This window comes from Bactrocera neohumeralis, chromosome 6 (genome assembly GCF_024586455.1).
Source record: "Bactrocera neohumeralis isolate Rockhampton chromosome 6, APGP_CSIRO_Bneo_wtdbg2-racon-allhic-juicebox.fasta_v2, whole genome shotgun sequence".
NCBI lineage: Eukaryota > Metazoa > Arthropoda > Insecta > Diptera > Tephritidae > Bactrocera > Bactrocera neohumeralis.
In genome coordinates, this window is record NC_065923.1 from 50,968,204 (window position 1) to 51,028,147 (window position 59,944).

The 59,944-nt window shown below is 36.1% G+C and overlaps 1 protein-coding gene and 1 non-coding gene across 3 annotated transcripts; one reads left to right on the forward strand and one right to left on the reverse strand.

The window, feature by feature from the left end:
- Positions 1 to 9,378: 9,378 nt before the first annotated feature.
- On the forward strand, positions 9,379 to 36,936 carry LOC126762005 (uncharacterized). 2 transcript variants are annotated; one of them, XM_050478465.1, is made up of 16 exons: positions 9,379 to 9,475; positions 9,647 to 9,903; positions 13,513 to 13,640; positions 21,042 to 22,128; positions 25,752 to 25,918; positions 26,983 to 28,274; positions 29,702 to 30,060; positions 30,144 to 30,289; positions 32,000 to 32,109; positions 32,619 to 32,752; positions 33,656 to 33,987; positions 34,062 to 34,383; positions 34,440 to 35,602; positions 35,661 to 35,978; positions 36,044 to 36,384; positions 36,541 to 36,936. In XM_050478465.1, the coding sequence occupies exons 2-16, from the start codon at positions 9,664 to 9,666 to the stop codon at positions 36,681 to 36,683; spliced, it is 6,282 nt and encodes a 2,093-aa protein (XP_050334422.1). In that variant the 5' UTR covers positions 9,379 to 9,475; positions 9,647 to 9,663; the 3' UTR covers positions 36,684 to 36,936. The 2 variants fall into 2 exon arrangements, with proteins under 2 accessions (XP_050334422.1, XP_050334423.1); XM_050478466.1 differs by lacking the exon at positions 9,379 to 9,475 and having other exon boundaries at positions 9,632 to 9,903.
- Positions 36,937 to 55,870: 18,934 nt separating this feature from the next.
- Positions 55,871 to 56,068, reverse strand: LOC126763814 (U2 spliceosomal RNA). Its single transcript, XR_007667679.1, has one exon. It is a non-coding gene; the product is annotated as a U2 spliceosomal RNA (small nuclear RNA).
- Between the last annotated feature and the right edge of the window lie 3,876 nt (positions 56,069 to 59,944).

The window sequence follows — 59,944 nt, forward strand, 5'->3', positions numbered from 1 at the left end:
ATGATGTTCCAATTCCCTGCTTTATTCCACTCAGCATATTGCATTACGAATTAAAGAAAGTGCTTACAAACAGCCTGATAGAATGCTTCTATATGCTGGTTAAGATCTCGTGCTATGGTAGTCATTGGGTAGTGGGGTAATGTACCTAAGTCCCTTTGTCTCCGTAGTGTAGCGTATGGCATCTCCAGGGTGGCATTCCAATATTGATATCATCGGCCTCAACACCCGCGCCGTTAGTTCTGCTTTCTCCAGGCTGGACAAGGAAGCACAGAAAATGGGTCTGGAAGTGAACGAGGGCAAGACGAAATACCTCCTGTCATCAAACAAACAGTCGTCGCACTCGCGACTTGGCTCTCACGTCACTGTTGACAGTCATAACTTTGAAGTTGAAGATAATTTCGTCTATCTTGGAACCAGCATTAACACCACCAACAATGTCAGCCTGGAAATCCAACGCAGGACTGCTCTTGCCTACAGGTGCTACTTCGGACTGAGTAGGCAATTGAAAAGTAAAGTCCTCTCTCGACAAACAAAAGCTAAACTCTATAAGTCGCTCATAATTCCCGTCCTGCTGTATGGTGTAGAGGCTTGGGCGATGACAACAACCGATGAGTCGACGTTACGAGTTTTCGAGAGAAAAATTCTGCGAAAGATTTATGGTCCTTTGCGCATTGGCCACGACGAATATCGCATTCGATGGAACGATGAGCTGTACGAGATATACGACCTCATCGACATAGTTCAGCGAATTAAAAGACAGCGGCTACGCTGGCTAGGTCATGTTGTCCGGATGGATGAAAACACTCCAGCTCTGAAAGTATTCGACGCAGTACCCGCCGGGGGAAGCAGAGGAAGAGGAAGACCTCCACTCCGTTGGAAGGACCATGTGGAGAAGGACCTGACTTCGCTTGGAATATCCAATTGGCGCCACGTAGCGAAATGAAGAAACGACTGGCGCGCTGTTGTTAACTCGGCTATAATCGCGTAAGCGGTGTCTACGCCAGTTAAGAAGAAGAAGAAGAAACAAATGCAATGAGTGCATAAATGATCTATGGCATTGGTTCACTTTTGTGAGTCTGGAACTGGTGGAGCAAAAAACTGAAGTTTTACTCATAAGCACCAGGAAGGTAGAAGATCAAATAGAGCTCATTATATATATACTTCACAGCCGCAGCTGAAGTATCTGGGAGTAATATTTTATAATAAATTAAAATATAAGAAACACCCGGGGTATTCTTCCAGTAAAGCAACCAAAATTTATAATGTTCTATCAAGAATGATGACCAATACAGGCTGTGTGCGTTCCAGCCTGCGATTCTTAATAGCGAAAGCAATGAGTTCCGTAATACTGTACGCAGCACCAGTATGGATACAGGCAATGAATATAAAAGCGTATGCTAAACAAAAAATTGCAGTGCGTAGGCTTTCTGCAATTCGAGTAATTAGTTCTTTCCGGACTATATCAACCGACGCTGTCGAAGTATTATCCAGTATGCGACCCATTGACATCCAGAGAGGTTAGACCAAGCGATTATATCAGCTATCATCGCCTAAAACAGTATCGGCAACGACAGAAGAGAAACAAGAGCACTAAAATGTGGCAGGAACGGTGGAATTCCTCATCCTAATGGCGCTAGACCCATCGACTTATACCAGACATCCACACGTAGATAGACAGACAACATGGGGACCCAGACTTTCATCTCACCCAAAAATTTAGTGGACATGGGTGCTTTAGAAGCTACCTTATCAGATTCCACAATGACATTAGTCCGTACTCTCCGATGTGTACAGAGTATATAGAAGACTCTGAAAATGCACTTTTTTTTTGCTCTCGATTCTCAAATACAAGGGAAAAACTAAAAACCACACTCGGTGGTAATTTTACGGTCGATAATTTAACGACAAATGGAGGATGGAGTCGTATCTTCGGCACTACGGTGGAGGTTATCTTCGGCACTACGGTCGGTAAATTCAGCCTCCACGATGAAACATCCCCAAATGGGTTGAGGCTGATCGACTTCGCCGGGGCCCGAAATATGCTTATCTGTAGTACTAGATTCCAGCGTAGAAAAATTCACCAAGCCACCTGGCTGTCTCCAAGCCGAGATTCGCACCCGCCTCTGTGCAGCAAAAAACACATGCCAACAAGCACAAGGAAGGTTCGACGATGAGAAGCTGCAATCACAACAGATAGCCGAACGATTTTCTACTCTATTTGCACTCCTGCTCTCTGAGAGCACTCGTCAACAACTCGGCATAAGGGAACTGTGGGACGGCATTTCAAGCTCCTTACGTACAGCTGCAAACAAAACCATTGGTTTTCGGAAAATGCAAAAGAACAACTGGTACGACGAGGAGTGCCGTGTTGCAGCGGAGAGAAAACCGACTGCCTACTTCGCAACGTTACGATCGACCACAACACGTCCCGGATGGAATAGACACCGAGAGTTGAAGAGAGGAGCGAGACGCATTTGCAGACAGAAAAAGAAAGAGGCCGAAATGCGTGAGTATGAAGAGCTTGATAATCTGGCCGACAGGGGTAATGGTCGAAAATTCTACGAAAAAATGCGGCGGCTAACAGAAGGTTTCAAGACCGGAGCATACTCTTGTATAACCCCCATGGCAGTGAACGTACAATACCAGGAGAAGGCGAACCCGATTCCCCAATCGATGACAATGAAGCAGACGTTCCATTGCCTGACCATGAAGAAGTTCGAATAGCAGTTATCCGTCTGATGAACCCAAAAGCAGCTGGAGCCGGTAGATTGCCGCCCGAGCTATTCACACACGGCGGCGAAGAACTGATAAGGAGCATGCATCAGCTACTTTGTAAAATATGGTCGGACGAAAGCATGCCCAACGATTGGAGTTTAGGTGTTCTCTGCTCAATCCACAAAATGGAAGACCACACAATCTGCGCCAACTACCGGGGGAAAAGCCTCCTCAACATCGCGTATAAGGATCTATCGAGCGTATTGTGAGAAAAATTAAAGCCCACCATCAACAAACTGATTGGACGTTATCAGTGTGGCTTTAGACCTGGAAAATCAACAACCGACCAGATATTCACCAAGCGCCAAATCTTGGAAAAGACCTGTGAAGGGATAATCGACACACACCACCTCTTTGTTGATTTCAAAGCTGCTTTCGACAGCATGAACTGGAGCTGCCTTTATGCCGCGATGTTTGAATTTGGTATCCCCGCAAAACTAATACGGCTGTGATAACTGCCGTTGAGTCAGTTCGAAAAGCTCCGTCAGGATCCTGAAGGACCTCTTCGAACCGTTCGATACCAAAAGAGGTTTCAGACAAGGCGACTCCCTATCGTGCGACTTCTTCAACCTGCTTCTGGAGAAAATAGTTCGAGGTGCAGAGAAGGTACCATCTTCTATAAGAGTGTACAGCTGCTGGCGTATGCCGATGATATTGATATCATTAATTCAATTAAAAAGAAAAAAAACGTTAATTACGTTTTTATTTATCAAAATTTTTTCATGATTATAGTAGGGACGATAACCATTCACGTACTTTTTAAGAATAAATTGGGTTTTTGTGTTTCAGATGATCCAAACATGAGAAATCGTGTCCGCCAGTGAAAAACGCATCTCGTTCACCCAGCCATTTCTCCGACAGACGTCATCAAAAAAATCCAAAAAATTTTGTTTATACACTCCACGACATACCTCATGATATGTATGTGAAAAAAGTTCTATTGCAGAATAAAAATTTCTATGGAAAAAATGTCAGAAACACAGGTCAGATTACCCTACTGACTCCTTAATGTAAACCGAGTAGCGTATAATAGTGTGCAGTCAATTAGCAGGTGTTTTGGATTATCAGGCTCCTTCTCGTAGAACCGGCAATTTGGACAAGAAGCTAGGCCCAGGTGGATAAGTGCTTCTTGAACTTACAGTGGTCATTGTAAAATGCGAAAAGTTGCCAGAGTTTGTCCCAAAGGAGGTTGAATACATATTTATACCTGCTGAGGTTGTAACCTCCTATTAGCAACTTGGCATGGCGCATGTCTTTGAGTAGTTGCCAATACCTTTCCCTATAATAGCGTTCTTTGCGGAGCAGCTTCTTTATGGTATGAGGACCCAAAGCGATGAAGAGTTCAGGTCTTACCATGTAAGCCAATTTCAGCTATACCTTTGCTACCGGGCACCCAGATAAGGTGCACTTGCTTACGTTCTCAGCCGTTCTCTACACTCCTGCACCAGTAGTGATTTGATCCCTTAGGCAGAGATTGCTTTAAGCGGCGCCCTCTCCATAAGTATGTTCGTTGCGATAGTTGAGTTGGAGGTTTTAGTTGGAGGTTTGGAGGCACCGACTTATGGCTTAAAATATGCTCCGTAAACTTCGCATAGGTATGGAGAGTTTGATGCGTGGTTCTGCGACTCCTGCACCAATTTTTTCCGACGTTTTGGAGCCGCCTGTGTACCACTTGATTGTACTATCCCTAAGCAGTAGCTGGAGAGTGGAATCATTCCATTCGGTTTTACGGCCAAGGGCAACCTTGGGCTTTGATGAAGTTTACCCTTTTTGTAATGCTGTCCCTTGGGGAAAGACCTAATGGTACTACACCTTAAGTCCTTCATCCGCTGGGACGAGATTATATTACCTCTGCGTGACCCTTCTGCTGGCTTAAATCCCTTTGGACTAAATCGTAGAGTGCCCGGAATTTGCTTGTAGCTATAATAAAAATGTCATTCGCATATCCTTGACAGCGGATCCCATTGTTAGTTAGCAGAACTAGTAGGTCGTTCACTAGAGGCTCTTTAAGCGGGGGAGCAGTTTACCCTGTGATCAGCCTCTTGTAGTGCCGATTTGAATTCTGGTATCCCCTACTACTGTTTCAGCTATTCTGTTGCGCAGTACTGCCTCTCTTCATCTGCGATGTCTAGGAAGGCGCATAACATTACTTTCCCTCCTTCCAGCTAACTCTGTATCTCCGAAGTTAACTGATGCAGAGAAGTAAAAAGTTTGTCCGGAATGTAATAGGACTGATTTTCTTCCGCCGCGACTGTACTTCGAAGCGTGCGCGCGTAGAGGGCGTTCTTAGCTAACGATCGAGCGGCTGGTCAGTTGCCTCCGAGGGCCTGGACTCAGGACAAACATTTTTGCGCGGCGTGTTTCTGAGAGTGGTGCAAGACGAAAATGCAGCGTTCGTTTAAGATTAAATTCTGTGTGAAACTCAGTAAATCTGCGACAGAGACGTTTGATATGATCAAGCAGGCTTTCCCAGATCTTGCTTAAGCAAGGAGCGATGAGCTTCGGTGGCATTAGGTCTTTTTGGGGAGCCGGGAAAAGATTGCTGATGAAGACCGGAAGTATGAGCAAATCCAAAGTGAAAACGATGCTCTTTGTTTTTTTTTTGACATCAAAGGCATCGTCCACCATGTTTTTGTTCCTCCTGGACAAACCATTAACAATCACACAAGAGTCAGGGGAAGCTTGTGGCATCTAAAGTACCTAACCAATCTGTCCACAGCCTCTGGGGGTGATGTGAATATCTATCCTGGGAAAAAGGCTGTTGCTAGAACGAAGTCGGCTCCTTTGATGTCCTTGGCATAGCAACTATGTCCTGTGTCATGAACTCTGAAATACAAATTCATTATTGTTCCTGACTATTATACAAGTTCTAGATTTCCTACCATTCTTATGACCGCTGTACCTCTAGTTCAGGCGGAAGCATTCTCTTCGGATGAATTTGTACGACTTTTCGTCTATACAAAGGTTTAGCCACCGTCCTGAGTCCTCAACCGTACTGCTGAACACACGCTATGCCGAAGTGCTCAGGCCCAAGAGTGAACTCATATGGGTTGGCTGCACATCTAGAGAGAAATACCGTCATGTTGTGCATGATCTGAATGGGTTGATGGGGTCTTCCCAGGCAATCAGCTTGGGAGCGATCTCTCTTAGCCAGATATCGGACCTCTCCCCCTCGCAGTCCACTTGCAGGATGCCTCCTCTAAAATGAACCCCATGGAAGGACGCTGCGTATCCAGACCCTCAGAATATCACTTCCATGGGTTCTTCTGACCACAAAACTTCTGCCGGGTAGTTGAGAGGCAGCACAGGCTTTTGGATGCCTTTGAGAACATCCGCATATCTGCGCCGTCGTATGCGTTGCCAACCCTTTAGAGCTGGGAGGCTCCTGTAGCGATATTTTTCGTATCGCGGTTTGGGTAGTGAAAAACGCTGCCTTTTCGAGGGTCCAAGCCCTGCTATTTCGTTTGGCAACGGACGCGCTCTTTCGGAGCAGGGGAGACACCATTGCCTCTAACCCTGGGAGAAGCATTGGTAGTGCATATTGTCATCCTTGAAGTGCTCCTTAAACAGCGCCCGTTCTTCTAGCGAGAAGGCATTCAGGAAGCTAATTTTCCGTTTATCCCTGTGCCCTCCTTATCTGCAGCGATGCTGACGTTGTTGTAATTAGCCGTTACACGTATCTGTTGCTTTGATGTTGTTGGTTTGGCTTTGTTGTTGTCGTTTGGTTCAGTCATCTTTTTCTTACGACCCTTGGGTCAACAAGGTAAGCTGATTTAGGGGAACGAGAAGGTCTGCCGCGCCAGAGCCCTGTGACGCGGAAAAGTCACCGTTTCTTCTTAATTCGTTCCGGTGTTGGTAAAGCTCCATTAGAATACAACTGAATTTACCTCCTGGCGGCAAATCATCCAATGAGCACGGGAGTCGCAAACACCCTGGATAGGAGATGCTAGTTCTTGGTCGCCTCACACATGCAGCTTCTAACAACCCGCAGGAATGATACGATACAGCACCGTTCATGACAGTTGGGAGAAGTCGAGTATGCCTTACGGCTAAACTCCTGCACCACGACAAGGCCTGGCAAACGCAGAGGTTTATCTTATGTTACTTATGCAAGATAAGGAATGGTTACAGAAATAAGCGTGACCTGAAAAGCACCTTACCTGTCAATAGTTATAAAAGGCCTGAACATTTAAAAAATAAGCTTTGATTCTATCTGTAGAAGACAAATCTGAACGATCTCCTCCATTCTCCTCTCCAGGAGTGCGAGTACTACTCTAACATCCTTTCTAACTCGATCCTCTTCAAAAACTCGCTCTATGACCTCCTATCTTCCCTTCCGTTACTTTTTAGGATGCGATCGTCAGGCCTGGCTTCCGACGGGAGCATCCTTCAACCCGCAATGGTTTTAACGGGTCAGAGCCATCTTCAGCATTAGCCCTCCAGTTATTTTTGTTGGATGTTGTAGGATGTCCCTACTTACTCAGGAGAGGGAATACCTCGCTCACCAACCCAGGGATCAAAAAACATATCTGAAAGTCCAATGCAGGTGTTTGAAAGCCGTGTCTATACGGAATTGAGGTCATCACGTACGTAATGATGCACCAACTCGGGGCTCTGTAGCTCAGTTGTTCAGACACCTAAGTAAAAACAAATACACATTCACATATGTTTAAAGAAAAGTTAAAATATTCAGACATAACTAAAGAGCTGGGTAGAGCGTGGCCACCAATGAATTGTTGGATATAAAGGAGTAGTTTGGAGCTTTTGTCTGCCTGTTTTCACAGAATACAGGAAAACGGTCTGAAAGTTATGCGATATTAACCTAAAACAAGAATGTGGAGTATCAATAGAACTGCACCTCGAACATATTCAGATATTAATGACGAAAACTGCAACACAAGCCGAGAGCTGTTGTTAGTTGATATCGCTTATTGTACTTTAATGTGATATTATAATACATATTTTCATAGAAACCCGCATCTATGTGTATGTCAGATGAGCTTTCGATAACCATACATTAAGTTAACACAACCACCGAAATTATCAGCTGAGGTGAGCTTCGGCAGACCAGACAAAGAATTACCGGTGTCATAACTGGCTTGAATTCCAACTGTAAGTTTAACGTCCGCATAAGCTAGAACAAAAATTAGAGAGGTGGGTAAGTTTTTTATGTGCAATTTGAGGAGCATCTTCAGTTTTGTAACAGCTAGCAGGGTGAGGATCTTTGCGCTTGCTTATACTCTATTTATATAATAAATACACCAATCATACATATATTTTTCGTAGGTAGTAATGATTTGATTAAACTATACCAAAATAAATTGGCTTGTTCTCTGAATCATGCCCAATTGTATTAAGCGTCTTTTTAAGGTGAACGTGTTTCGTCAAAACGTGTTTGAGTAACTCTTTCGTGTCGTGTTTAAAATGGGTTTCTACTGATAGAGTTTTTAAAATTAATACCATAGGTATTATTGTAGTTCTTGACAATACCCAGAAGGCGTAGAAAGTATCACATACTCTCGAAATCTCTGGTAGCCCTGTGACTTAACCGATAGCTTGGTTGCAGGGTAAAGAAAATAAAACAAAACTTGATAGCCTTATACCGCTTTAATTAGATATACCCATAGTCTCTGGTATGGACTTTGAGATAACGAGCAGATATATAGCGAATCGGCTATACTACCATACCATACAGGGTTTGTCTGGAAAGTAGGAGAACTGACTGTACTTCGGTGCGTTCCCGCATCGTTTGGATTCGGTAGAGGGTGTTCCTAGCTAACGAACGAGCGGCTGGCCAGTTGTCTCCGAACACCTGAAAAGTCAAGACAAACATTTTCGCGCGACGAATTTCTGTAAGTGATTTTGAACTTAGACCGTCGACTAGGTATTCCTTTAATTGACCAGATGTTATTTTAAAATTTATTAAAATCTGTTGTTCATGACATTGTGACGGAGCACTTGAATATGCGCAATTTGTGCACGAAGATGGTGGGGATGTTCAAGCAAGCAAATAACAGCAGCGACAAATTGCGACAGTGTTGCTTTTCTGCAGATACTCAGCTGATACTTATTATGCAACATTATTGCGTCGAATATGATGCCTTGTGATACTGGCGCAGTGATTGAGACTCGAACATCCCCGGTCCCAAAAGTGCTCACGGACGACCAGCAATTGCGATCTTTCTTGTGAATACCTATCTAACCAAGGCCGGCATCCCAACGCAGCGCAGTACAGCCCAGATGTGGAACCAACAAAATTCAAGAATGATAAAACCTAGAGAACTGTCAAATTGCCTGTAAATTGTAACTAGTTTTTCTATGTTGCTTTTTCATTCTTGACCATAATTGTCAGCCTGAAACTAAAATAGCCCTTGTAATTATTTGGCGTAGTCCCTCTCTGTATCATTCTTTGGCAAGTATCAACGACGATTGAACTACCCGATTCGACTTGCGACATCCAGACGCTTGGTTTCTGAGAACAATGAAATTAGAAATGGATATTAATATAACATTATTTTCAATCTGTGTACTTAATCATAATCTGTACCTAGACAGCGACATAAAATATTGATATCGACTTTAAGAGTATCCGGTTTTCTTATACGATTACATAGCGATGGGAATTAACTAAATTTGCTAATTGGTTGTTTTTCATATTCTTCATTCGTTAGTGGAAAATCAGCAGTTTTAGTCGTGTGAAGTATGTACATTACTATTAAAAATAGTTATTCAAATATTTGTCAGTGACATATTTTAGTTATATACAATTAAAACGTGATACACGCAGAATAATTTTTTTTAGTTCATGATATATGCGCTTGCAAATATTGTTGAATTTTCAATTAAATGTATTAAGTTTCATTCCAATTAGGTTTTCAAGGAATATATATGATAACGAATAAACTATTAAAATTGCATACACAAGACATGAAAATCACTTGCGAACATAATATTTCGACCATTCAAGAAACTAATAATAAAAATGGAAATTTGTTGAAAGAATCATCAAACCCAGAAACAAATATATGGGAAGCTCCTTTAGCTCAAGGATTGTACGACCCTCAGAACGAACATGAGGCATGTGGTGTTGGTTTTATCGTTTCTATTGATGGAACTCAGTCGCATAAGGTAACTCCTGACATAATTTTAAAAAATATATTATATACTCACCGGAAGAAATGTCTATATATATACATATACATGTACATGTACATACATAATTGTGCATATACATACAAACATTTCTATATACATATATATTAATTTAAGGTATTGTTGATATTTTCTTCGTCGTTTTGTTTATGGTGAAATTATAAATTCTGCTTAAACAACAAATTTATTCTATTTACAATGTGCCGTATATAATCCATCAAAAGTCATATATAAATATTAAAACTAAATATTAGCCGTTTATATACATATCTTCTAAATTGAATAGTTTTTCTTATATTTATATATTCAAAATGCAAAATTACTGTGCTTTGCTATATCGTTTAAGATAAATGCCTAAGAGATCAATCTCTAAATTACATCTCAAAGATGAGTTTTGAATGTCATTTCAAGGTCAAACTCAAACTCGGGAGTATTATGTACATTAGGTAATCTCTCGTCCTGTAAAATATTGCAAGGATAATACTATTTTCATTTCTTTAAGATGTATAAATTGGTTGATACCTGGTAAAACTTGTTGTAAAAAGCAAAGTTTAATAATTGAGATTTAGTAATATTCCATTTATTAGAGATATGCGATGCTTTCAGTACAATTATGTCGAATCAAGAATTGCCAATTGATATGAATAATTAAATAGTTGTAATAAATAAATCCCCATAATTTTAAACATAATCAACCATTAGGAAAAGTTTTAAAATAGGATCCTCCGAATACGGTAGCAAGACTAGAGTTTGTATAATATTTGTTCATAAAGACGTGTTCGAAATAATAAGGACAACCAAAGCGAACATGGAAGTCCGTGAATAAAATGTTTACAAAAGTATAAGCATTTTTCGAGAAACATTTTTGCGTGGTTAGAGTTAAAAAATAAAAATTTTGTTATAATATGCACGTTAAAATTTTTTATGGGCTTTTTTTTTGTTGTTTTGAGGTTGTTATTCGAAATGATAAAAACAAGTGTGGAATTTGAATTATTACTAATCCTTTGACACGGCGAGGTTCCTCTACCGGGTAGAGGGAAGTACTAAAAAATTGCTTTCAGAAAGGAACATGCTTCTGTATAAGGTAGCATTTGTGAGTTACTTTCATAATGATATTAAACTGCAAAAATTGGTTGGTAGAAAATGAAAAGAGAGGCAGACAGACAAATAATTAATTGCAAATGCCAATGTCAACTTCAAAGATAAGAAAAAGTTGAGCGCTTCTAACTTAAAAGCATGTAGTCCAAGATAAGTACCTTTACTGAAGAGGGTGCAAATAAAACGGCTATTTGCATTTGCTCCGAAAGATGGTAAACGAACATCTGTCAGTTTAGCACTAGATTCTATGCACTGAAGAGAAAAATATTGTTTAGCCGACTTTTGTAAGTAAAAAAAATATGTCATATGAAGGGGATTCATATGTCACCTCAAAATATACAAAACAAGCATAAGGCATGGAAACCTCAAGCTGGTGTTATGGAGTTGGTTTAGGAACTATGGACGTCATTTATTACACTAATAACAATCTGTAGGACCTAGTTCTTACTTACGTCAAAGAACATTTATCATTGCGATGGGTTTACAAACAATAAAGAGTAATTAAAAACTTAATACCAGGGACAGAAAATAACAGTTGTTGCATAATTTTTTAATAAAAAATCAATATGAGGGAAGGGTCGGATATATGTACATATGTATATGATGCAGTAGTAGTAGAAAATTTTTGTTTATAGAAGAGTACACAAATATGTCAAAAATTTAAAATTTGATTTTTATTTTTTTCCCTACAAAATAATTCTTATATGTATTTGATTTTTACTTTTCGCTTACAAAATAAGAGTTTTTATATAACTTTTATCTATTGCTTACAAAATAATGGTTGTGTTGAGTTTTAAATAACTCTTAGGCAATACGAGATGAAAAGTAACCTGATACAATCAACCGTTAGGTGAGCAAAAATATATTCTGCAGCAATATGTTGTGAGAGTAAAACAAACAAATATGCATATATGTATGTAGGGATTCGCACCTTCGTATTTAAATTTGAACTGATTTGTTTTATGTTAAACAATACTTAAAGTCATTGCTTTTAAATTTAGGGTTTTATTTATGAATTGTATTAAAAATATTGTACATACATATGTCTAGGCTGCATAAACTGCTACTATGAGTGCATTTATTGGATGTACATATCGTCACCTGAAATGCAAAATAACGTAACAACATTTTAAGAAATTTACAGTGGCATGAATGAAACACGAAATAAAATGGGACATGAGTGAAACAAAATTTTAATATTGGTTAAAACTGGTTTATATCTGACCACAGAACCTGAAAATCATATGTAATATTATGTATGTAATTTGAAGTAGTGAAGCGTAATCAATAATACACTCAATTTCGAATTTTTTGATGTTACGTTATTTTGCATTTCAGGTGACGATATATAATTTCTATCGAACATTTTTATTTTATATCGAATAAAAAAAAGCTGGGAACAAAGTAGTGAATGCAATATATTTACATATGTATGTATAAATAACTAAATATAAGGTTTGTTTCTTTTACTGGAAAAGCGGTTTTGGAACCTAAAAAACTAAAAGAAGAGAACACAAGTTGAGAGTGTAAGAAGCTAAGAGAGCTGGTAGTTACTGTTATTGGAATTTCTGCATGCAAAAAACAGCTACTCTCATTGAAGAAACAGCTGTTGAAACAAAAAATAAAAATTCTAACTGTTAATTTTGAAGTGTTTATATGAAGTGATTGCGAAAAACCGCATTTAGATATTTTCTTTGCTAGATTTCCGTTTCAGTAACTTTTAATCTTGATATTTATGTCTGCTAGCAGATACTAACAGTAAAGATTCAAACCCATTTTCTTGAATGTTTGTTTATTTTTGATTAAGTGCATAATTTAATATAATAATAATCAACTCGAAATGAGTCTGTTAAGCTTAAAAATTAAATAGTGTTACGACGACGTACAAAGTAAAAAAAAAAGTTAATGGAATTTATTTGAAAACATGATTTCATTGATTGTATTGGCTTAATTAATGTTCGAATTAAAATTTTGGCTACACAAAACTCATTTTCTGGGATTTGCTGTTAGAAAAATACTAAAAAAAGATCACTAATCGATTTTGCTTACAGTTATTAATGGGGTTGGGTGCGCCAGCAAAGATATAATTTAATTCAAGTGAATTTTACATGTTACGATGTTACTTTTGACACCATGGTTCTAATCAATGTAATAACTTCTCCCAGTTAATAAGTTCATTTCGACAAATGGCAAATTCGGTGCTATGATATTTCAATCCAAATACAACTTTATTTAATCGATATTTCACTATGCATACATGCAAGTCTAAAATTTACATACTATAGAAATTGTTGATAGTAATCGACAATATACACAGAACGGCGACGGCAAATACAATTGTCGGTGGTAGCTATCCACACTTAGTGTAAATATTTTCCTGTAATAGATATGTAATAGAGTTGTAAATTATGTAACCTAAAATATGTATATCTATCAGTAGTGAACACCAAATACTTTACATTTACATTATTTAATTTAATCCTATAGATTTTACGAGATGCGCAGACTTTGTCCGAACGGATGAATCATCGTGGCGCTTGCGCTTGTGATAATGACACTGGTGATGGAGCAGGAGTGAAGACGTCAATACCGCATAATTTATATGCCAAAGAACTGTAAGTATTCTCAAATTTAATCTTTGATAGATATGAGTATTCATTTTCAATCATTTATTTAATCTACTTATATACATAAATATTAAAATGTATACTTACGTATAAGGGTAAAAATGCCTTATGGTTTTATAAATTTGATATTTATTTATTAGGTAACTCAATATTTCTAATGTGTCACTGATATAACGTGTCGACCGTTAATCAAATATGGACTTATTTGATATACGGTATTCTTTTTGATTATAATCGCAAAGATTATAGAACACAGAGATAATTCTACCAAACTGTGATTATTGTTGTTATTGTTATAGCGAGTGAATAAGCCCTGATTAGGGAAAGCAAAGTCATCGAAATCACTCGAACCAAAGTGAGAGGGGTGTTAAGGGGGGGGGAGGGATGGTAAGGTTTTCATGATAAAAAATTACTTTCAGCGAATTTATTTTTGAAATATGGATTTAGTAAATTTATTCGTACCTTTGGACATTTTGACAATATAGGGTAATATCACTAGTCTATTACACGATCTTGGTGGACAATCGACCAGCCAAAAAAGTGAAATTATCTGTTCACCGAAGTGTTCTCTCAATAAATCCATTGGTTGATGCGATGTGTTGATTGATGGGAATTGACGCCGTCTTGTTGAAACCAAATGTCGCCGAGATCACGAGTTTCAATTTCAGGCATCAAATAGTCGGTATAACTATCACCATTGGCGGTTACGTTCTCATCGGCATCATTTTTGAAGAAATATGGACCGATGATTCCACCGGCCCACAAACCACACCGAACCGTTGTTCTTTCTGAATGAAGTTACAGCTCTTGAATCTCTTCAGGTTGCCCTTCATTTCAAATGGGGTAATTTTGCTTGCTTAGGTTGCCCATTAAGCGATAAATCGGTATCATCGCTGAACAAAAGAAGAGATGTCGCAGGGACAACCACGCCTACTTCCCAGATAGCACAATTTTAAATTCCGCTTGATTCTTTCACTTTCCGGTCCACAAATCAAGAAGCAATTAATATAACGGGATAAAATTTTGAACGAATAATGCCTTTAGTGTATGCCACCTTATGAACAAAAATTGTTCAAATAGGTACCGAATATTTGGACCCCAGGACCTATAGTGACTTTTGATCGAAAATATCGGTTTATGTGTGAGGAGATGTAAGATAATACTTCCCTTGGGGGCTACAGGAATATACCATATTCTTAATATAAAGATTTTCGAACTTCAGGGCCAATACGTGAGTTATCTCAAAGAAAATGGGAGGGTGTTTTACTCAAAACAGTGCATCTTTGTGCCAAAAATAGATAAATTTGAACGTAAACTTGGCCTAACGTGTATATAATTAATATCAGGATTTTCGAACATCCGGCTGATTTTACTCTATATTATTGGTTTTTTAATATTTGGCATTTTAATAGTATGTGTTATTGGGAAAAATAGATAAAATCGGGTAGATAATACCCCAACTCCCATATACTACAATACCGATTTTCATGAAGTTATATGTACTATATGTTTGACATTTTACATATTAAGTTGTTGCCTGGCTTATCTTCTTGCAAGTTGCAAGAGTATAAAATGTTCGGTTGCACCCGAACTTATGCCTTCCTTACTTGATTTATATAAAGTTTTGTCAATATCTGACAATAGCTGTCTTCGATTCGCCAAGCGTTACTCCCCACGTATCGCGCAAACTCTACCAGATGCTAACAGCCTATTTCACATGCTTAGGTGAATTCAAAAGCTTGAATGCTCACAATTTCCTCACAAATTTGTGACTCACAATGCAAAATCGGTTGTGTTTCTTTTGTTAATTTCAATATTTTTCAAGAAATTTGCAATTACTATATTGAAATAGAATTGAGGACCTATTCTTCCAATGGCGTTATCTATTATAAATATAAGTATTTGGCTATTATAATAAATATGTAACTTATGTAAGTATGAATAAAAATAGATATAATAGGTTGTCAAAAAAGTCTTGCGGTATTTTCGCTAGTTGGCGCTGAAAGCGCGTACTTCTAGTATTATTTGTCGCATCGGGTCATGCTATACCTTTTTGGAAAGCTCATTTCACGCTAACACGTGTTTGGTTGATTGTCGTTTCTTTTAAGTCGTTCGTGAGTTATAGCGTCGCAAACATGGAGCAAAATAAAGAGAAAATACGGCATATTTTACAGTACTACTACGATAAAGGCAAAAATGCATCTCAAGCCGCCAATAGTATTTGTGCAGTTTATTGACCCGATACAGTTTCCATTTCCACCGCACAACGATGGTTTCAACGTTTTCGTTCTGGTGTAGAGGTGGTCGAAGATGCGCCACGCTCCGGAAGGCCTGTCGTCGAAAATTGCGATAAAATCGCTGAATTGGTCGAAAGAGACCGGCATAGTAGCAGCCGAAGCATCGGTCAAGATCTGGGCATGAGTCAGGAAAAATTCATTTTAATTTCAATAAAAAAAAAATCAATAAAAATACCGCAAGACTTTTTTGACAACCCATTATGTACATATTTATGTTTAAATAATTCAGACAAGATTTTATTTGTAAATATGTAATAAAAAGATATTTATGTTTAAATGACCAAGTTAGTTAGTCATATGTTTCTGTACTTTGAAAGCTTAATTTAAAACATTAATATTATGCTGTAATGCTGCAGCTGCTTCACGTTTTGTAATTTAATAGATTTGCAAAATAACTCACTTTTCTTTGTCCACCATTTCTTTATTTTGTCTTCATTGTTTTTGTAAAACAGCTGGTTCACAGCAAAGTGCTTTTCACCTCATGTGGTGAGTTTTTGTGCTTTTTTTTGTGAGTTTTGAGCAAGAATAACCTTACAATTTTTTCCTCACAAATTAGTTATGAGGTTTTCTCAGAATAGGGTTGTAAAAACATCGGGCAGTACTTCCGATGCAACACTGCGCTAGCAAGTCTTCTGGCTTATGCGCATTAGTGCTATGGTTCTTTCTTAGTGAATAAGTTCTTTTTTTTATGAATTACAATAATTAGTTTTAAGGCTTATGTTTTAAAAATACAAGAAAAAAAACAAATTTGTATTTTCACTTGTAATTTGAACTATTCACAATAGTAAAACTGATCTAAAATATGAAAATGAGTTATCCGTATACTCTCTTGTTCGAATTTAACTCGATAATGTTGTGGTTGTTTTTACATATAATTTTTTTAAACAAATTTGTAATTTTTTTTGATATAATCTTCGATTTTATTCACTGAAAATTTAGACGTTACTAAAGGTTGTTAAATTTTTTAAATGCCTAAATTATTTTCCCGACTTTCCTAAGCTTTCCAAACGATCATGAGACCACCAGTTCATCTTTTCAGAAGAGTATTTTCCTTCCGAACATTATTCTTATAAATATATCTTTCTTCATCTTCCCTCAAAAAGAAAGCTTTCTTTGTCTAAAGAGCACAGTTGTTCTAAAGTTTTACCTAACAGTATTAAGCGTCAGAACATAAGGTTACTTCCCATTAAAAGTTTAATTGTAATACCACCTAAAGAAATGGTGTTTATTTCTAGATACGCCAAGGATAACTCGGTTGACGACATTAAGTCTTACATTTCGGGGCATTTAAAAATTGACGATATTGAAATCCGTAAGTTTCACTTTTGTTATGATAAAAACATATCGAAAAATTTCAAGTGCAGTTATACGCGAATTTGTATCCAAACGTAGAAAACGTACTACAATAGATGTCGCTGTAATACGTAAAAATTGCGGAAATAAAAAATTGAGTGATGGAAATTGTCTTAAAACAAAATTAATTGAATTGTATTTATGTATTATAGTTCTAATTGTGAAACAGGGTTAACCCCTCATACTTTTAAATCAATTTCGTATATCCAGATTCGAACGACTGAACAGAATGGGAGGAATATTCTTATATTTCACCTGAAGAAGCCCTCGTTGCTAACACGTATTCATTTCATTTTAAATGCGTCAGAGGATTAACTTTTCATTTATTTATTCTCTTGTAAATCTCACCTATCGGATTTATTACTATATAGAGCGGCATGCTCATTTTTTATATTCTTGCATCATGTTGCTATAGAGTATAATAGTTTTGTTCGCCTTACCGTTGTGCATATGACCTAAAACTATTCGAGATAGATATGGAGTTATCCGTCCGTCTGTCCGTGTTCCTTTGGCAAAGAAAGTAAGGCCAAGTTCATAGATGGGCGTAATCGAATCACCGCTATCGCAAATATGTACCACAAATCGGACCAAAACTGTTGAAGCTCCTAGATGTCGAATATGTTGTTATTACGAACTTCCTATCGAAAATATCGGTCGGTCAATTTGTAAGATTTATTATAGAAATTCGGAGAAATCATATTCTGGTAATACTATACTAGTATTTAAAAATTGGGTTGAGTCGGATCAATAATTACCTTATCACCTATATACGTAATAGAAACATTTTGGAAATTTCGGTTGACTTTATACCGCATATATTGACAAATATATGAGCTACCGTAATAATATTGAGAGAGCATGATTTTCAATGACGGTGCATCTTTGTACCTAGAATGGATACCATCAGGTGCAAACTGGCCGAATACCCCATCTAACTACGATTTCGTCAAACAAAGAACGTTGAACTCTTTCGTACCAGTTTTAAAATAAAGTTTTGCCAACACCTGAAGGTGGTCTTTCTTAGTTCTTGATATCCTGGCAAATTGCAAGAGAATGAAATGCTCGGTTACACCCGAACTTATGCCTTCCTTACTTGTTTTATAAATAGTGTTATCTCAAAGGCAAATACTTCTGATTCCATAATTGTTATGAAATATTTCAATTTGCCGTGTCGTAAGAATTTATTATATCTATCTATAATCTTAGCTGTTGGAATTTTTGCTTCTATAGCTGAGCAACTTTAGATTTCGAAACTCTTGAAAACTCTCTTGTTTTTCATGACTTGATTTCTATCTGCACTGAGCTATTTGTCTAAAGTGACTATAAAGCTTTCATTTAAAGAGGCTCCCAGTTTGGCCAACTCGTCTACTTTTTCGTTACCAAAATTATTCCTATGGCCGGAGTCCAAATTAAGGACAAGTGAAGTTGACTGGCCAGTGAGTTTAAAGCTTTTCTTCAATTGATAACTATGCTGGAATTAATATGTGATGCCGACAAAGGGTGCTCTCTAGTTATCCATGTGTAGAGTTGCATTCAGTATCCTCTTGGAGATATTCAATAAAGCACCACAGGCCCGCTCTATACTAGTACTTCCGCTTGGAAGATGCTGGCTAAATTTGTTAGTCGGATAGAGAGAGAGAGAGATTTTAAGATTATCGGTGTATACGTCGACGCCGCAGTCCATTTTGGACCTGTCGTTATATATAGAGGCTCCCACCGCTCCCACCAACCCTCTTCTCTTCATTTCCTCCATTAACATCTAGAGTATATCCTCAGCCAGAAGTGGCTATTGAAATATAACCTTGGGGGAATATAGTCTGATTTACTTATGTTTAGCGGTTTCAGGAAGGTGCTATTTTCATAATTTTTTATATATCAACCTCTTAATTCCTATATTCTTATAGCAGAACATGCTGTTACTTTTCGATTAAAGACGTCTATGAGCAGCTGATGCATGAGTCTTTTGAGCGCATCAGTCGGACATTTTTCCTGCAGAGGCTGTTCTCTGTACTCCAGTTACTTTCCTGATATTATAGTATTTCTTGAAAGCTGGCTACCAAATCAGAAATGATCTAATGACGGCCGTATACAACGTCAGTCCTAGTTGTGGAAAATACCATGAACACCAACAGTCGTCGCAATAATCTTTCACTCCATGGATCGATTTGGCACATCTGCAAATTAGTCGGCTCCCAATCGTTATCAAGTGCTTATACTCTTTCTGCTACTCAATTCCCCAATGAGTTCAGTTGGTTGCCTCCGTCACTAAAAAGAGGGGTGCTGAGGAACAAGTGATTCTGTATAGGATCGTTGGCACATTCAGGCATTATAGACCGTAGCGGTACAGCATTATTAAGAGGAGCTAGGCAAAGAACGACTTTGTTGGTCGTTTTGAAGTTATGAACATTATGAACACTCTGTACATAGTTTATCAGGTAACGCTGACTATTAAGATAATTAGTAATTGTTTCGCTAACGTTGAGTTTTTCTTTCAATGTGTTCTAAAAAAGTTAACATTTGAAATTTCGAATGAACCATAACTTTTTTTATTTCGATAACCACCGTGATTGGTTTTCTGTCCAGGTGCCCCGAAAACGGCTAGTACCAGATTCTACTATTTCGAACAGATCATCGATTGAAGAAGTGAACTTGACCGCAGCCCCCTAAAAATTCTGTGTTCACATCTCCCAAACTACTAAATCAACCAAATTTGCTTAGGACATGTAAGAATGGGGTTAATTCGTGCAAAATACACTTGCATTTCTGAAGTTTTCTGACGACCAGGGTTGCAAATAATGACTTAAAGAGAAAATTTGATTGACATTTGTATTATATTTTTTATTTTGTAATCCCGAAAATTAAATTTATTTTTAAAATTAAAAATAATTGTTAAATTTTGGATCTTAATTAATTGAAAAAAAAAATGAAATAATTTCTAAGACCAGATTGAAAAAAATTTCTGGGGATTAGCAATAATTACAAGTAAAAAAGGAATTGTGTTAGAATTTATTTTTTTTTCGCGTTTGCATTTTCGTGTTCTACTATTTTGAATAGGAACTCGTACCGAACCATTTTCTTCAATACTCTAAAATACTTACGCTCTTATATTTTATCAATTGTGAATTCTGATTTTGGAATTAAAAAATTAAAAAGTTTAGTTTTTTTAGTTAGTTACTTTTTTTAAGTAATATTTTTTAAATTAATAGTAAAAATGTAAAATTTAATTTTTAATCCAAAATTAAAAATCTAATATTTGTTCTAAAAATAAATGGAAAAAATCGCAACCCTGGTTGACTACACAGTTTAAATCTCTTTATTGAAATTAATGGTACATTAAAATATAATATTAGAAAAATAGTGTGTAAATTTTTCACAAATGTTTAAAAATACGGCAATAACAGCATTTATTCGATGATCTCTCGGGAAAAAGTACTTTCGCGCCTCTTATAACTTTATCCAAAATCAAGGTTCGTTCGTTGGATAAAAGTTTCCCAAGGGTAACGCCGAGAGGGTTTATCGTAATTTTAAAATTTCAGATTCTGAAGGTAAAAATCCGACTTCTAGCGGAAAATTATATTAATTTGAAAGTTATTAATGAAAACAAAGTTACAAAACAAACAAACATAATTCTTACGCATTATTATGAATATGAGTATTTTCTCTAAGACATTTTTATTCAATTATTGTACAAGTCACATACAAATGTATGCTATTAAATTTATTATTTAACTTATTTCAGGTCCGCCGTCGGTGTAACTTTACCTGCATTCGGCAATTATGCAACAGGCATTATTTACTGCGACGAAAAAACCAACTCTGAGGTAGAAGCTGATTTTGCTAAATTAGCAGAAGAACTGAACCTTAAAGTTTTGGCGTGGCGCAATGTCCCTACAAACAAAGATGCTATTGGAGTCGTCGCACGGAAGTCGGAACCACTTTCGCGACAAGTATTTGTCGGCTGCTCTTCAGATTTAAGTCAAGAGGCTTTCGATCGTCAAATTTATGTGCTTCGTAAACGTTCTAGTCATGAATTAATTAAAGGAGGCCGCCGTTTCTATATTTGCTCATTATGTTCCAAAACTGTGGTCTATAAAGGGTTGTTCACTTCTGATCAATTGTGGGAATATTATACCGATCTCCAAGATCCAAATTTTGAAACCTATTTGGCCTTGGTTCATACCCGATTTTCCACGAATACATTTCCGTCCTGGGAACGTGCTCATCCTTTACGTGTTATAGCGCACAACGGAGAAATAAATACCTTGCGAGGAAATGTAAATTTAATGAAGGCTCGTGAGGGTGTCATGCAAAGTGAGCTTTTTGGGGAGGATCTCAAAAAACTGTATCCGGTGGTTGAACCAAATCTATCGGATTCAGGCTCATTTGATTGCGTTCTTGAATTTCTTACGATGGCCAGCAGACGTTCTTTACCAGAGGCTGTAATGACAATGGTCCCTGAAGCCTGGCAAAATGATAAGACCATGCCGCAGGAAAAGCGAGACTTTTACCAATGGTCATCCTGTGTAATGGAGCCGTGGGATGGTCCTGCTTTAATTTCCTTTACCGATGGTCGGTATATTGGAGCTGTACTCGATCGAAATGGATTGCGTCCATCACGTTTTTATGTGACAAATGAAAATGTACTTGTAATGGCATCAGAAGTGGGCGTTTATGATGTCGATGCATCAAAGGTAGTTTTGAAAAGTCGTTTGAAACCAGGTCGAATGCTGTTAGTTGACACCAAAGAAAAAAAGCTTATACAGGATGTGGAATTAAAACAGCACATCGCTAGATCTCGACCGCATTCAGAGTGGCTCCAGCAAAAGGTAATTAATTTCGCATTTCTGCTATGACTGCTATGACTGAAGCGATAATAAAAATTGGCAATTACATTTTTTAATATATTAAGTACAGAGATTATTATGTAACATCCTGCTGAAAGTAAGCAATTATGAAAGCAGATCCTTTTTTGTACAGTATTAGTTTTCACGCTTGTATCGAATAGTGAGTTTATAAATTTAATTTTTAAATTAATGAATTTAATGCCCACACCTTCAGCGCACAAGTGAAGCGACATTCTCTGCTTTCACATGTACACAATAAATCCTTCATCTGCCATTGATTATTTTATATTCAAATTATAAAAAAAAATGAATACAAATTTTTATTATCGCCTTCAAAATGCTTAATCTATTTCTATACACTTGTTAAAAGCCTCGGCTGGGATGGTTTCAGTGTCTTCAGCGAATGTTAGTTTTTTCGGTTTCGACTCATTTTTGGAGCGCCATTCATTAGATAATAGGTCAGTTACAAATTTATATTCATAAACCTACGTCTCTTTACCAGTAATTATGCATTTGGTGAATCTAGAATGTGTTTAGCGGCTTCTACTCGAACTAGTTTCTGCAAAAGATTCAAGTTTTTTGGTACGAGTCTAACATTGACAGGCTTCCTATCCAAACCATTATCCAAAATGTGTTCAGTCATCTGCTCTTTTTTGTTGGGACCACGACGATTTTCAAGTCTTATTTCTTTAACTGTTTCGATGTTATCGTTATTAACAGAGGTGGGTGGGAAGAATGATAAATTATTTGTGCCACTTTTATATATAATATTTATGTTTGTGATAGGGTAGACGCCCAGAACAGCACTATCGTATCATTCACTCGAAACCTATAATAATAAGATATGCCAACAAATTTAAATCAACTTAAATCAACGTATTATAATAGATATAGTTCGTACCGAAAATGGGCGGAATCTGTCTATGAATTACTTCAGCTCCCATATACTTCATAAATTTGTTTTCGATATGTTGGTTGACTTCAAATCAGTTCGGCTCCAAAATAGCGATTTTCGACTTTCTGGTGGCTATATCGTTCCAAATGAATGTTAGAGACGTTCGAGTAGAGTGTGCGCACTTAAGGATTTAAACTCGTATCAAAAGTAAACATAAAGGAATAAGGACAAAGTAACCCATGCATATGATAAAGTATTTACTGAACTAATAGTTATGTTAAGTAATAATAAATGGAGCAACAAAGAAATTTTTACTGAAAAGAAATTCAAAATATGCCATGGACCATAAAGTTCAAGTGTGTGCATTGTTTTTAATATGTAGTTATAAACTTTTTAATTACGAATTATCTTGAAGATAAGACAGTTAGGCTTTACCTATGTACTTAATGCACTTATGTACCTGCGCACTTTTTCCCCCGACCGAGATTTTTGATAGATGCGAATATAACTTTACTTTTATTAAACATGACCGCAAAGCATGTAGAGAATAGTAGCTAAAATAAATCACTAACATTATGGGGTCCCGGTGGTCTAGAGCCCTCAAATGAAGGGTGTTTTCTGGATTTTTTTTTAAGGTTTAAAAAAAGAGCAATCAATTTAAAATTTTTAAAGTTTATTTATACACTTATGAAAAGTACAAAAATATTTTTTTGTTAAATAAAAAATTTTTTTAACAATATTAAAAATGGCGTCCAAAAAAAGCTATCTTAAAAAATGACTCCCGGTGCCGTTGTTGATTTTGACTCTTCTGAACATGTGAAACATAAAAACCAAAAAATTATTAATCAGTAAGAGTGCAGCTATCGCTGGGATTACAACAAAAAAAAATTTTGAAAATTTCGCGCTTTTGAAATTCAGATTCTGAAAACAGCTATTTTTGGACCAGTTTTAGATCGAAAAAAATCGAAGTTCTTAAAATTAAAATTTGATCGTAGTCCCAGCGATAGATATTGATCTTATAAACACCATATTAAAATTTCAAGTGATTCGGATGGATAGTTTTTTTTTCATCAACGGTACGCCGAAAAAAGTAGTTTTGAGATAAATGACGTACAAAGCATCCATTCATTGAGCCCCTCGGCCGCGCGCTACCTGCTAAAACGGCTGTAGAAACTAAAATAATGTGAATATCCTTCCAAATTTTACAGTATATTCTTAAAGGACTATACTTTCGAACTAACAAACAAAAAAATCGATTTTTTGAAAATTCTAGACCACCGGGACCCCTTAAAAAGAAATTACCTTGGTAACTATATGTGCACTTCGATGTTACAATTTTTATCAAGGTGATAAATGTTATAGTTGAAATGCCGAATTTTATTTACACCAGGGTTGGTCAAAGGTCAAAGTCCAGCCTTAAAACGTAAATGATAATTTGTATTATTTTTTTATTTTTATTTTTTTCACAAAATAATCATAAATTATCTTTTTTTTTATGACTTGTTGATTTTATTCGTTAATTAATTTTTTTTTATTCAGCGCGATCGAAAAAGTGATAAAAAAAACATTTTTCAATAGCATAGTAAAAAGTCTTAGAAAAATTAAAATTTTTTTTATTATTTATTTTATTTTTATTTATATTATCACTAATTTTATGTCTTTTATTACTATTTTTTTGTAATATCACAAGTCTACAGTGATTTTAGCGCCAACTTAAGGTTACATCAAGCTTATCCAACTTTGTTGATTATATATATTATCAATTAATATTAAGAACTTTAGATTCCCTACCGGAATAAGTTTTTACTATTACTACACAATAATTTCTGCAAAAATGCATTAAATACCCAAAAAAATGACCAATATCTTCATTGCACCTAAGGAAAATTTGTTTTTTGGCCCACCCTAGTGCGCACGCTTAGCAACTCCGCGCTCTTAACCCTAATGACTGTATTTATTAATAATATTTAGTCATTTTTTTCGCTTACCTTGCTGATGCTGTTATTATTCATATCTTATCTTCTTAATACTTAATAACGATATAATTATATATTTTCTCTATTGCAATCTGTATGTATTGGAACTAAAGTTGGTAAGTTTAAATTTTGTAAATAAGTAAGTTGGAAAACAAGTATTCAATACTTGACATTTAGTTGTAAATTTGACTATTAATTGTAAACAAATATATTTGTAAGTCAGTCGGTAGTGAATTAATGATGGTTATCCTGTTATTTTCGAGTGAGAGGCCAAAAGCTGCTTGTCGGACCCGCCGATATCGGACCACTAGCATACTAAACTCATGGATTAAAATCAAATTTTTGTATGGACACGTTTTTTTAATTGTGAAGGGTTATTATAGCTAATTTTTTTTCTTGTATTTAATAATAGTAACAACAATAAACTTTAAGAAAGTGGAATATTTATTAATTATTTCCATATATAATTATGTATATAACAGGGAAACTTTTATTAAATAAAACAATCGAAGGTTTTGACGGCGTTTGAACATTGCTTTAGTTTTTCATCTGATAGAGATTAAAAGTCAGTTTGATCCTGATTAGCCAGTATAATAATTTGAATATTATTATGCACATATAAATAAAATTAGATTTCTCTTCCAAGCAGTTTTTATCACCAATTTCGATAATTTTATTACACTCACCACAGTCGCTAATATATTTTTTATTCTTCATAATATATTATTTTCTAGATAACTATTGATGAAATACGCAATGCGAACATATTACAAGATGATTCAGTCGACAATAAATCTGTTATAAACCCACTGAAAAACTACCCGTTGGACCCTAGGCTTCTTCTTTTTGGATACACAACCGAAACTGTTAATATGCTTCTTGTACCTATGTTCAGTACTAGGTATGTATAACATTATAATTTCATTTCAATTCACATATATTTCATAGTATTACTATTTTATTCAATTTTACGGTACTTTGTAACACCTTAAACAAATCAAGATACCGGTAGGGATATACATATATCGTATATTAAGCTGCGTCGATTCACGATGACGAGACGATTTGATTTTCGGATTATGCTTAATTAAATAAGGGGGTCTATTTTTCAGTTGAGCACTTTTTCAAGTCAACCTAAAATAAGTATTGTGACTGAATTCTCACGAATTTTCACTGATAAGATTTTTTAGACAGTTTTGTGCTTGATTAATTCAGTATTGTGCAGCTTCATGCAGAGAGGTGCGCATTAAACCAGGCAGCAGAGCTGGACTTTAACTCGCTGAAAGTGCGCTCAAGGACAGTCAAGGAGTGTCTGACCAAATTACCAAAAGAATCAAGGAAAATCCGAACGAAAAATGTTTCTGTCCTCTCGAATATATTAGTAATTGATTACGAAACGACAATGTCGCCAAGGAGGACATTTAATTTTACGGCAAAGATGATACATAGAGAATGTATGGAAACCGTTTAAAAATTGGGCTTTTGTATGAAAACCGATATCTCAACAGTTGCTCTACGAATATGCCTATTACCCAAATAAAACAATTTTAAATTTCATCTGATTCTTACACCTTACATTACATAGAGTATACATTTTTAAAATATCACAAAAGTTATTGAAACTCTTTTTTTTTATTAAAAATTAAATAATATTTTTTCTCATGTGAAATATATAAAAATGCAGAAAATGCATAAAAAAGTTTAATAATAAGTTGACCAAAATACCTTTAATATCCTTCTAATCGAATACTCTGAATTAATATTTTGACATTCGACTTGGAGCAACCTTTAAAGTTGATTTTTTGACGTAATATGGTTGTTTCCTTAAATGTTTTTGCAAATGACCCCATAAATGCTCGATGGGGTTGATATCTGGGTTCTGTGATAACAAGCTTTTGTTATAATATATAATATTAGTGTATATAATTTTATTGTCTATAATCATCGCGTTTACTTATATTACAGAAAAGAAGCTCTTGGCTCGATGGGAAACGACGCCCCACTAGCATGTTTATCTGCTTTCCAACCGTTGCCATACGAGTACTTCAAACAATTGTTTGCACAAGTAACCAATCCACCCATCGATCCATTTCGTGAGAAGGTTGTAATGTCCATGCAATGCCCTATAGGACCCGAAGCAAATTTACTTCAACCATCCAACCAACAAGTCCATCGAATTTGGTTGCCGAATCCAATTCTAAGTATTCCTGACATCAATTTGTTGAAGCGAAACTCTCATAGAGGATGGAAAACAAAGGTCTTGGATATTACGTTTAGATTTGAAGATGGAATTAAAGGCTATATTGACTGCATTGACGATATTTGTCGGCAGGGTTACCGCGCTGCATCTTCTGGTTACCAATTGCTCGTTATTTCTGATCGGAATGCTGGGCATGGTAAAGTACCTGTATCAGCTTTACTTGCTTTGGGTGCATTGCATCATTATCTAATTGAAACATTGCAACGTATGAAAGTTGGTATTATAGTAGAGACAGCTGAGGCACGAGAAGTGCACCATATTTGTGTATTACTTGGCTATGGTGCGGATGCTATATGTCCCTATTTGGCTTTTGAGTTGGCACAGGCACTACGTGATGATTGCGTCATTAGTCCTGATGTAAGTGACAAACAAATTTATGGTGCCTATGCGCAGGCTATAGAGACGGGAGTAGCAAAAGTAATGGCCAAAATGGGCATTAGTACATTACAATCGTACAAGAGTGCTCAAATATTTGAAGCTGTAGGAATAGGTGCAGAGCTCATAAATAAATGCTTCCGAGGAACTGCGAGTAGGATCGGAGGTATTGGTTTGGAAATGGTAGCAAAGGAAGCTTTGGAGCGATATAATATGGCATATGGCAGTACGTTGTGTGACACTCGTATCCTGCGAAATCCTGGCAATTATCATTGGCGTAATGGAGGCGAGGCTCATATAAATGAACCTGCCTCCATTGCAAGCCTTCAGGAAGCGACAATAAATAAAAATTGGGACTCTTTTGAGGCATTTAAAGCAACAACCTTAGACAGTGTAAAGAAATGCACACTTAGAGGTCAACTTGAGTTTGTTACCGATCGAAAGGCAATAGATATATCCGAAGTGGAGGAAGCATCAGAAATTGTGAAAAGGTTCGTTACTGGCGCTATGAGTTTTGGCAGCATTTCTCTTGAAGCACATCAAACTTTAGCTATTACAATGAACCGTATTGGGGGAAAAAGTAATACCGGCGAAGGTGGCGAAAATGCAGATCGGTACTTAGGTGAGTAAACATATATCATAATTGCTAAAATAAATTATTGAATTAATTTACTTTCAAATTGCATATTTACACGGTTGGAAAACTAATCGAGATGTACAAATTTATATATGTATATAAATTATCAGGATGACGAAAGCAGTTGAATTCCGGGTGACTGTTTGTGTGTCCGTCTGTCCGTATAAGCGATAACTTGAGCAAAAATTCAGATATCATGATGAAACTTACTACATATGTTCGTTAGCACTCAAGAGAGGTTGGTATTGCCACGACCACAGAATGCCAATTAAACGAAAACGTATAAAGTGCTATAACTAAGCATATATGGAAGAATGTAATTTAATACAGGAGATTGTAGTTATATATCTCAGGTACTACTTGTGTATTTTAACAAAATTCGGTACATAATATTATATTGGCATGACTATCTTACAGTCGAAATCGGGCTATAACTTACAAAGCCGCCAGATACCGAATATGTTTACCTGACTGCTTATGGCTGTGTTTTTACCGAAAATAGCTTAATATCTAAAATAAGCAATGAAACTTAGAGAACGTCATTTCCTGGTACTGCTAGTGCGTAGTGCTGAAATGGATAAAATTGGGCCATATGGGCTCCTATATGTATTCAACAGAAAGTTTTTTAAAGTTCCATTTGACATTATATTATATATTTTGGTCAATGTGTGAGTTATATTAATGAAACTCAGGGATTATGTTTTTTTTGGCAACCATATGTCTTTATGTCAAAAATGGGTTACATCTAACTCCCATAATATCAAAAGTTTCGACTCTTTCGGTTGACTTCATACCAGACTTCATTGCAATCCATTTGCTTTTTCAAATAATGTGTATTGAATTCTTAGTCAACCTTTTTATATCAACGATCGAAATCACGTGCTTGTATTGAAAATTTTTTCATTTGACAATATCTCTTCACGAAATTCGGCATGGGTTATTGCCTAAGGCAATTATGCAATCTCCGAAAAATTGTCCAGATCTTATCACTATGGCATATATGTAGCTGCCATACAAACAGAATGATCAGTATTCAGAGTTTGCATGGAAAACATTTTAATTTGAGGAGATAATCACGAAATTTTGCACGGATTGTTGTCCAAGTAACGGTGCAATCTGCAAAGAAATTATTCAGAACGAGTCACTAAAGCATATAGCTGCCATGCCAACTAACTAATCAAAGTTTTTTTTAGATGTGAAGGGTATTTTAGCTTCGGTACAGTCGAAGTTTACTTTTTTTCTTGTTTTTATCCTTTCAAATTAAGAACATATAAATGTTCCGTTACACTTGAACTTAGCGCTTCCGTTCTCTTTTAAATAATTTTCCTTTTATTTATTTACTATGCTATGACTAGTGTTTAGATAAATTGATAGTGTTTAATAAAGTCTAAAGTGTTTTTATTGCTTTACAGAAAAAGATCCACAAAATAGTAGGAGATCGGCCATAAAGCAAATTGCATCAGGTCGTTTTGGGGTAACGGCAGCATATCTGGCAAATGCGGACGACCTGCAAATTAAAATGGCCCAGGGTGCAAAACCTGGAGAAGGTGGAGAACTTCCTGGATATAAAGTTACGAAGGAAATTGCAGAAACTCGGCATTCCGTGCCTGGTGTGGGCCTTATTTCACCACCACCACATCATGACATTTATTCAATTGAAGATTTAGCAGAGCTTATATATGACTTAAAATGCTCAAATCCGAATGCAAGAATAAGCGTTAAGTTGGTTTCTGAAGTCGGAGTTGGAGTAGTAGCATCCGGCGTTGCTAAGGTTATTATCCAAATAAAAATATACATTAAAAAGAATATGTAAATGAAAAAATTTTTTTCTAAAAAAACTTTATATATTTGCAGGGTAAAGCAGAACATATTGTTATATCAGGACATGACGGCGGTACAGGTGCAAGCTCTTGGACTGGTATTAAGCATGCTGGACTACCATGGGAATTGGGTGTGGCCGAAACGCATCAAGTTCTTGTTTTAAACAATCTGCGTTCAAGGTAATTGAAATAATTTTTTTTTTTTAAAAGTAAGGATCCTCGAAAGTTGTACACACAAATTATTTGTCTGTCAATTAATAATTGAAGTTAGATGCACAAAAATGCACAAAAAGTTTACTTCAGAATAAGCGCACAAGGGTTGTCTACGAATTGAAGGCACAAGTAAGCTAGACGCTAATACAATACATAGAAGTGATAGATTGTTTATATGTAAGAACGGGAAAAGTAAGAAATATGTATAAATTAAATAAGGTTTTATTAAGGGATCGTCTCAGTGTGACCCTCCAAAAAATCACTGATTTTTGTTTTTTTTTTTTTTATAAATAAATACATTCCTGTCGAATACAAAATTATTTTTTTGATGTTTATTTATTGGGGGTATAATAGTTAAATAAATTTTTGAAATGACACGTAAAAACAAGGTCGTCTAGGATGTTCAAAAAATTATTAATCTGTAAGAAAGTCGCTTATCGCTATGGTAGTTGTTTTTTTTTATTTTATATTTTATATTTTTTTTTAAATTTTTTTTTTAATTTTTTTTTTTTCTTTTTTTGAAATTTACAAAATGGGGCGGTTTGAACAAAAAGTATTGAATTTGGCACCTTTTTTCGACAGTTTTTCGTAGAAAATATAGGAAGATTTCAAAAAAAAATAAAAGCTTTCGTAGCGCGATAACGACTGACGTTAAAAATGCTCTCTCCAAATTGGAACTCTTCTTTTGAGAGTGGAAACCGTTTTGAAAATCACCATTCTGAGAAAAACGCGTTTAAAAATGTTCCCTACTCTGTTCCCTTTTTACAAGAAACGCTGTAGCTACCATAATAATTTGAATTTCGATTTCAAAATTTGAGAGAATGTTAATAAACAGTGTATAAGATCCGATAATGCAATAAAAAAAAATCGATTTCTCGAAAATTTCACACTGAGACGAACCCTTAAATATTTCGAGATGTTTTCTGAACTGATTAATCCCATTAACCTCTGTTCTAGCTAATATGCCTACTTAGTATGGTTGAGATATCTTCCTTAATATTGGAAAAATCTGTCTCAAAATGAAACGATCTACTGAAGAGATAAGACATAATTTAAAATAGTCTTGAAATTATATTTTGAAAAATATTAAGGTCAGGTCCCCTAGAAGGACAGTTTAAATTTGAATTGTCTGAATTTATTCTATAGTGTAGAGTGTAATGTTTTCACCAACTTTGTTGGGCAGAAGGTCCTTCGCGTCACTAACAAACATCGTTGTAATATTATACTAACCATATTTAGAATACTGTCAAAGTTTAATTATATTCCATCCAATTTTGCTACAGTTATTGGTCTAAAAGTGATGTGAGTGATCCCGCCATTTATAGTTACAAAAGAAATAAATGAAATTCATGTGTGGATTTCTGATGAGAAAACATCGATATAATAAAAAATTTGAATGAATAATGTGTGTTAGATAGATTCATGTTTTTTTAAATATTAAAACATTTGTCTTAAAACGTTTCAAAATTAGGAGAAGCCGAAATCGCTATTTGACAACTCTTTATCGGCTTTTGGATTTTTTTTCTGTACACCTTATTGGTGGGTGCGGCATTTAGTCCATAAAGCTAATAGTTCAAACAAATCGACATCTAGCATAAGAACAGTACTTTAATTATTAGATTTTGGTGCAAAATTTGTGTTACTAACTGAAAACTCTTTTTTTTTTCTTTATTACAGGGTTATACTTCAAGCTGATGGTCAGTTGCGTACCGGCTTTGACGTTGTGGTGGCGGCGTTACTTGGTGCTGATGAATTCGGTTTCAGTACGGCTCCTTTAATTGTTATGGGTAAGTACCAACAATTTCGGCTATATATTATGGATATATGTACAGATATACATATGTATATGAATATTTCTTAGTCAAATAATGTAATACTTACATTAAGAAGCTTGTTAAAGTTTTCTTTTAGCTTGGGGTTTTTTAGTTTTTACTATAACAAAGAGTAATATGCTAATTTATCTACATTATAAAGGTTTCTGTATATATTACTTATCTTCCTCTCGTGGATATGAAAAAGAAAGCAATTTGCATTTCAATATTTAATTTTCTAAAATTAAGTACCACGCTTTCGGTTTGCATTGCTTCAAATATTTTCAAAAATCTTGTCGTTACTCATAATCAAAGTATAAGAAAGTATAAATACCAATAGATAAATTTGTCAAATCAAGAATTTTAATGTAATATAATAATATCAAGTTTTAGCTTCAACTTGACTCATAGAAGTATCTGTAAATCGAAAGACATACATTTTTTCACATAGATCTTCTATTATAAATGTATTTTCAATATTTCAGGATGCACTATGATGAGAAAATGTCATTTAAATACATGCCCAGTAGGCATCGCAACACAAGATCCAGTACTCCGCCAAAAGTTTACCGGAAAGCCCGAACATGTGATTAATTTCTTCTTTATGCTAGCAGAAGATGTAAGTATGATTGAATGTAATAACATATTAACAATAATACCAAATATTTTTCCTATAAAATTTTTTTGATTGGTATCGCCATAACAAACCATGTCTTACATACCCTAATGGTTGATTTACTAATAAAACCAGGAATATTGCATTATGTGCTGGAGCTGAAAGGTTCAATGCTCTCCATCAACGAGATTATTGCTTGACTGCTATATCACACCTTCTAAATTTTCCTATTGAGAGACTCGCCTCAGTTTTAACCCCTTCATCACAGAAGTGAAGAACTCTTAACGCCTTTACAGGATTCTCCCCACCAAACCATTCAGCAGCTGGAGGGTGACCATGTTGAACCCTTTGAATAATTTGTGTTGTGCATGCATGTGCGTGCGTGTTTGGAAATTTTTGCATAGATTTTTTTCGTTTTCTATGGGATTTCTGCTAATGCGTACGTGAACAGTTTTTATGGCTGAATTGATTTGAACCACTCGAGGACGGCCACTTCATTTTCTTTTATCAACAGTTTTTTTAAGGATCTCATAAATTTTACTTATGTAAAATAATCACCGCGATACCATATTAGCTTTCGAAGTTATAGACATAAAACGCGAATTCGAAAATCGCCCAATTTTGTTTTTGAATATCGAAATTGTGCTTATTGCTAAAATAATTTTTGAAAACATTCTTATTTTTTCGATGATCCGACTTTAGCCCCTTTATAGAATTATCACAAATTCTGACTGAAAAATTAAAGAAAAGGTGGAAAACAATAATACGCAATAGCTAAATTTCGAAATTCGTAGGCAATAATTTTGATTTTGGAGTTTATCTTAAAAAACGGAGAGTTACTTTTTTAATTATGGCTTAAGCTGTCTATTAATTTTTTACCATAAAAACACAAATTTCTCATTTTAGATTCGTAAGATCATGGCTAATTTGGGAATTCGTCGATTCCAAGACTTAATTGGACGTACTGATTTACTTCAAGTAATCAAAAAAGGAAATAATAAACCTGATTACCTAGATCTATCCCTACTATTGAAAAACGCTTTAGAACTACGGCCCGGAGTAAACATATTAGGAGGTTCTGTAAGCCAAAATTTCCAGTTGGAAAAAAGGGCTGACAATAAGCTTATTGAAATGGCACAAAACGTTATGAACGGCTCAGAAGATAACATTAATATCAAAATGCGTATAAACAACGAGGAGCGAGCTTTCGGTTCTACGCTTAGTTATCACATAGCCTGGTGAGCTTATCTCTTTAAGAACTTGGTCATCTCTTCTGTATTTTATTTTTTTACAATAAATCTATTAATTGCAGCAAATATGGAGAGGACGGTCTGCCACTTGGCAAAAGCATCGACATATCGTTGGAAGGATCTGCTGGACAAAGCTTTTGCGCATTTCTATCGACCGGCGTAAATGTCACATTAAAAGGTGATGCTAATGATTATGTTGGCAAAGGTCTATGTGGTGGCAGTGTCGTAATAGTTCCTCCTGACAATTCAGTATTTGAATCGCATTTAAACGTAATAGTAGGCAACGTTTGCTTGTATGGTGCAACTAAAGGCACTGCTTATTTCCGAGGTATAGCGGCTGAACGCTTTTGTGTTAGGAATTCTGGGGTTACAGCTGTTGTTGAGGTATTTTCAGTGATTTCAACCCTTAACATATTGACTTCATATTTAATCAATTTTAGGGCGTTGGAGACCATGGATGTGAATATATGACCGGGGGTGTGGTACTTATTCTAGGTTTGACGGGTCGAAATTTCGCCGCGGGAATGTCTGGTGGAATAGCTTATGTTTATGACGTTGATGGCTCTTTTAAAAGCAAAGTAAATCCAGAGTCTGTTGAGATGCTTCCATTGGAGCTTGAGACAGATATAACTCTTATTAAGAGTCTGCTGGAAGATTTTATAAACAAAACAAATTCAAAAGTGGCAAAAGAACTATTCGTCAATTGGACTGAAAGTCAGAGCAAATTTGTGAAAGTATTCCCATACGAATATCAAAAAGCCTTACGAGAACTGGAAAACACTCCAATTTCTAATACAAATGAAATCAAGCCTGCTAAATCGCCCGCAACTGTTGAACCGGTTATTAAAGATATAGAAGAAACACTACTAATAAAAGATGGCACGCAAGATATACCTTTAAAGCAGCCATTGGATAAGATCCGAGGTTTCATTAAATACAAACGAGAGGCAAATATGTACCGCAACGCTAATGCGCGGCAAGAAGATTGGGACGAAGTTTACAATTTCCAAAATATTCGTAAAAATTTGAAATCGCAGGCTGCACGGTGTATGGAATGTGGTGTTCCTTTTTGTCAATCGAATGCTCATGGTTGTCCTTTGGGAAATATTATTCCGAAGTGGAATGATCTTGTTTTTAAAGACAACTGGCAAGAAGCTTTACAACAGCTTTTGCAAACGAATAATTTTCCTGAGTTCACTGGTCGAGTATGTCCAGCACCTTGTGAAGGGGCCTGTGTCTTAGGGATATCGGAGCCAGCAGTGACTATCAAAAATATTGAATGTGCCATTATTGATCATGCATTTGAGCAAGGTTGGATGAAACCTGACATTCCTAGTATACGTACGGGAAAACGTGTAGCAATTGTAGGATCTGGACCTTCTGGTTTAGCCGCCGCATGTCAATTGAATCGAGCTGGTCATTTCGTTACTGTTTTTGAGAGAAATGATAGGCCTGGCGGGTTGTTGCAGTACGGTATTCCGACTATGAAATTATCTAAAGCAGTAGTGAAACGCCGTATTGATCTGATGGCTGATGAAGGAATAGAGTTCCGAACGAAAGCATACATTGGCAAAGATATAAAAGCAACCACGCTACTAGAAGAGTGAGTATATTGAAAGCAGATTAAAGAAAAAAATTACATGTAAAATAATTTATTTTAGGTATGATGCATTACTACTAACAACTGGTTCCACTTCTCCGCGAGACTTAAATCTAGTAAACAGGGATTTAAACGGAATACATTTTGCTATGGAATTTCTTGAAGCCCAACAAAAGAAACAGCTCGGTGGTCAAAATGACATAATATCAGCTAAAGATAAACATGTAATAATAATCGGTGGTGGCGACACTGGCTGCGATTGTATGGCCACGGCTTTACGACAAGGTGCCAAAAGTATTACCACTTTTGAAATATTGCCTGAACCACCCAAAAATCGCGCTAACGACAACCCTTGGCCACAATGGCCTAAAGTATTCAGGTATTTAACAATCGTATTTTTTCTAATATGTACAATTTTATTTATTAATTTTTTTAAATTGGTAGAGTTGATTATGGGCATGAGGAAGTGCGTGTGAAATTCGGCCGCGACCCACGTCAGTACTGCACGACAACAAAAGAATTGATAGCAGAAAATGGCGGCATAAAAGCTATAAATACTATTGAGGTTGAATGGACGAAAAATGCCAAAGGACAATGGTCAATGTCTGAAGTACCTGGTAGCGAGAAGTATTACCCTGCAGATCTAGTTTTACTGGCAATGGGCTTCTTAGGCCCTGAAAAAACAGTACCGGAAGAACTTGGGCTTGACCTTGATGGTCGTGGAAACATTAAAGCTAGCAATGGCCAATTCGGGACCTCTAACTCTAAAGTTTTTGCCGCTGGTGGTAAGTTTACGATTTTTCTGTATGTATGTATGTAGTAGTACTTATATGTTATGCGTCTGCTCCATGTAATATGTTTATGGCATGAGCATATTTACCACTCGTATTTCTACTAGGTAAAATTAATTCTTAATACTAACAAATGTCGCTTAATTCTAGATTGCCGAAGAGGCCAATCTTTGGTTGTCTGGGCCATTACTGAGGGACGACAAGCTGCACGGCAAATTGATACTTATCTTATGGGTTCTCCCAGCAACCTACCCGGTCCTGGAGGTGTTATAGACATAACTCGCAAGATCTAAAAAAATGTGTTAAACATAATTGTGTCGTTTATTTTTAAGTTCCAAGAAGTCAGTGTATTCAGCAGTATATATATAATTTTCACAAGGAAAATATTATATATATATATACATATATATATATTTACCGGGCGGAGCCTTGCGTTTAAATGTAAGATAAAAATATAATTATGAATCATTATCTGTAATTACAGAGTAAAACATAATTTGATAATAAACCAAAATGTTACAGCTTTAACAAGCATTGCGTTGAAAACTCTGTATAGTAGTTTATTATGTATTTTACGCTTCCAGGAAACTTCATACGGAATTGAGCGTACTAGAACCGTGGCTCTCCGAATCATCATCATACTAAAAAGTTCATACAATTTATATATACCATCAGGAACGAAATACATATGTATGTTCAAAAGCAGCCTTATATGATTAGTTGCCACCAACAACCACAAGCACTAAATATCTGTGGCTTAAAATTCACAAGAGGCGCACATGGAGAGACAACGTAAAAATGAAAAGAACCCAGCTCAGGTTAATGTTTTCGGAGCTGTACTGGCTCCTAAAGTCAAGAACCAGCCTCAATCTACAGAATCCAATACACAGACCGACGTGGTCGAAGGGAGCCGCTTAGCTGATTAAGATTTTGAAATTATTCTAGCCAAAAAAGTTCTTCACAGTATAGTGGGTGTACCTTTTTATGTTAGAAACGTCGTCCTCCATTTGTAAAAGAAACCGCAGAAGAATGTAGTAGTCGTTACCTATCTCGATTGGAGATCTACGATAAAGTATTTGCGAACCAACTGCTATATAATATTAAATTTGGTAATATGAACTTCAAATGTTTTCAATAGAAGTTTCATTGGGAATATATTAAACACCTGAAATCTTTAAAAGAAAAAAAACGAAAGAAATCCACTTAATTCTTAATCGCGACAAAGCGAATATGTTAACTATTAAAATTCATTCATTAGTAATTGCTTTATAAAGGGTGATCTATTTCAAGGATCCATACTTTTTTTTAAAGAAAAAACGCAAAACATCAAATTGGTGGTTAATCGGCCGGTCCGAAACGTGAAATTTTCTGCTCACCGAAGTATTCTCTCAATAAATCCATTGATTGGTGCGATGTGTGGGAAGTGGCGCCGGTCTTGTTGAAACCAAATGTCGCTAAAATCCCGAGCAACAATTTCAGGTATCAAATAGTTGGTTATCATAGCGCGATAATGGTCGCCATTGAGGGTTACGTTCATACCGTTATCATTTGATGCAATATGGACTGATGATTCCACCGGCCCACAAAGCACACCAAACCGTTGTTTTTTCTGGTTGGAATGGCAGCCCTTGCATCTCTTCAGGCTGCCCTTCGTCCCAAATGCGGCAATGTTACTTATTTACATACCCATTGAGTCAGAAATGAGCCTCATCCCTGAACAAAACTTGTCTCGAAAACGTCAAATCTTGGAACTTTTCAAGACCCCATAGAGCCAAGCCATGTCGAGCGGCAAATTGACTCTCCACGGTCTTTGTGTACATTCTCAGCTACGGCTGCTATATACATATATGTGACCTGGTCTACGAAAAGGTGGCTTAGGTGTCAAAGCAAAAAGGAGAACAATTAATGAGATAACGAGAAACTGACGATTATTTTTAACAGCTTTTCCCAGAAAACTAGTTTTCGCACGTTAGCCCCCTTTTCGTAGACCTGGTCACATATATTGAATGCTGGGCCTCAAGATGGGTGATAGTGTTGCAAATAGTACGCTCAGTACGCCGATTATGTTGACCATAAATTGAGTGAAGCTTGCGAAACACTTTCTTTACAGAACGTAAATATTCGTAAGAAAGTTGAACGATTTGTAAACGTTGTTCAGGCGTAAGTCTTTCTACGTTTAAAAAATTGTACTCAAAAAAAGATGCCTAGGATTATGTTCGAAAAATTTCCCCACGGTTCCTTAATTTTTACTATTTCCAAATTGTAAACTTTCTCATGCCGTTTGGGGATTTTACTCCTCGCCCACTCCACATACTATATAACGGTTGTGTTGAAAGCTTATGTTGGAAAAAAGTGCGATAACTCATTAAATAAATACGTCAGAGGCAATAAAATTAACCTCCTAAGCGATACAGAAAGGACGGCTTATAAAAGAAGGCATAATTGGACAATGGGTGTGGCACCGCACATAATTAGATATACCTCAGGAACAGTACGAGCAATTTCACCGATATTTGGCGAACTACACGTTGACAATGGGCGAATTTGAACTACAACCATGGCTATTACCCATATATCTAAATATTAAATGATTTTTTCATTTTATAGATGTAAATCAAGTATTCATGAAGCTATAAATATTAGTGCCTCTAAGCTACGCCATCGGTTCATCGCACTGTCAACTGGACTTCAGTGTTTTTTAACCGAAAGTATTGATTAATTTGTGAAATATATTGCTCAAATATATGCACTTGTGTTGAAAATAAGTAAAAATGAGTCAATACCTCCTCAAGCCCCATATATCCACTTAAAGGAATTAAGAGAGTATCTAATAAAGTTTGATTTAATCCAAAAAGTTGATATTTCGAAAACTGTAATCACTCGAAAAGTGTATTTAGCGCAAATCCTTCAAATTTATGATTTCCAGAAAATACCTAATTTTCACTATAGAATTCATAAGGAAATGGACTTTGAAACTAATTCTGAAGTTATGCTATAGGAGGAGTATGATGCGTGAGACCACTAGTGTGATCTTTGTTCGTCGATAGAGGACTTGGCTTTCAATTGCCTACTCAATCCAAAGTAGGATCTGTTGACAAAAGCTGCGTTAGTTTTCGAGGCTGATGGTGTTGTTGGTGTTAATACTGGTTCCTAGATGGAGGAAATTATGTATGACTTCGCAGTTATAACTGTCAAAAGTGCCGTTCCCCCTGCGGTAAGGTACATATGTATGTATGTCTGTCGTAAGAGACGACTAAAATGCATATGTGTTACTTGTATGGCTTTCTTTCTGGGCTTGTCGTGAAATGTCAGCATAGTCTATGTCAGAGCTAGTACTATAATACTCAGCTTGAAATGATATTATAGACTTTATATTAATTCCTAATATAAAGATATTTGTTGTTCAAGCGACAAATGTCACCAGTCATTGAGTTTTGGGGGCTCAAGTGGTAGTAGCAAAAGCTACAAGGTCTTACCAGAGACTTTAACCTGGTTAGCAGTTAGCCCTTGGTGTTTACTCCAATCTGTTCATTGGGTTTGGCCCTTTGTGGAGATTCGTGGTGGTTGTGGTTGAAACCTAAAGGCAGGGTTGAAAAATTCAATCAAATGTGGAGTCGCATTGTGGTCGGGTGCCGGACCCAAAGTACAGCAGAGGTTTTAGATCGGCTTCGTACCCGACCAAGGTGGCAAAGGTGTTCCTATCCACCTAAACCAATGTATACGCTTCAAAGAAAGCACCGTGAGGTAAGGCCGTCGTTGGCAGGCCCTCCAAAAAGGCCTGGTGCCACCGAAATACACGACTTCTAGAAACCACTCACGCGAAAATATTTGTTCTGACTCTCCAGGTGCTCGGAGACAACTGACCAGCCAGTATATAGCCCCTTCAAATTAATAGAATTTTAGCTAGGAGCGCCCTCTACCGAATCCAGTCGGTGCGCGAAAGCTCCGAAGTACAGTCGCGGCGGAAGAAAATCAGTCTTATAACTTTCCGAATAAAGAGGCTGGTTATTGTTGCATATTGAAGCAATGGCAGACAGAGATGGGTATTTGCGCTAAGAAAGTCGGTTGGGAATGCGGGAAGTGCATTTTGTATTGCTGTAATGTTGTATTATTCGAGAGTTGGATTAATAGAGTGCGTACATTGAGTAGAGAGTTGGGACTATTTCTATTTTATGGTATTGAGTGATTTGAAGATAATGTGTTTTCTGTTTGATTATTTGGCTTTGCTGTATAATGGATTCGTTATTCGCCGGAGGGAAACCATTGCTAAGCCAGTATCATTGTTTGTGTTGACGCGGCGTAAAAAATAAGGAAATTTATAAGAAGAGTAGTGTTAACAAGCTTGTCGTCAATTGTTTTAGTTGTTTTTTTTTGTTTGATTTATGTTGATACCTGTTGGCGCAGACCATCTACTACTTTACTTTAAGTTAGACCGGCATATGATTCTCCTTTGACGGTGTTTAGTGTTGGGTGTAAATTGTAAAGTAATGCCAGTTTAATTTGAGATAACATATTCGTCATACCGGATATGAAACCTTCCTGCGAACTTTAAGGGCGACTTGATATCTAATTTTGATATTTCATCTAGTCCCTCGAACTACAATGTTCCTTGATATCTAAGACGAGTTCAACATATATCGTCATTACTAATGGCATCTGAATATCGAGGTATGTATATATTGGCAACGAAGACTTCTTCGTGGAAGATACTGCAGTATTCCGGAAGTTTTAAGGATCTTATATATCTATGTACCGAGTACCATATCCGTCTTATCAACATTTACTCACAGGTTATCCGGTATCGGTCATCAATGTATCCGCCTGTGCAAGCGATAACTTGAGTAAAAATGAAGATATGTTGATGAAACTTATCTACCAAGTTTTTTTCATGTTTATACTATTGCAAGCTGTTGCTACAGAGTGTAATACACTCAGTCCTTTTTTTACGCGATCTCTTTTTACGCTATTTCACTTTAACGCGGTTATTTTGGCAGCGCAAATTCCTTTTCTTACGCGAATTTCTCACTTTAACGCGATTGCTTTTTTTCGTTTTTTTAAAGAATTTCAATTTTTGCTAGCTTTACAATGGAAGTTAATTCAGGAAAAAATAAAAAACGCAAAGGCATTTCTTTAGAAACAAAACTCAGTGAATCTACAGTGCGGACAATAAAAAAAATGCAATTAGAAAATCTGTAGTTTCCGGAAAAAATGTAAATGCGAAGAAAACTTCATACTCAAGAAATATTTTTATTGAAGAAATGGAAAACCTATTAACAATTTGCAACAATAAAACATAAAGCTCTATGTATTTTTAAACGATTAACATCGAACCAAGAAAACAAAAACGAATTTTCAGCTAATGGTGGATGGTTTTCGAAGTTTATTGAAAGACATAATTTTCATAATTTAAAAACTAAGGGTAAAATTGCTTCAGCTGATAGTAAAGCTGCGCAGGACTATCCACCAAAGTTATTAAAAACTATTCAAGAAGGTGGTTACACGCCAGACCAAGTTTTCAATGCGGACGAGACCGGCCTATTTTGGAAGAGGTTACCAAAACGAACATATGTGCCTAAGACCCAAAAATCATTTGATGGCTTCAAAGCTGCAAAGGGCCGTGTAACGTTTTTATTATGTAGCAATGCTTCTGGTGGCAGCATGATTAAACTGCTGTTAGTAAACAAAAGTCTCAGGCCGCGAGCACTAAAGGGCAAAGATTTAAAACATTTACGTGTTCACTGGATGGCCAATAAAAAAGCCTGGGTAACTGGAAATATATTCCAAAAATGGTTTGCTAAATGCTTTGTACCAGAAGTTAAAAGTTATTTGGAGAAGAAGAAACAGCCCTTTAAAGCTCTTTTAATAATTGACAATGCACCGGGCCATCCGTTGATTGAACATCCTAATGTAAATATCATTTTCCTCCCACCGAATACTACATCAATTATCCAACCGATAGATCAAGGCATTATTGCGACTTTTAAAATGTACTACCTCAAAAAAACTTGTCAGTGCATTATGGAAAAACTGGAGGAAAATCCTGAATTGGACATCTCCGATGCTTGGAAAAATTTTTCTATCAAGGATTGCATCTTGTACGCGTCAAAAGCAATTTCTGAAATAAGGCAAAATTGTACGTTAAACGCAAATTACGATATAATAAAACTCCGGTTTACCGTACTGAGCGGCTTGCCGTCCAGTTTATTAATCATAATTTTTATTCTTTACAAAAATCTTATTTCCTAAATTTAGCTGAAGCCGTTGTGCTGACTTCACATATTCTTTATAAAAATCTTACTTGCTAAATTTACCTGAAGCCGTTGTGCTGACTTGACATTCCTCAGCATCAACGACCCGGCATATCTTATATATGTACATATGTATGTAGTTGAATCTGAAGATTCAACTTACATTTCAGAGAAATAAAAATATTTAAAAAATACTTGTCTTTTTTTGTGTGTCGACGAGTTTGACAGTGGTGGAGTCGTTTGACGACGCAACTCCCCCAGCGTTACTGTTTGAACTCTCCTGAGTTCTTGTATTTATGTACAATTTTTATTTTTGTTGTTTTTTTCTTTAATATTATTACTAGGATTGCTACTACTACCATTACAATGATTATCAATGATATATTAATACCATATGATACATTTTTATGGTATTTTAATTCTGCAATTTCTTTTATGTTTTCTATATTTTTTATTGCAATATCATTGAATGTTAATTTTGGTGTGTAACTTTGGTTTAATTTTTCGGCAGGGTATATAATTGTATGAATATATTCTGTTTTATTATTTTTAAATTCTTGTTTTAAAATTTCCATTTTACAATTTACAAATTTGATTATATAGTTATTTTTTAATACAATTTTTCTGTCATCGCAGTTTTGTTTTATTACATCATTTTTTGCATTTCTTATTAATATTGTGTCATCGCTTATTTCTTGTATTGATGTTTTGTTATTATATTTAAATTCGCAAGTATTTGAAAATATGCAGCTTTTACTCAATTTTAGATTTTTAAATGCTTTATTTTCTACATAATCAAAATAGTTTTCGCCAATTTTTATAACGAATTTTTCTTTTTCAATAATTTGTAATTTATTTCTATTTGGCATTGGGGTTATTAATTGAATCTTAGTTTGAAAAAATGTTCTTGGTATCTGAATTGCAAATATTATTGTATCGTTTCTGTATACTACTACTCCTACTTTTGATAATTTTAGTTTGTAAAAATCAATCTCGTATTTTTCAATTTCTTCCCTAGTTAACATACTTGGATGTACCATATTGTATTTAGCCGCCGCTATATTATTTTGTATTTCTTGAACTTTACTTTCTATGAATTTTAGTTTATTCATTTCATCATTATACAAAATTTTACTTTCAATTCTATTTTCCTCTTTGTTTATTATATTTAAAGTTTCTATTATTTGTTTCCTATCTGATTCTATAGTTCCTTTTAATAAGTTTAGTGATCTATTTAAATGTTCATTAATTACTATTTGTTTATTTAAATTTACAATGGCATTATGGCCATTTTCTTCAAATAATTTTTAAATGGTTCAAAATGTCTTGTCTGTCATCATCATCCATGACTCCAAACATCCATTTATATGCTATTCCTCCTATATTTATCAAGCCTCTTTTATTTCTCTTTTTGATATTCGGTGTTATTGATGTGATTTTTGCTTTTATATTTTTTATTTCATCAAACAAAATTTCTTTATTTTCAATATTTAGTTTTTCAATATTTTCTTTAACCTGATCAACTATGTCTGCTATCTTGTTCGGATTTATAGTATGTATAACTGTACTTATTTCGTTAACTATTTCTATGTCCGCTGTTTGTATAATTGTATACCCCGCATCTTCTATTATTGGTGTAATTTGCAAAAGTGCTGTCACCAATGATATGATTATTGTTAAAAAAATAATTATTATCGTCATCTGTAAAAGTAAAAATGTATAACCGTTTTAGGTTTTGATTTAAAAAAACTTAAATTGGATTTTAGTCGCCTCTTACGACAGGCATCTCTTACCATGGGTATATTCTAGAAAGACCCCTTACCCACTGGGGTAAAAAAAATCATGTATATATATGTAGAAAAAAAAATTAAATGTTATTATCTCCATTAAATGCCCTTAGACTGAATGAATCGTCATCATCCTCATTTGGATTTTCTATGTTTGCTAATTTCATTGGTCTTTTTATATTTGCCGGATGGACGTTTTGTAAGGGAAATATTCTGAAATATGGTTGATCCTTATGCCGTACTCTTTTGTAGTTTTTAATTGGTCCTGTTTGTCTGTTTTCTATATATTCTTCTCTGTTTTGATTTAATTTGGCTATTGTTTTCTGTTTTACTGTATTTATTCTATCTTGTAATATGGATGGACAAATGTTTTCTTTGGCGTCCCTTGGAGAACATTTGATAGTTGAGTGGTACCTATCGTTATAGTTGCATATAACAATTTGTATCCTCATTTCTGTTGAAAGACTAGAGTCCTCAATTCCTGTTAGTTTTTCCAACAAGGTTGAGTGCAGTCTCTCAATGTCTGCATTTCCTGTATGGCTATTTGGTTTTGTGTGATGGACTTCTACATTTTCGGCATTTAAATATTTTATTAATTGTTCTGCTCTATCATTCATAAATCTCTTAAAAGTAGCTGGGGCATTTTTCAACCCGAAAGGCATTCGGACGTATTCATATCGTCCTGCCGGAGTGACAAAAGCTGTTTTCTGGATGTCCCTTTCTGCCATTAAAATCTGATGGTAACCTTTTGCTAGATCTATGGTGCTAAAGTACTGTGCTTTGCCCAATTTATCTAAGATTCCTTCAGTATTCGGTAGAGGATACTTATCGCCTACAGTCAATTGGTTTAACCTCCTATAATCAACCACTAGCCTGAATTTTTGTATTCCTGAATTATCTATCTTTTTCGGTATTATAAGAATAGGTGAGCTATATCTACTGTGACTTTTTCTAATTAGATAAGTTTATTGAAATGCTTTAATAATTTTTTCGATTTCCTTTTTCTCATTTGATTTTAAATGATCAAGGTTGATGTTTTTTACTTCACTTATATCTAATGAATAAACTTGCTCTTGCATAGTTTTCATATAGAATGGAAGATTCACACCATTTTTCAAAGTTATTGTCATTTTTTCGATATATAGATAAGTTTATTGAAATGCTTTAATAATTTTTCGATTTCCTTTTTCTCATTTGATTTTAAATGATCAAGGTTGATGTTCTTTACTTCACTTATATCTAATGAATAAACTTGCTCTTGCATAGTTTTCATATAGAATGGAAGATTCACACCATTTTTCAAAATTATTGTCATTTTTTCGATATCAATGGTTTTAACGCTTTTTAAGAAAAAGGAATCATTTCCTATTAACGAATCATATGGTTTATTAAAAATTACCGTAAAGTTCTACAAATTTCGAGCTACATAGATACAATTCCAAAGAATTTTGTTTCAATTGAGATGTCTTATTAAAAATTTCATAAATATTTAAGATACATACAATATTTTATTAATTTTTATTGATGTCAGCACTTTTGCCACCTTCGCTCACTTAAATAGCGATTATTTCCATTAGCATTAAGGATTTCGAATTGCACTTAACCCTCTCGTTCGAAAAGCAATAGGTGTGTTCGACCAGCTTCTATCCGTCTATTAATGAAATTATCACATTCACACTCGAATATGGCATTTCGTTGCCATAAACGTAACTCTTCCGTATTCATTTGAAAATTTGTTTCAGGTAGAGGTTCAAACAAAAAATCCATAATTTCCCTTAAAAGTAGCTTTTATATTTCATATATATAGTGCTATAACTTTACACACATAATCTAAGTACGCAATTTTATATTTTAAAGGAATTTTAACAAATTAACTTCTGTATCTACTGCTGCTTTTTGTTTTTCTTTTCTCGTTTGTTCGTTTCTTTTTCTAATGGTATTGTTTTTGAATTGATTGAAACATTTTACAAAGAAAGTATTGGCTTCAAATAAAACTACTACTTAAATTACTAAATTATTAGTTGAATAGTATTTTACCTTGCTGTTGGTGCTGCTCTTGCTTTTGTTAATGTTGTTGTTGTTGCTTTTTGTTAATGTTGTTGCTGTTAGAAACTTCTCTTCTCCCTGTTGATCATAAATATTTCACTTTCCCTTTGCCGCTGTCAGTAGCTTGAATTTCGTTCACCATCCTTCTCGTGGTTTTCGTCGCCGCCTTCGTTTCCGGTCAGCTCCATCACTTGTAATACTTTTCTGCACTATAGCTGCTGCTGCTGTTGTTGCTGTTGATGTTGTTGTTTTTTGTTTTTTTTTTTTTTTTTTTGCTGAAGATCTTGCTGCTGTCTCCGCTGTTGCTGCTGTTTATATTGCTGTTTGTTTTTTTTTTTTTTTTGTTAAAGCTGCTTCTGCTGTCTCCGCTGTTGCCGTTTTAGTGTTTTCAACAGTTTTCTTTATTTTTTCTCAAAATAATTTTTGTTTTGCACTTTTCACAAATTTTTTCACTTTTTGAATTATGTTTTTGCTTTTGCTATAATTTTCCAACTCAAATGTATTATTTTGTTCTGCTTTGGGATTTATATAATTAGCTGTATCTTTGCCACTTTTCTTTTAATAACAGTACTTTTGTTTAATAATAATTTATTTAGCTTTTATTTAGCTTTTCTTTGCTAGCTGAGCGAAGCTGAGAGAGAATATGGAATCGTTCCGTTCGACTGCGCCAATTACGATATAATAAAACTCCGGTTTACCGTACTGAGCGGCTTGCCGTCCAGTTTATTAATCATCATTTTTTATTCTTTACAAAAATCTTATTTCCTAAATTTACCTGAAACCCTTATAAAAATCTTACTTGCTAAATTTACCTGAAGCCGTTGTGCTGACTTGACATTCCTCAGCATCAACGACCCGGCATATCTTATATATGTACATATGTATGTAGTTGAATCTGAAGATTCAACTTACATTTCAGAGAAATAAAAATATTTAAAAAATACTTGTCTTTTTTTGTGTGTCGACGAGTTTGACAGTGGTGGAGTCGTTTGACGTTTATATTCGGAACCAATTCGTCAGTTAATATTGGAAAACTAACCATTTTTACGCGATTAGTGGCAGAACCAATAATCGCGTAAAAAAAGGACTGAGTGTAGTTTTATTCACCTAACGGTTGTACGGATCAATTAAAGCTAAGCGAGATAGATATAGGGTTATATATTGCATATATAAATGATCAGGATGACGAGGAAAGTTTAAATCTGGTTGACTGTCTGCCTGTACCGTCCGTCTGTCCATCCAAATTTAGTCATCTAGTCAAAATTTAGATATCTTGATCTCGCCATTAAGCTAAAACCTATAAAGTGCCATAACTAAGCACTAAAATAAGAGATAAAAAAGAGGTAAAAGGGTGTGGCCCCGCCTTTAATGTATACATCTTCTAAACCACTAAAGCTACAACAACCAAATTTGTTCAGCGAAAATATTATGTGAACTCCTACCGACAGTGTAAATGGATGAAATCGGAAGATAACCACGCTACATAGAGTGCTACTGTTCAGAACTACTAAAACGCAATAATTCAATAACTAATTACGCCAGAGACATTAAATTTTACCTCCGAGATTGCATGAGAGCGCTTTATTGGAACCGGTGTGAAAATTGGACCCGATCCGACTCACCGATTTCGACGAAATTTGGTACATAACATTTTTTCATATTCCTATGTCACAGTGTGAAAATATTCGAAATTGAACTACAGTTACGCCTACTTCCCATATAACACAATTCTAAATTCCACTTGATTCTTTCACTTTCCAGTACACAAATCAAGAAGTAATTAATATAAAAGTATAAAACTTTGAACGAATAATGCCTTTAGTGTATGCCACCTTATGAACAAAAATTGTTCAAATTTAAGCAAAACTGTTCAAGCCCCTAGGTACCGTATATGTGGACCCCAGTATCTGTAGCTGACTTTTGACCGAAAACATCGGTAAATGTATGGGATATACAAAATAAATTCAGAGAGATTCATTTCCCAACAATAGTAACTTTGTGTCTCAAAAATGGGTTGACTTTGGTCAATACTTCCCTGAACCCCCATATAGCTAATCTGTCGAACTTGCAGGTGACTTTATGTCGCATAATCGCCCATTATTTGATTTATTTCAATGAAAATTACGGAGCATGTTTTACTCATAACAGTGCATCTTTGTGTCTAAAATAGATATAATTAGGCGAAACTTGACTTAGCCCCCAAATAACTAATATCAGGATTTTCGAACATCCGGCTGACTTTACTCCATATGATTGGTGATTGTATGTGAAGTACCTTAATGAAACCCAGGAACATTTTTTTTAATATGTGGCATGATAATAGTTAATAGATAAAAGAGGCTCGATACTACCCTAACTGCAATTTACTACGTATAATGATTTTTGTTTTTCTAACAATTCTTATGCCGAATTTGTTGATCTGTGTATTAGTTATAACTTTATATATAAAAATAACGTCTTACGTTGTTTGTCCGCGATGGACTCCTAAACTACTAAACCCATTTTAGTAAAATTTAGCACAATGTGTCCAGTTCCAGCCAACTTAGAAGATAGGATAGTAAAAACAATTCATAAATAAAAAATACAGTGAAAACTCTATGAAATGGACGCTTTATCAAACAGACATCTCTTTTAAGTATGCACATTGTTCATGTTTTTTTGCAGTCTATTAAAAGGACAAATTTATTAACTGGACAGAAAGGCTGGTAACCAGACATTGAGAAAAAAGCCTTAAATATTTGTATGAACATATTTAAAATTAAATCTTAAGTACAATCCCTTGAATTCTTATACCGATAAAAACGTGTTCGCCCTTATGCGTAAATAAAGTCACTGTATTGAATAGTTTATTATATGAATACCACAGCAAAGCGTAGCCGGATCCACTATGTAGTATAGTATATGTATAATAAAATTGCTTAGATTTACATCTTAAGGAATTTCTCTGGCTTTGATTTTTGAAAGTTGCAAGAGTATAAAATGTTCGGTTGCACCCGAATTAAGGTCTTTCTTACTTCTTTTGGTTCTGTTTTTATACCGCGCCCGTTTTGTTTTTGATGGTTGTAATTGTTCTTCCATTTTTGGTTTTGCCACACCTCTTTGTTTTATTTAACTGAACACCTGTTTGTTTTTTGTTTTTGTTCCCGGCGCAACATAAAAGTTTTTTTATTTTTTATTCTTTAAATGTTAAAATTTCATCTTGTTATGGCATTCAGATTTTATTTATTTTAATTGTATTTTTAACGTATTTTAAAATCAACTTTAATCGTGAAACGGAGCAATGGGATCACCAGTTGCGTATGTTGCCATATCGATTCATGGTAGAAGGAGGGCTGTCTCTCTCATATGTTTGTAAGTATAGGTGTTGAAGAGTACAGTGTTGTTCCTGTGTTGAAATGGTGTGTTGATATGATAGTGGTGTGCCTTGGAGAAAAAGCTTAGCTTATCTAGACAAACGTGCAACAAATTAAAAAGAATATTTTCCGAGGTACCGCCTTCTAAAGTGTGGCTGTCAATAGTCATTTTAGTCAATCATTTTTTTAAAGGCGATTTATCAAAACTATATTTTTTTCCAATTTGCTGCAGCAGTAACTCGAAGACAAATCATCCAATCGCTTTGTAATAGCAACATGTTAACGAGTATAATAATTTTGTTGACCCAGTGGTTGTTTGTTGGGAGATGTCAAAGCAATGGGCACGGCTCACCGCTAGGTAAAATTGTTTTTCTCAGGAACTAATTGACCAATATAATCTAACTTACTATATACAAGTATAATATAAACTCAACCAAAAAGGCTAAATTTAATATATTTCGTATGTAAGGAAAGAGTCAACCAAATAAGCGGATGTCATTATTCATATGAGGGATAGAGAAGGTTTAATTTCATTAAAATATGGAAAGAAAGGGTTATTGGGACTAGGAAAAGTGTGGACCGATTGTTGTAAGCTCTGCCTTGATTCAATTATACTCGCGAACATATTTCCATATTTTGTGAAAATAACTCATATACTAGACGATTGATATAATCGGTTTTCAACTAGAATATGGGGGCGATGATATTGATAGGAAAAGATGTTCTCTGAATTCAATTCAGATACCTTGCAGATTGACCGATATTAATGGTCATAGTCAACAGGAAGTTTATTGAAATATGATTGCCTTGAAATATATTGACCCCATTTTATACATATTTAGCACAAGAACACACCGTTATTGAAATGAGGCGATAAGGGCATAATTATTGCCAAAATATTATCCGTGAATTTAAATCATACATTTATCTTACATATAGACCGATATTTTCGATAAAAAGACCGGCATACGCTGAGGTACATAATTCGATATCTGAGGCCATGAAAAGTTATGAACCGATTTTAAAAATCTGTGGATGTCTTAAAAGCATTATTTCTGGAAAGTTTTAAGCAATAGGTAGGTAGGTAGGTAGATAGGAGTGCAGCCCTATCGGGCTCAATTAGCACTTGATGTGCCATTTTGATACACTATTCGTAGAACCACCTGTATCTGCTATTACGTTTCACCTTCTCTCTCAAACCATTTTGAGGTTTCGATGAAACTACTTATGTCCGATATGCTTTTGGTGGAAATCCATTCAAGATTTGGTGCTTGGTGGATTCCGAGTGTTTTGTGTCGGATCTGTGCTAGAGCTGGGCATTCGCAGAGAAAGTGGAAGATTGTTTCCTTGTTCCCTGCTACTCCGCAGCCACGGCAGATATCGTTGTAGGGCAATCCCATTTTGGACGCATGTTCCTCAAATGGCCAGTGCCCTGTTGTGGTAGCTGTTATTCTGTAAATACTTTTTCTTGACCTATTTAATAAGTCATTGGTTCTTTTCCTGTCATATGTTGGCCATAATTGTTTAGTTATGACGCATTTTGTAATGTTTTTCCACCTGTTGTTTGCAATTTGCTGAAATTGTCTATTGATCTCTCCTTTTACCGATCCTAGCGGGCTTGGTATTAGCTCCGCCTCGGATTCATTGAGGAAAGCTCCTGCCTTTGCCAACTCGTCTGCTTTTTCGTTACCGAAAAAGTTCCTGTGTCCGGGAACCCAGATCAAGTTTAGCTGGAGCTTGTCTTTTATTGAGCTTAGTGCGCTCTTGCAGCTGTGAACTATACTGGAATTTGTCATGGGTGAAGACAATGCCAGGAGGGCCGCCTGGCTGTCCGTAAATATAGTTGCTTTATGTATATTTCCGTGGTTTTCTAATAGAACCTCGCAGGCTTTTTCTATGCCTAGTACTTCTGCTTGGAAGATGCTAGCCGAGTTCGGTAGACGTATAGAGAGAGATATCCCTAGATCAGCGGAGAATACCCCCGTGCCCACTCCGCAGTCCATTTTGGACCCGTAGGCATAGACTGAGGTGGTATCTTCCTCTACTATTGAACCTCTTCTCCATTCTCGTCTAGATGGTATCCTCACCTGGAAGTGTCTACTGAAATCCAGCTTTGGGAGAATGTAGTCTGATTTGTTAATAGTGAACTTGTTTAGAATTACACTATGTCCGTAGTTCAGCTGTTTCCAACCTCCCATTTCTTTTATTCTTATATCCGCAATAGCTGCTGTTTTGTGAATAAAAATGTCCATTGGTAGTTGATGCAGGATCACATTGAGCGCATCAGTCGGACATGACCTGATTGCACCGGTACACCCGCACATGCTGCTCTTTGTATTCCATTTAATTTTCTAATATTGTATTGTTTGTTTAGCGCTGGCCACCATACCAGAGCTCCATATGTAAGTATAGGTCTTATGACAGCCGTATACATCCACATGATTATACTTGGTTTAAGGCCCCAATTCTTGTTGACGATTTTCTTACAAGTATAGTAGGCCATGTATGCTTTGTTTATTCTTTTTTCTATATTTATTTTCCAGGACAGTTTGGTGTCAATCTCCACCCCAAGTATTTAGCTGTGGGGGATAGAGTGAGTGTTGTACCGTTTAGTACCGGAAGTTGAAACTGAGGTATTTTGGTTCTGCTAGTGAATAGCATCAGTTCTGTTTTGTTCGGGTTAACTCCTAGACCATTGTTTTTAGCCCATAGGTTTAACCTACGAAGTGCTCTTTCCATAATCTCGCTGACTGTTGAAGGAAACATGCCTGAAACCAACAACACTATATCGTCTGCATACGCTACTGCTTTCACTCCTTCACCGTTTATTTGGAGTAGTATTTCGTTCAGCGCTGCAACCCAAAGAATCGGAGAGAGGACCCCCCCTTGAGGCGTTCCTCTACTCACATAGCTTGTTTGTGTTGCAGCGCCGTTTGAAGCTATAATCTTCCTATTCTCAAGCATCGATAGTATTCATATGCACACAGTGTCGTCTATGCCACCATGTGCCAATGGCAATAAGTTTAAAGAACTAAAATAGGCTAAGTAGTTTCCGAGGTATGGGATTGTGGTCGGAGCCAAGAAAGTCTTTCATGGGGTATGCCCGCTGTAGAGGAAAACACTTATCGTGTTTGAATTTCAAGCTGATGAAAATTTTTTTTTCGATTAAATTTGTTGACTACAATAAACTCATCATCCCCGTCCCGCTATTTTGAAGAAAAATATTTTGTATGCAAGTAATGGCCACAGTTGCCTCAAACTCACGATAGGTCGCATGACGATCTTGCAATATAAGTTTACGCACAGCATCAATAGTTAAAACCCTTATTGATCTTCATGGCCAATAGCTTTGCTTTTTAACGGACCATATTTCCAGATACTGACCACATTTGGTTAAACCAAATGGTTACAGCCCGTTCAATTTCTATTGATTTGCTGCACCGGTTGCGTTTTTTTTTAAATTTACTGAAGTGATCTTAGTTGACAAACTTTCCTTAATGCGAAGTATTCCATTTATAGTGTTAAACGTTTTATGACAAAAATTGTTGGCTTTATTAATCATGGAATGTTTATAAGCAAATTGTTTAAATCGAAAAAACTTGTACATGCTTTAAATGACGAACAAACGAGACCAAAAATTTTAGTTTCTATAACCAGGGAATACTGTATACTTAATTATCATCGATCTCTTGGTACAAAGGCATTATAGGAATTGAACTTGCCGAATTTTTATCGAACGATGAAAAAGCCAAAATGCTAATACTTTTAAATGTAAATGTTAAAAACATGTCTTAGTTATATAAGTTTAGTAATTTTAAGAAGTAATTAGAAGTTACACCTTCTTAAGGAAATTGTATGCATACTCTTGCAACCTGTTGTTACAGAGTATAATCTTTTAGGTATTTCCCTGTAAGAGTATTAAATGTTCGGTTGCACGGGAACTTAGCCCTTCCTTACTTGTTACAAGTATATTGATAACAGACACTATTTACGAAAAGTTGTATTTTGAAAACTTCTTTGGTGCTTGATTTTTATATAGTAAAGAGAAAGAATAGAGGATGGAGTCATGTGTAGAAGTTCACGCAAGCGAGGAAGCTTCCCTGACCGCCATTCACTTGGGAGTGGCCAGAAACGATTCTTTTACATATGGTCCAAGTAGCTCACAACTTTCGGTCCTAGACCAAGTATACTCTGTGTAGCCAAAGAACATTCCGTTGTGCGCTGGGTTTGGGACACGCCACGTAAAAAACATTACCAATGAAAAAGACAAAACAGCCTCGGATGAGACCCCCCCTTTTGATGACGACCATGGCAAACGAAATAAGGACTACGATTTAAGGGTATGCTCCTGGAATGTCCGGTCCCTTAATTGAGAAGTTGCCGCTGCCCAGCTGGTTGATGCCCTCGTTAGTGTGAAGGCTGACTTCGCCGTCGTAAAAGAAATGCGATGGACGGGACACGGACTTAGGCGAGTAGGTCCTTGTGGTATTTACTACAGTGGTCATATAAAGGAGCGCAAGTTTGGTGTGGAATTCGTGGTGGGAGAGAGACTCCGTCGCCGAGTACTATCATTCACTCCGGTGAATGAACGTCTAGCCACAATCCGCAAAAAAGCGAAGCTCTTCAAAATATCGCTGATTTGCGGCCACGCTCCGACGGAAGAGAAGGACGATGTGACCAAAGATGCTTTCTATGAGCGCTTGGGCAGCACTTATGAGAGCTGCCCCCGCCACGATGTCAAAATCGTGCTTAGTGACTTTAACGCCAGGGTGGGCAAAGAAGGTATCTTTGGCACTACGGTCGGTAAATTCAGCATCCACGATTGGTTGAGGCTGATCGACTTCGTAAGGGTCCGAAATATGGTTATCTGTTGTGCCAAGGCTAGAAAGTAGCTTTGGCACAACGGTCGGTAAATTCAGCATCTACGATTGGTTGAGGCTGATCGACTTCGTAGGTGTCCGAAATATGGCTATCTGTAGTACGATTCCAGCATAAGAAAATTCATCGAGCTTCCTGGCTGGCTCCGGATCGAAAAGCCACCAATCAGGTCGATTGTGTTATGATAGACGGAAAACACGTCTCCAGTGTTTTAGACGTGCGTACGCTCCGAGGCCCTAGCATCGACTCAGACCACTATATTTTTGCAGCCAAGATACGCATCCACCACTGTGCAGCAAAAAACGCACGTCAACAAACAAAAGGAAGGTTCAAAGTCAAGAAGATGCGATCACAACAGATAGCATTTTCTACTCGACTCACACTCCTCGCTCGTTATATGGGAACTGTGGGACGGCATTTGCCAAATCTTGGAAAAGACCCGTGAAAAGAGAACCGACACACACCACCTCTTCGTCGATTTCAAAGCTGTTTTTGACAGCACGAAAAGGAACTGCCTTTATGCCGCGGTGTCTGATTTTGGTATTCCCGCAAAACTAATATGGCTGTGTAAACTGACGTTGAGCAACACCAAAAGCTCCGTCAGGATCGGGAAGGACCTCTCCGAGCCGTTGGATACTAAACGAGGTTTCAGACAAGACGACTCCCTATCGTGCGACTTCTTCTGCTTGCTCCTGGAGAAAATAATTCGATTTGCCGAACTTAATCGAGCAAAAGACTGCGGCTGCGCTGGCTAGGTTATGTCGCACATATGGACGAAAACACTCCAGCGCCGATAGTATTCGACGCAATACCCGCCGATGGAAGCAGAGGAAGAGGAAGACCTCCACTCCGTTGGGAAGACTAGATGGAGAAAGACCTGGCAGCACTTGCAATCTCCAATTGGTACCAAACAGCGAAAAGGAGGAACGACTAGCGCGCTGTAGTAAATTCGGCTATAATCCCGTAAGCGGTGTCTACGCCAGTAAACAAGAAGAAATAAAAAGATTGAAATGGATTTAAAATTGTGATATGTGTGTCTGCTCCGACTTAGTACATTGTAACAAAATCACCTACTAATTAATTATTATTATTCACTCGTAAGTGCTCGACGAAAAGAAATTCAAAGTATAATTTCGATTAACACTTCAAGAATATTTGCATTTATTCAATTATTTGGGCCGAAATCCCGGTGGCACTGCAAAACCGTTCCAACCCGTGATAGAGGTAGGGCAAGCCCCTAAAACTCTCCTTCGATTTCCAAAAATCATTTTAACATTTGTTATCCTCCGATGGAGGATCTATTAGATGTTAAACTGATTAGAACATATATTACACTTTAATCTTAGACATTAGGCCGAGAAGCGATAACAACTCCACGGTGAAGTTAAGCTATTTCTATAAAAATAAATGTTAAGTGTATGAGAATTAAATAAACTACCAAAGGTCAAAGAAATCCTAAGTGACCATTCATGTTTGCAGCCATCTCACAAAAGAAACAGTGTGGAAGGTCGCAAATCTCTACTCTTGCAGCAAGTTGCTAAAGAGTATAATAATACTGTTCATAAACAAGTCATGGAGTTATATATACATAAGTATATAATGACCAGAATGACGAGACGAGTTGCGTTCCGAGTGACTGTCCATCCGTCCGTCCAACCGTGCAAGCGTAACTTGAGTAAAAATTGAAATATCTTGATGAAACCTTCTACATGTGTTGCTTTTTACCTAAGAGGGGTTAGTATTGCAGATTGAATGCCATAATAATAGAATGAAGCGTGGCCCCGCAATCTAATAGGCCTGATGTACTTGTCTTCTAAACCGCTAGAGCTATAATAATTTAATTTTTTCAGAACAAATCTTTTCAGCACCTCTGCCGACAGCACGAAGATAGTTGAATTCGTGTTATAATCCCTCCCATTCTCTATAAAATGATTCTGTTAGAAAAAACTCTACAATTCAAGAACCAATCAATCTATCTGTGTAAAATTTTGCACGAATAGTAACATAATGATAGTCACATAATGATGAAAAATTGTCTAAATCGCTTTACAACTATTCAATCCCCCAGATACAAGATGTGTGGATCCCAATTCATATTCGTGAGAAATATTATGGAAATTCGTTGAGAATGCTTTTCTGTCAACAATATAGCCGCCATATAATAAATAAAAATAGTTTCAAAAGATAACTGCCCAAGACCTCATAAAACTAATATACGTATCCAGTTAACTTTATTATTCTTTACAGGCGTTGAAACCGCTTACGCGGTTATAGCCGAGCTAACAACGGCTCGCCAGTTGTTTCTCTATTTTGCTATGTGACGCCAATTGGATATTCCAACGGAGCCAGGTCCTTCTCCACCTGGTCCTTCCAAAGGAGTGGAGGTCTTCCTCTTCCTCTGCTTCCACCGGCGGGTACTGTGTTGAATACTTTCAGAGCTGGAGTGTTTTCGTCCATTCGTACAACATGACCTGTCTCTTAATTCGCTGAATGTCAATGTGGTCATACATCTCCTACAGCTCATCGTTCCATCGAATGCGATATTCACCGTGTCCAACGCACAAAGGACCATAAATCTTCCGCAGAACCTTTCACTCGAAAACTCGTAACGTCGTCCATGCCTCTGCACCATATAGCAGGACGGGAATAATTAGTGACTTATAGAGTTTGGTTTTTGTTCGTCGAGAGAGGACTTTACTTCTCAATTGCCTACTCAGCCAGCCAGTTAACTTTACTCCTTATGGTAGTGCCAAAAATAGATAGGATCGGGTCAATACTAACCCTATCCCCCATTTACCTATTATAAAATAAGATTTTTGGGCTGGCTTTATACCATAGATATTGGTCGATACATAACAAATCTTGGCAAAATTAACGGAACATATACAATTTTTATATATTTATAAAACTGCTCGAAAATATATTATCAAGTATAATTGAGTAATGTCCAAAATTTGTCTATCAGCCAGGACGTTTCTGACCCCAATATACCCTATATAGTTATCTCCGACTTCCCACCTACTTTTAAATAATTTGCGTTGGTCAAAACTGGTGATATTTTAGTGAAGTTAAGTGGAAAAGGTTTTTTAAAAATTATGAAGGTATTTCCCCGACTTTGATTCTGGCAAGTTGCAAGAGTATGAGGTGTTCGGTTACACTCGAATTTAACTCTTCCTCACTTGTTTATTTTAATTAAATTATACTCTTGTAACTAGTTGCTACAGAGTATTATAGTTTTCTTCACATAACCATTATACGTATCACCAAAAACTAAGCGACATACATAGATATAGGGTTATATATATATAAATAATCAAAATGACGAGAAAAGTTGAAATCCGGTTGACTGTCTGTCTGACCATCCGTGGGTCCGTGCAAGCTGTAACTTGGTAAAAATTGAGATATCCCGATTAAAGTTGGTGTGTGGGTTCCTTAGTACAAAAATAAATTACGAGTTCGTAGAAGCATGATTCAGGACCACTGCCAAGCCACAAAATGCAATTACCCGAGAACATATAAAGTGCCATAACTAAGCACTAAATTAAACTACAAAGCTGTAATTTGGTACAGAGGATCGCAGTAGCAAGGGAAACCTGTGTGCAACATTTTTTGAAAAAAATGGGCGTAACCCTGCCCTCTAACAAGGATAATGTACATACTTCCTAAACTACTCAAGCTATAACAACTAGATTTGCTTAGTACAAATCTTATAAGAACTTCTACCGGTAGTGTATAAATGGATGAAAACGGAGAATAACCCCACTCACTCCTCATATAACGGTACTGTTAAAAACTACTAAAAGCGCGACAAATCAAATGCCAAAGACATTAAATTATATAACAGATGGTATGAGGGAGTTTTATGAGACCCGGTGTGAAAATTTAACGATGGGCGTGGCACCGCCCACTTTTTGGTGAAATTTCTTATCTTGGGACCCGACCAACCGGTTTCAACTTCAAATTTAGTATGTGGCATTTTTCTTGCATTCTTATGTCACGTTGTCAAAATGGACGAAATTGGACAACAACCACGCCTACTTCCCATATAACACAACTGAAATTCCACTTGACTCGTTGAGTTTCCAGTACACAAATCAAGAAGCACTTAAAATACTTTGCACGAATAATGTGTTTAGTGTCTGACACTTTATGACCAAAAATTGTTTAAATCAAATAAAAACTGTTCAAGCCCTAAATGTCGAATATTTAGACCTTGGTACCTATAGTTGACTTTTGATAGAAAATGTTGGTCAATGTGTGATATATATGTATAACTGAAATTAAGGGATAATCCTTCCCTTATGGTATAGCTCTATGTCAAAAATGGGTTGAATCGGACCAATACCCCTACATAGCCCCTACATACTTAATATAAAGATTTTCGAACTTCCGTGTGGCTTTGATTCTTGCTAGTTGCAAGATATAAAGTGTTCGGTAGTACCCGAACTTAGGCCTTCCTTACTTATTTATATGTACATATATGTCGTTAAAACCAAATATCAAAGCTTATGTGAGGAATTTAAAATATATATGTACATATGTACATATATATAGAGTACAAATGTTTTCTCCTTTAAGTTGTTTTACTTTCGATCGCAATAGCAATTTGAAATCACAGATATTGAAAAATCCCAATACTGTTCATCACCAGCTGTAATACATTAAGGGAGGCGCTACGATGGTATGAAAGCGCTTGTAGAAATCGCTGGTTCTGTCAAATGCCCAGAAATTCATACAAAGCTGCTTATGGGAGAATTCACTACAAGCCGGTTGGGGTTACTGCCGGCTAAGATGTCACTTGCAGAAATTAGCACACTGTCTTACACATCTATTTCGTCGAGCTTACCACAGAGAAACCAGAACTCATACACCTTAACTGCCCAGCAATCACAAGAATATATGAGTTAAGCTATTGGGCAAATAAATCCGATGAAAGAGTTATCCATCCATTAACCCTGGAGTTTGCCAAGCCGGCTCACTGCGCTAAGTGAAGTGCGGTGATAATAGAGAGGGTGCAAGAGACCATAAGTGGCAATGCATTTCTTAACTTTATTTAATACAATATTGCGTTTAAATGACCGCATCTGACATTAAATGCGGATTTTTGGATAACTCCTGTTTTCCACATCAGACTTAAATATTTCAAAAAGCTTTCAAACCATAGAGTTTAAGTAATGAAAGCAAAGTCTTGATAATGTACATACATATATGTATTGTGAACATTAGCTGACCTCGATTAGCC

Coding starts and splice junctions, on each gene's coding strand:
- LOC126762005 (XM_050478465.1), top strand. CDS start 9,664: ATGATAACGAATAAACTATTAAAATTGCATACACAAGACATGAAAATC. Junction 22,129..25,751: donor CAGAGTGGCTCCAGCAAAAG/GTAATTAATTTC, acceptor ATTATTTTCTAG/ATAACTATTGATGAAATACG. Junction 35,979..36,043: donor CAATGGCCTAAAGTATTCAG/GTATTTAACAAT, acceptor TTAAATTGGTAG/AGTTGATTATGGGCATGAGG.